The sequence below is a fragment of the Quercus lobata genome, chromosome 2 (genome assembly GCF_001633185.2).
Source record: "Quercus lobata isolate SW786 chromosome 2, ValleyOak3.0 Primary Assembly, whole genome shotgun sequence".
NCBI classification, from domain to species: Eukaryota; Viridiplantae; Streptophyta; class Magnoliopsida; order Fagales; family Fagaceae; genus Quercus; species Quercus lobata.
The window spans coordinates 38,612,723-38,684,811 of NC_044905.1; the positions used below are offsets into that span (position 1 = coordinate 38,612,723).

The following is a 72,089-nucleotide window of genomic DNA, read 5'->3' on the forward strand; positions in this document are numbered from 1 at the left end:
ATTTTTTCAAATGCAATTTTTAATAGACTCTCTATTCTTTTTTTATCCTATTTAAATATTATTCCTTTATTCATTGGCAACAACTAGATTTTTTAAATCTCGCAACAACAACATTTTTCAAAATCTCCAAGGTTCATATTTCCCAACAATTTTTTTAATGGTCGTATTGTTCAAATGGTCATGCATTTTTAGAATAAATTGTAATTTGAAATTTATCAAATTTATGTTAGTATTTGTGCAAGTCCTTTAAAAATTCTATGTAATTTAAAATTTATCAATTTTATGTTAGTCTTGAAATTTATCAAACCCTTCTAATTTGGAATGAATTCATTCATTAAAATTTCCCTAAAAAATCATTAATTGTTGCCTAGTTCTTATATTTTAGATTATTTTTATTATTTTTAACTTATAATTACGCCTTTCTATTTTTTTCTTAAAAAAAAAAAAATTAAAGGATCAAGCCTATCTAATTTTTAAAAACTACAAATTTTCACTATAAAAAAAAAAAAGGAATTAATTCAACCATTTATTATCAACCACACATTTTCATAAGTTGAGCTTTGTCGAATAGTAAAAGTCAAAAGCTCAAGCTTGACTCAAGCTTGAGACAAGCCTAAAATAATTTTAGGGTTTGAGCTTGGCTTGGCTTGATTAATTAGTCAAGTTAAGCATGAACTTAATATCAAGCTCAAACTCGAGCTCAAGTCAAGATTTTCAGCTCGAGATTCTACAAAATTACATTATCAAATGCTTAAATCTCCAAAAATAAAGTAAATTGATTGTGAACCAAAAAAAATTGAACCATCTCTAGTTCGTCTATAGTGCTGTCCAAAACTAGGAAGGTCGTCCAAGTGCGAGAAGGTTGTCCAACATGGAGTCACCTAGACAACCTCCTAACACTTAGAAAATTTTCAAAGTAAATCTATATCCAAAAGCTCATAATTTGGACCACGTTCTACTATTATGAAGTAGGAGCAAAATCCTTATTCATCGCTCTAACTTCCCACTAAGTTCTTAACTTCTGATAGCAGTTGTAGAAGTTAAGTCTGAATTTTCTAACTTCCATCCACATTGAGGAAGTTACTAACAAGTAACCACTCCAAAGCTCACTATAAAAGGACTTAGCCATATCAAATTAAGGTAAGTTCTCACCACTCATAGAGTTGGAATTCCTGAGTTCAAGATAGAAAACTAACTTAAGCATCGAAGGGTTCTTGACTGGTTCAGCCCGGTCATCTTTGATCTTATGCTTCTTTCTTTTTAGGCCTTCTACGCAACCACAAGCCCATTGAAGGCCGAAGAATTCAGCCTACTGATTTTCTGTGCATCATCATAAACAAAAACAAGAAAATAACATACTCGTTTTATTATGCTTCTAGTCCCACCTATCCATTATTCAAATTATAACTTTATAAAATTTTACATTCACGTAAGATTGTGAAGAACTAGAAAAAGTCTTGTTTGTAACTATTGTGAATAGGAAATAACTAACATGTTTCATAACTTTACATTAGATGGTGGATGGGAAAGGACCATATGTGGCTCATTTAATTTTCTTTTTTAAAAATGTAACTAAAGTCTAAAGTGATGCTTGGTCAGTTTAGAGTAGACGTGGCAAAACGGGCAGGTCGGGTCGGGTTCGGGTCGGGTCAATCGGGTTTGCGGGTTAAACGGGTCACGGGTCAAAACGGGTCATTTTTAAAACGGGTCAATCGGGTTGCGGGTCAAACGGGTCGCGGGTTGAGTCGGGTCGTGAGTCGGGTCGAGTTGACCCGTATTTTTCAAACAATTTTTTTTTTGGAAATAGATGCAATCTGTCAATTGTTTATGAGTTCTTTAATTGTGATTAGATTCTCACTAGTGATATTGTTACCAATTACCACTAAACACTTGAATTGATACCCAAATTTGGTGCAACTCCTATTCCAGCTTTCTAGAAACTAATCTTGGTATAATCTTCAATCTATTTAAAGTAGGAAGAGAAAATAAAGGTGGCAAGTAAAAAATAACAAACTATAATGGAGTACATAACATATTAAATAAAAAAGAATAAGTAAATATTTTATAAAAATTACACCTCAATCTAAATCTACTCAACATTGGTAAACGTGGCAAAACGTGCGGGTCGGGTTCGGGTTCGGGTTCGGGTCGGGTTAATCGGGTCGCGGGTCAATCGGGTCACGGGTCAAAACGGGTCACGGGTCAAAACGGGTCATTTTTAAACGGGTCAATCGGGTTACGGGTCAAACGGGTTGCAGGTCAAACGGGTCGGGTCAAAACGGGTCTGACCCGTTTTGCCATGTCTAGTTTAGAGGGAAGGGAAAATTTTAAGGTAATAAGTAGTAGTCTCATATGGGTTATGTCATTATTAAGATATGTGTAGTGAATTTATTTAGCAAACACATATCAAGCCTATAAATGAGTTTATGTTCGTCTTATTTTGTATCAAGCCTTATAGCTCATGAGCTTGTTCATGAACATTTTTTTTTTTTTTTTTTTTGCTTGGGCTTGGCTTGTTTATTAAACAAGTTTAAAACTAAAACTCAAGCTTGGCTTATTTGTAAATAAACAAACATGAACGAGTTTTTTTATCAAAACGAACTTGAGTTAATTATGAATGATTTGGTTCATTTATAGCCCAACATTTTCACTCTTAATTTATTACTCAACCATCTAGCCTTTACCGTTTCATTTACTTTACATTTTATGAGAGAGAGAGAGAGAGAGAGAGAGAGACTACAAGGCTAGTGGAGAGTTCTCTTAGTTGGATCCCTACACAAATATTTAGAGAGTAAAACTACAAAATAATGCTCCAATAGTCTCTCTAAATCGCACAAATGTTTTTTGCTAATGAACAGTCACTCTTTTGCTAATGAATAGTCTATCTAAATCGCACAAATGTTCATTAGCAGAACAATTTATCGCAATAAAAAAAAATTAGCCACAATCCATTAAAATATTCACCTCTCAAAGGCTATAAATCTCAATCGAATTCATTTCTCTTTCTCAAATGTCTCTAAATGGAGACACACAATCAAAACATAAAACACAATTTAGTTCTCATAAAAGTAATCAAATTAGAACAACAAAGTTGAATCATAACAAGTGTGGGGGGATGAACTTGATTTTGGGTTGAGGCCTAAAGGCCCAAGAGATCGTACTTTAAGAGATGGGTCAAGCCCAAAAATGTAGATAGAAGTAAGGACTTTTGAGGAATAAAAGGCAACTCCCCGAAATAGGTCTTGTGGAGATTTGAGTTAGCCACCATTATTGAGGCTCTTATTCGAGGTAATAAGTAGGACTTATCCTACGATGAATACGTAAGGGACCATGAGTAACCAACTCTCTTTTTGGTCTGAGATGCCATCATTGCCAGACTTTCTTCAGGAAACATCCTAAAAGGATAAGGACCACAGAGGTAGTCACCTTCGCATTAATGAGATGTTTTTTACCTAAACTCTTCCACATTAAATGTAGATAGACTAGCTTGAATAGTGTACAAACCCCCAAAAGTCCTATTTTATGATGAAAGGGAGGCAGAACAGAGGGGGGATGTGACAAGAATCCAGAAAATACGGCTGGAAGCAGGCCAGCTGGGGAGATAAGGGAGGGAAATTCTACCTCATAGTTAGTTCTTATAAATTAATTGTGCGAGTCAACTACTTAGCCATTGTAATCTACTACAGTGTTTGTATTGGCTCACCCACAACAAGAAGAAGAAAAAAGACAAAGAATCCGATTTGACCCAAGTTTGGAAATCAAACAATTAAAAATGTTTCACAAATTTATTTTTGCATTGATAAATTTGTGGGTACAATTCTTTGCAATTAAATTCTATTACAACAAAATAATCCTCTGATTCAATCTCCTTGAAAAAGTCTTTGATTCAAATGTTATGCCAATGCAATTTTGATTCGAACACAAATGTCTTCCACCTTTGTTGGAAGATTGATTGAAGATCTTTGTAATAGAATTACAATGAATTTCTGACCATGCACTTATTAGAAATTCTTTGTTCTTTGTATTCTTCGAATGTTCTTTGTGTTCAAAGATTTGTGGTTGAAATTTTTTGGGACTTTAAAGGCTTGAATCCAATGAAATTTTGATGAATTAAAGTTTTTAAAGTTTTTGGAGGCTTTAGAACTTGATCCCAATAGAACTCTAAGAACTGGAAGAATGATTTGGATGAATGTTCTTCATTTTCAAAAATTTGTAGTGGAAGTTCTTTAGTACTTTGGAGGCTTGAATTTGTAGAGGTTTACTAATTTGTAGTTTCTCGGAGTTTCTAAAGGCTTTGAGCTTGATTCCAGTGAATGTTGAGATCTAGGAGGATGATTTGAATCATTTCACTTCGAATGCTCTTTGTATTCGAAAGTGAAAGTTCTTGGAGGTTTTAGAGTTTTATTCTAGGAGAGTTTCAAGGCTTTTGAATGCGTTTTCATAAGACTAAGGAGGACCTTTATTGATAAGAGTCTTAAGAAGGTTTGAAGACACATGATTGGTTCTCATTGATGACACGTGTCGTGATTTAAATGGAAAGACTTTGTCTTTCATAAGATTGAGGAGGACTTCTAGCCAAAGTGTCTTAATTTTAAGATAAATGATATGTCTACAATATTTTCACAACAAATCCTAAGTGGCAGATTATTGCTAGTTGTTATTGTTGGGGTAAAAATCTTAGTGTTAGGTTCAAATTTGAACCAATAACAACTAATCATCTGTGATTTGTTATAAAAATGTTGTGGAAGTAGCATCTTTCTAATTTTAAACAACACATGGCAATTTTTAGTTAGACTACTTATGTCATTTAAAATTAAAATATCAACATGTGTTGATGTGTGATTTATTTTTAGGTTTTCACAATGACTTGATAAATTTCCATTGCTCTCTGATAATAAAAATGAGACCCGCTAAGTCACACAAGCCAACTTGTATAATTGTTGGGAATGAATAAAAGAAGAATAAAAAAATAAAATTAAAAAAATGATAAAAAGTCTGTTAGAAAATGTAATTGAAAAAGTAGATAGACAAAAGAAAAAAATAACTAATGACACTCCAAATAATACCAAAATGTAAAAAGTGTGGTGGAGATGGCCGATTAAAGATCATCAAGTCCAACTAAAGAGAAATCAAAAGAAGTTAGCAATTTTATCCACCACACCAGATCTCTTTTCCACTCGGACCCATAAGTTAAGTTCTCTTCTTTCCCCCAATAATAATATTGTTTGCTTAACAGCCGAACGATGTTTTCTATTTTTGTTTGGTTTTGAGTAATTTTTGTAGGTACTGTCCCATTAGTTTTCAAAAAGGTGCTCTTGGAAGTTGGAATAGAGTTTTGGGTTGGGCTTCAAACGATTTTGGGCCTACCTAAAAACAAAAAAAAGCCTCAAAGATGATAAGTTAGCTGCTTGTCATGTTTTTAACATTTTATTTAGGTTAAAATGTAAAATTAACTCATTAACTTTTTTTAGATTTTATTTCAGTTTTTAACTTTAGTTTTATTCATTTCAATCTTTTAAGTATCAAATTTATTCAATTAAGGTCTTTTCGTTAACTTTTGTTAAGATTTTTAAAAACAAAATGTGAAAAATATTTTTTAATCATTAATTAAATTTTTTTAATTTAAAAAATTTATAAAATTAAAAAATTAATCACAACATTTAATAAAAATTGATGAAAAAACTTAATTCAATAAACTTGAAAGTTAGAAGATTAAAATGACCAAAAACAAAATTAAAGAGACTGAAATGAAATTTAAAGAAAGGGGAGAGTGGAGACTTTTTATTTTATTTTTTTTGACTTTGAAGTTTAAAGTATTGTTAGAGTCAAGAGTTGTAGAGCGAGAGAGTTGGATTGGGAACAGTTCAGTTAGATAAGAAAAGATCAAATCAACTCTTTTTCTCTTTGATTCTCAATGGCATCAACATCGACATCGACATCGACGTCGTGTCCGCTGAACGACGTCGTCGCAGCAAATTCTCCCCCAAACTCCCCAAATTCCTCTTCCTCCACTCGCAAGGTCAGTCACACTCACACTCTGGACCCTTTGCCTGCCTTCAATTCATAACATAATACAGCTACTACTGCTGCTGCTACTACTACTACTACGCTACCTTTCAATAATGTTCAATGACACTTGTGTTCTCTTCATCATCCTATAATTTCGTTACTTTTTCTTGCTTCGGAAACTTTTTAGCATTTTACAACCTACACACCTAGTAAGGTACAGCAGACTCTCACACGTCATTTTTATTAAAATTTTAATTTTGATAAAAAAAAAACCTAGTTCAATCTGGTTTTAAACTCAATTTTGAAGTAGTTTAGGTTTGTTTGCAATTTTGGTTTTAAGGATGTCTAAATAAAAAAATAAATATGGTTGAACAAGTTACAAATTTGTATGAGACTCTATGTATGTATAGTATAATTTTATGTTCAATTAAACGGTTGACTTAAGAAGGACTGTCCGTAGCTTAAGTAAAAGATAGATTTGCATAATGGTACAAAGAGTTGCCCACTTATTTTTTATTTTTGGTTTCAAACTCGTATTTTTTATTTTGGGGTATCTAGAAAAAAGAGAAAACTAATAGGATTGGTAGTGGAGATCAAGATAGAACTTTTACCACATTGAAATCTTACAATATCTAGGAGAAATTTAAATTTCCTAACGATTTGGAAGGTAGAAAACCAAAATTTAACACCTAGTTTCTTTGGTATGGACTATGTACTCTAAATTTTTTATATCAAATCTTGTAACTGTTTTGGGAAGATTTTGTAATATAATATGGTGTATTTGATCTAACAATTTTTAAAAAATTATAATGAAATTAGAAAACTTTAATATGTGTTATAGTGCATTCCATTTTACACTTTAATGATTTATGTTCATTGTATTATTATATGTTAAAATCTTTTAATATTTTAAAAATGGACTCCATAGCTCCACCATGTACATGCAAGTATTTGACTCAATTCAAATAGCGCATGATTTATATAAAACTTAACTTGCATTACTGCAGTTCCAATCTTGACTCACATTCTCGTGTCTAAGAATTTCTAATGGAGCATTTTAGATGGATTGTTTGATTCTAGTATTTCGCTCACTCTTAAGTTTCTACAAGAGACAAAAAGGAACCACACTCCAAGCTTTAGAGTTTCTGTGATGAACAGAGCTGAACTTGTATCCATTTATGCCCTGTGTTAATATATAGTACATGAAACTTTAATGCCTACAGCATTGACTCCTGCATTTTGTCAGGCTTGCTATGCTGTTCTCCAGAGTTGGGTCTCACAGAAGTTTATAACTGGATGGTAATAAGCATAATAATGGATCCATCCAATCTTTCGTGGACCTTTCTGTTTTCTTTTTAAAAATATATGTGTGTGTGTGTGTATATATATATATATATTGTTAATCTTTCTGAACAAACTTTGGTTTTGAATGGTGAACTTGTAGTGTGGTTCTCTTTCCTGTTGCTGTTACATTCTTCATCACATGGTGGTTCATTCAGTTTGTTGATGGTTTCTTCAGTCCAACATATGCCAGGCTTGGCATTGACTTATTTGGTAAGAGTTTATAACCCCAATTCAATATTTTTTTCTTCTGTTTGGGGCTTTGACAGTGAATGCTTATTGTTGTTGAATTGTTGTCTGCTTTTATCTGGACATTTTCTAGAGGAAAATTTTTTTTTGGTGTTGGAGACTGAATTTGTTTATGACACGCATATGATCAGCCCTCAGCATTCCTTTGAATAATAGAAAATGCTGCATTATTTTTTGGAAGTCTCTTACTAGTCAAAGTTGATATCCAATTGTTGACACAAGAGTGTCCAATAAAGAGCCAACAGACCCAACAACCCTTGTTGTCTTACAAGCCTAAATAGAGGAATCTCGGTTTGGACTTGGAGGCCCAAATCTACCCCAATTATCTGTAGCTGGTCCTACTAGTCAAAGCCCATTAAAGGCTGATCCTACAACATTTAATTGATCAATCTTGATGACCCTATTGCGTTTATTTACTCAGTCTTGAAATATGCTGATTGTGGGAAATACCATATCATTTATTTTCATTCTTATTTTATATATATGTTAATGTAATTGGAATGGGAATTAGAGAAAGTGATTATTATTTAGAAATACTTGTGTTATACTCTGTATCTATTTTGTTTTATTACATTGAGTGGTGAGTGTATACAGCCCTATATCCTTTGTGATTTCCTTTGGGTGGTGAAATTTCCGTATCCCATTGGATTTTACATAGGTGGTGAGCTTCTTGTGTGTGGGTTCAATTTCATGTTTTTTTTCCACCCCCTTTTCTAGTATCAATTCTTGTCATGGATAAAAAGGTATATAGAATGATTTAGTGCCCATTTGGGATTTCTATAGAAGTAAATCCTTAGCTGTAGAGTTTTAGTAATAAAGAGCTATAATTGATAGGTTTTTTAGTGTTTGGCAAATTACAATTATTAAGTTATTCACCAGTAGGGAAAAACTCCAAGTGGTTTCTTTTTGGTTGTGGAATTCAAACCTATTTACCTTATTCGATAACAAGAGAGTGAGACTTTACCAATTGAGGTAACTAGAACCTAGTATTTCTTGATTATTCTTAAACAGTAGGCATCAGACTTGCAATATGTTTAATGGTATTTGGCTGTTGTGATAGACTAGTTGATTGATTTATATTGATGGAAAATGTTCAAACCCGTTTGACAATTAACTTCTTCCAGAAAAGAAATATTTCAAAATTACATTGAAATAAATTGAGAAATTCATAAGAAATTGCAAAATATTTTCATATGGGTGAAATTTTTTGAAATATATCTTAAGTTTCTTATGGTTTTAAACAAAAGGTCTTCCTATAATTAATAATATGATCACTTTTATCAAAATAATTCCTACTCTTTATTGTCCTAGTCTATATCTTAAATCCAAGTTTCAATTTTTGTTATATTTTCAGTTCTTCCCCTCAACTCCCTCTGTTTTTTGCCCTTAGATCTGCAGTTATAATCTGAATAATGTTAGTGCCATATTTTACCAAACCAGTTAAATATTTCATTTCAGAGAGTTAGGTTATTGGATATGTTAATGTTTTCAAGTAATTGAATCTGCTATTCTGGCAGGTGGGGTTGTGTATCCGTGGTTTACTCCCCAGGGGTGGGTCCAAAAGGCCCTGCCTCTGTGAGGTTCTGCGTCATAAAAAAAAAAAGGTATTTGACTCTACAATGATGTGGAAGATGTACTCATTGCATTTTTGGGCATATGAAATCATTATTTAAAAGGTTGTACTAAGTGCACAAGGCTACTGTTTTTGTGAGGTCTAGGAGAGGTGGTTGGTAGGCGGCCTTATCCGCAATTATTGGAGAGGCTGATTCCCATACTCAAACCCACCTGCATCCAGAAAAATGTCATCGCCTTATTTTCTCTTCATTGCTTATTGTGTTCTACCAGTCAATAAAATGTGGCACCTTCAATGTCATAGCTAGAACTATGAATACAGGGTGTGTCGTCATTTTTATGAGTTCAAGTGTCAATTTTTTTTCATCTTGGTGGGTTTTATTTCTAGTGCAACAGTATTCTGATAGTGTCTCTTTAGCAGTTTTCTAAGAAATACCTAGAGGTCATCGTAGGTAGTAGTGACAGGTACTTTATTTTGCTCTTGATGAGTCTATGCTGATTTGTAAAAGAAAGTTACTAGTCATTCTGTAACATTATGTTCTCTTCCTCTGCCGGGGAGGTCTTATTTCCACTTGGTACTCTATCAAGCCCTATACCAGGAAAGATTGCTCTGAATCTTATGAACTTGGTGTTGGTTATTTCCTTTCTGCTTCATTATGTGATGTAATACTCTTTGTTTTCATTTAATTGATATTGATTAGCTTGATGCTTAAACAAGTCTAATATCTCACTGTATGGGAATCATCATTGAATACTTCTTGTTCTTGCAGGCCTTGGATTTATTACATCACTAATTTTCGTATTCTTTATTGGTATGTTTGCTTCATCATGGGTGGGTGCCACTGTTTTTTGGATTGGAGAATGGTTTATAAAAAGAATGCCCTTTGTTAAGCACATTTACTCGGCCTCCAAACAGATTAGTACTGCTATTTCTCCAGGTAATACAGTCATTTTTGGTCTAAAGATCCATTATTACCCTGAGTTTAATATCTTGTTGGAATTTAGAATCTATACACAATATATTATTAGGGTAATAACAGCCACAGGTTCAATGACTTACACATCCCAAATTACTATCATGATAGAGATTGTAAACTTTACTTTCTCAAGATTGCACTCAGAATTTAGGTTTTTAGTTATTTTTCAATATTTTGTTATTTTCCCCCAGCCACTTTTTGAACAAGGACTTCCAGCCTAGGGAGTCCCGTAGGGGGAGTAGGGGTGGTGAAGGTTTATTGTGTCTGATCTTACTTTCATGTGTTACTTATGGTCTTAAGGCTTGTCCAAAAATACTAATTCTATGGGCTAAAAAGCCATATATATCGGATATAGATAAGTGTGTATGGGATGAGTGCTCCCACCCCTTCCCCACCCCATCACCCTCCCCCACCAAATATACCAACACCACTGTATACACAACGTTATCCACCACCACCTTCTCACTCTCCACCACATACACTGATAATCTGGAGTTTTAAGGAGTCAAAAGGGATCCACGGTGAACAAGTGGGGTACTTGGGTCCAAGTAAGAAGGTGTTGTTTGTGCATGAGCCCTTTTGAAGACCATCTAAGACTTGGTATTTGATGAAGGGCTTGAATGCACCACTTTTGTAATCACAAATATTCCTTTTGCCATCAATTTCTTCAAAAAGAGCTGCTGCCCAATATTCATCACTTGCATCTGTCTGCAAGATCCGTTTACCTGGTCCTGGAATTTGTAAGGGAGGAAGTTTTTCTGATAACCTTTTCAATTGTTGGACTGCTTCTGTGTCAAACATGTAACAGGGGGAAAATTCTGATTTCTGGGTTGATTTAGTGGGAAGAGGTTGACCTTTTAAAGTCTAGGGAAGGACTTTCTGATAGTATGGGATTAATGGAGGTTTCTGGTTGGACAAAAAGAAAAAGAGAAAAAGCAGTTGCTTCTACAACTCCAATCTATGGAAGGATCACAGAAAGAAGCTACTTAGGCCCTTGGTACCATCAGAATTAGTTCCATTTGATCTCCACCTTTCCACCCCCTTTACCCTTTGGTCCCTCCCACTTTCAACCCTACCCAGCACAACCACCCTTCTTCCCACATCATGCCTTTTTACTACAACCTTCTACTGGCCTAATCATTTTGGTTAGGTTCTCCAACAATCCCATCCTGCTCCAGTTTCAATACTGCTATCCACAGCTCCTTCTCCGCCACTTAGCAAGCTTCCCCCACCCAAAGTTCCACATAATAGGCCTCCCCCACAAAATAACTTGAAACAGCTCTCCTCTCCTCCATCTTTTCAACCCAAGCCTAGCCCCCAATCTAGGGTGATAGAGAGGAATTCAGTCTTCTTTTGTATCGATTCTAAGGTTTTTTCTTTAGTTTTTGTTGGTGGCAGAATAGATTCCTACTCTATTCATGAATGTTGGAGTAAGTATCATGGCTCTATTTGGGCGGGAAGGTTGGGTTTGGATTGGATCATTGCTTGTTTAGCAGAATGACCTCTTTGGAATTTTAGCAAACAACACTTTTACAAAAGAATGCGGGAGAATTCAAAAATCTTGGAGATAACCAACCAATCAAATTTGGGCTCTTTGTTTGTGGAAATCTCTATTTATCACAATGGTGCCTCATAAGGCCCAACCTGAAACCTTTTGTGAGTTTGGGTCCTCGATGAAGCAGCAAACCAATATAGAGGACATGATGTGCCTCTCGCGTGAAGGGTGTGTGGGTTTGATAGCTCGGCCAAGCTGTTGGGAAGTTGGGGAAGGATCAGGCATCGACGACAATGACGCGAGGCTGGAGTTTGTGCTTCTGAGCATCGGCGTTGGTGTGGGTCTTATTTATGAGGCTAATTTTGTTGGTTTAACTGATTTGGGCTTCCACGAAGCAGAGAAGCAGTTAGAAGTGATTCCGAGCCTCAACGTTGGTGTGGGTTTGTCTTCTGAGGCTAATCTGCGTGTCGATGGTGGTTTTGTGGTTGTTCCACCTGTTATGGGTCTTCTGATGTCTTTCTCAGTCTTGGAGTTAGCTGAAATGCTCCGGCGACAACAATCGTTGGGTCTAAATCTCTTCTCTCTTCTATCTGAGTTGGGTTACGACTCAAACGATGCCGTTGCACCTAGGCAGTTTTGGGAAGATCCTTTGTTGATAAAGAAGGGTCAGGGGTAGAGGGGAATGTGTTTCTCATTTGTTGTTTGTAGATGAAACTATTTTGTTTTGTGATGCAGAGGTGGAGCAAGTCCTACATGTTAGATTGCTGCTTCTTTGTTTTCAGGTTGTGACTGGTTTGAAGGTTAACGTAGCTAAAAGTGAGATGGTTCCTATAGGGGAGGTAAATAATGTGCAAGCTTTGGCAGAGATTTTGGGTTGTAGGGTTGGGGCCAATGACGTATCTGGGTATGCCATTGGGGGCGCCCCACAAGTGTCCTATTTGGAACCCTATTTTGGAGAAATTTGAATGGAAGTTGGCAGGGTGGAAGAAGTTGTATTTATCAAAAGGTGGTAGGGTTGACTTTGCTTAAAAGTACGCTATCTAGTCTTCCCACCTATTTTTTATCTTTGTTCACCATTCCTACACATGTGGCAAACAAAATTGAGAAGCTTCAAAGGGACTTCCTGTTGGGTGACTCTAAGATACATTTATTAGGCTGGGATAAGGTGTGTTTGCCTATTGCTAAAGGTGGTTTGGGTATTAGGAAATTGACCACTTTCAATAAAGCCTTACTAGGAAAGTGGCTTTAGCGTTTTGGGATTGAGGAGAATAAGCTTTGAAATTTGGGGAAGAATGGGGGGAGGGAGGACCTCTAAGTTGGGAAGGGGTGTTTATGGGTGTGGTTTGTGGAGAAGTATCTGGATGGGTTGGGAAGTTTTTAACAAAAATGTCCAGTATAAGGTTGGGGTGGGGGATAGGGTGAAATTTTGGACAGATAGATGGTGCAGAGATCTTTCTCTCCATTTGGCTTTCCCAGCCTTGTACAATTTTGCTGCAAACAGAGAGGCATTTGTAGAATCATCTCTGATTTGTCAAGGAGTAGGGGATAGGAGAACTTGGGATGTTTGTTTCATTCGAGGTCCTAATGATTGGGAGGCAGATGTGGTGGATGATTTCTTTCGTTTCTTGGCTTCCAATTTACCTTTCGTGACTAATGGTGATCGTTTGAAATGGAGGTTGACAAAAAACGGGGCTTTTACTAGCCGCTCTTTTTACCATAAGCTACATGGCTCTTCTTCAATTTCTTTGTTTGGACAACTGCGTGGGATAGGATCCTCACGGGAGATATCTTGAGACTTAGGGGTTTTGATTTCGTTGACTGTAGCATTATGTGTCGTTGTTGTGGTGAGACAGTGGATCATTTGTTGTTACATTGTGGGAAGGCTTAGCGGCTGTAGTGTTTTGTTTTTAGGATTTTTGGGATCTCATGGGTTCCCTCATGTATGGTGAGAGATTTTCTATTTAGTTGGTGGAATTGGTTGGGGAAGCATTCATCTTACATTTGGAATCTAGTTCCGCTGTGTTTGATGTGGTGTATTTGGAGGGAATGCAATCGGCGGACGTTTGAGGATTTGGATAGATCTGAGGGCCAATTGCTTGCTCTCTTTTCTGGTTCCCTTTTTGATTGGGCTAGGGCTTGGGGACTCACATCTAGTGACTCTATTCCTTTACTCCTTAGCTCTCATTTTCTTTGTATTTATTGACTTTTTTGTCTTTGTTTTTTCTTCTTTTTTGTAATTTTGTTCTGCTGGTGCTATTTTGCATCTAGTAGTTTTTTTAATATACTTTTTCTTACCTATCAAAAAAAAATAAAATAAATAAAGGGTCAGGAAACTTGCTCTTTGGCTGTTGAACCTTTGGCTTTGTGGTATCCTAATGGAGGTTCAGATTTTGGTACTGAGGTGAGTGTTATTGATGGGTTTTCTTCAGAGGATGATTTAGAGCCTTCGGAATGGGTGAGAACAATGATCAAAGGTTTGGTTCATATGTGGGGTTTCCTATTGCTTGCTGTGAGAGTCGGTACATTGCTTTCTTCCAAAAACTTGAGAGGGTTTGGGAAAAACAAGTTGCCGCTGTCAGCACCCAGGTAGGTAATTCAAATAAAAAAGGGATGCGGGAATTGAGAAATTTGGTTTTCACTATTGATTACGATGGACATTCTGTTTGGAATACCAGAGGTAGTGTGAAATCCTCTGGGTAGCTGTTTGTTCATAATTATGAAACTTTTGTCATGGAATGTGAGGGGTTTGAGTAACCCTTATAAGAGGGATGTTGTGAGGAATTTAATTAAGTAGTGGAAATGTGATGTTTGTCTTCAAGAAACCAAACTAGACAATACTAGTTCTACCATTGTCAAAAGTCTATGGGGCAGCCCTTATATCGACGAGATAGTTTTGGATGCCATTCACACAGTTGGGGGGATACTGTTAATGTGGGACAAAGGGTTTTTGAGAAAGTTGAATGTGTGGTTGGTAGTTCTTCGGTTTCTATTTTGTCAAAGGGTGTGGTAGATGGCTTTGAATGGGCCTGTTCATGGGTGTATGGACTGAATGATGATAGCCTTAGGGATCTGATGTGGGCGGAGATGTGGGCAGAGTTTGATAGTGAAAGCTCAATTAGTGTAGAAACACTAATGCTTGTTTAGACCCTTAATTTTAAATTATAGTTTAATTACTTTTACTCTAACTTAACTAAGTGCAGAATAAGAGTAAAAGATGCGCAATAAACCGGAACACTACTCTAATGCAAAAGCAAGTACAATAAGTGATAAATGTAAAGTTTAAAGAGTAGGGAAGAGAGATGCAAACACAAGATAACACTGAGATGTTTTATTGAAGAGGAAACCAAGTTCTCGACGAAAAACCTCTTTGCGGCCCTCCAAGCCAAAATCGATCCACTAGTGAATAAGTTGGAGTACAGGAATATCAAAAAGACCCTCCAAGCCTAATGTACTTGAGCCCTCCAAGTTCTAGCTACTAACGGACTTCTCGAAGTTTTGTCTCACTAGTTATCCGGATCCCGCAATTCTGCCCGATTGTATCCGCCACTCAATGGCTTCTTCCAATGTTTTCCATAAGCACCAAAACTTCTCTTAACACTCAGAATGGGTGATGTAAGTGTTTGAGCTAAGAACCTCTCAAGGATGTACAGATGGAGAGGTAAGAGTAAATGGAAACTCTAGAGAAATAATGTAGAGGATTGTGGATAAACAATCTCTAACTCTCAAGTGTTTGGCTAGGGTTTTCTTTTGCAAAAGTTTCTTCTCAATACTCCTTGTTTTTCTTACATTTTGTGGATAATGAGGGTTTATATAGTGTTAGTAAAGATATGAGAAAAGGCACACTCAAAAGTAATCAGGCAAAGAGTTTTGCAGGTCACTTGCAACTTGGCCTAAGTCGCGAATGATTTGTGAAATCCAGCTTATCAAAGACTCTTCAAATTCCAGCATGTGCTTCTCACGTGACCTGTTTCGCGGGTCAGCTTGTCAAATTTGATTGTAATTCTGTTCACCAAACTTTCACACACAACTCTTACATTAAATCACACAAAAATACAGGGAAATGATTGAACGGAATTACAATCAAATTTGACATGAAATTAAAGCTAATATAAAATATAATTGTAAATCACAACTTTACATATAGTATGAGATCACAGTGGACTTTGGCTTGGTGTTTGTTTGGTGACTTTAATATTATCAGGTATTTGATAGAGAGACTTGGGTGTACTTCGTTTAGCCCAGCCATGTTTAAATTTTTGGATTTTATTGAGAAGCATCTTATGGTGGATTTACCTTTGGTGGTAGGTGAGAATACTTGATTTCGTGATTTTGACAACCCTTCCATGTCCAGAATTGATGGAGTGTTGGTGTCAGTGGGCTGGGAGAAGCATTTCTTAGATTTGACCTAAAGATACTCCCCTTGGGTGGCATTAGACCATTGCCCTCTTCTTTTGGAAGCGATGGAGAAAAGTTCCTTTAAATTTGAAAATGTGGCTAAAAGTGGAGGGTTTTGTGGAGATGATTCGTCTTTGGTGGAATAGTTATCACTTTATGGGGCCCCCTAGTTATGTCTTAGCTTGTAAGTTGAAGGCTTTGAAAAGGGATTTGAAATATTGGAACAAGCATGTTTTTGGGGATGTGTCTTTTAGGATAAAAATGCATGTTGATTGAGCTTTTAGATCTTGATGTGGAAGAAGGGATGCAGCTTTTGAGCCAAGAGGACAGAGATAGAAGGGTTGTGGTTAAATCTGATATTGATTTTTTGGCTTCATCTAAGGCTCTGTTCATTAAAGAAGGGGATAATAATACTCGGTTTTTCCATAGACTTGCTAATTCTCATAGATGAACTAATCATATTAGGGGTGTGGAGGTAGAGGGCACTTATGAGGATGATGAAGATATCCCTGATTAGGTGATTTTTATAAGAAGTTGTATTAGGGGCCGGAATCTTGGAGGCGTACTATTGATGGCTTAGATTTTGCTAGTTTAGATGAGACAAAGACTCTTTTCTTTTTTTGGAGGAGGAGATTCTTGAGTCTCTTAAGGAGGCTGAAGGTGACAAGGCCCCTAATCCTTGTGGGTTTACTATGGCATTTTCCAAAATTGTTGGAGTGTGCTGGAAGGGGACGTCATGGATTTTTTTTATAATTTTTCGGATTTCCATAGTCAGCGTGTTTTTGAAAAATCTCTTAATGTCACTTTTCTAAGTTTGATTCCCAAGAAGACTAATGCTATCAATATTAAAGACTTATGCCCTATTACTCTTGTGGGTAGTCTATATAAACTTTTGTCTAAGTTGTTGACACAGACTTCGAAGTGTTCTAGATAAACTCATTTTTGATTCTTAGAATTCTTTTGTTGGAGGAAGATAGATTCTTGATTCAGTTTTGATTGCAAATGAATGCTTAGATAGCAGATTGAAGAGTAGTGTTCCCAGTGTGATTGTTAAGTTGGATATTGAGAAGGCTTATGATCATGTGAACTGAAATGCCTTATTTTATCCTTATGGAGAGTATGGGTTTTGGGGCAAAGTGGGGAGATGGATGAAAGCATGTTTTGCTACAGTTCGGTTTTCTATTCTTGTTAATGGTTGCCTTGCTGGCTTTTTTGGTAGTTCTCGTGGTCTCTATCAAGGGGATCCCTAGTCTCCACTCTTATTCCTTTTGGTTATGGAGGTGCTGAGTAGGTTGTTGAAGAGAACGGAAGAGGTTGGTTTTCTTCGTGGTTTTCAAGTGGGAAGAGTGCAAGGGGGTATAAATATTTCTCACCTTCTTTTTACTGATGACATTATCTTAATTTGTGATGCTTCTAGGGAACAACTTTTATACATACAATGGTATTGTTTTTCTTTGAAGCTATTACGGGCTTGAAAGTCAAGGTTGGGAAGGGTGAGATTGTTCCAATAGGTGAGGTAAAGAATCTGAATGCTTTGGCTCGTGTTTTATGTTGTAAGTTGGATAGCTTGCCTATGATTTACTTGGGTTTGCCTCTTGGGGCTCATTATAAGGATTCATTGATTTGGAATCCTATTATAGAAAAGATGGAGGTGAGATTGACTGGTTGGAAATGTCTTTATTTGTCAAAGGGTGGTAGACTCACTCTTTTTAAAAGTACTTTATAGCCTTCCTACCTATTTTCTATCTTTGTTCACTATCCCTCAAGCTGTGGGGGTTAGACTAGGAAGGATTCAAAGGAATTTTTTTGGGGGGCTTTTGAGTTTTTTAAATATCCTTTAGTGGCTTGGGAAGACGTTTGTTAGCTAGTGGAGGTAGGTTGGTTGGGGATCCAGTGGATTGGGTTGTTTAACCAAGGTTTACTTGGAAAGTGGTTGTGGCGCTTTGGGAAGGAAAGTAGCCGTTTATGGCATCAAGTTATAGCAATGAAATACGAAGTGGCTAGAGGAGGTTGGTGTACTAGAGGTGTAAGAGGATCTTATGGGCGTGGGATGTGGAAGGGTATTAGCACAGTTGCAGAGAGGTTTTTTGGACAGATAGTGTATGTTGTAGGGGAGGGCCACTGTATTCGTTTTTGGCATGACCCATGGAGTGGACATATACCTTTAAAGAATCTTTTTCCAGATCAGTATGCTTGTTCTCGGTCCAAAGAAGCTTGGATTTCTGACTTAATTGTTTCTACATCCGAAGGAGGAGAGAGGAGTTGGAATCTACAATTCCAAAGAGCTCCTTATGATTGGGAGTTGGAGGCTATTGGTTCTCTTTTTGAGCTTCTTTACTCCTGTATGCCGAGAGGTGTGGGGGAGGATAAGCTATCTTGGAAGTTGACTCCGAATGGTGTGTTTGATGTGCGCTCCTTTTATAATTTGCTGTTTGGTGATTTAACTGTTGTTTTTCCTTGGAAGAGCATTCGGTATGTAAAGGTGCCGCAAAGGGTGTCATTCTTTTTATGGACAGCAGCCAAGGATGGGATACTTATTATTGATAATCTTGTTAAGAGAGGTCAATCCCTTGTTAATTGGTGTTGCATGTGTTAGTGTGATGGGGAATCTATTGACCATCTCTTACTTCACTGTAAGTTGGCTTATGCTCTATGGTGTGAAGTTTTTCATGTGTTTGGAGTCCATTGGGTAATGCCAAAGACGGTTATATCTCTTCTTTTTGCTTGGGAGAATTGGTTTGGGAAGCATCAGTCAACTATCTAGAATATGATACCAGGTTGTCTACTGTGGTTAGTTTGGCAAGAATGAAATAACTGAATCTTTGAAGATAATGAGCAATCTTTAGATCGGTTAAAACATCTTCTTTTTGGTACATTATTTCAGTGGGCTCGTATTTGGGGTCTTACACAACGTATTTCAATTCCTGCTTTCTACAATTTGTTAGCTGTTAGCTCTAGCTCTTGAGCTTTATGTATCTTCTTTATGTCCAGAGCGTTCATCATCATGAACACGATGTTCAATTTTTCAATAAAAGTTTTATTACCTATAAAAAAAAGTGTTTAGATGCATCTTTAGGTAGATTCTAAGCTTTTTCTAATAAGCATGGTCATTGATTAATTTTGTGGTTAAACAAAAGATACTTATGCCATAAAATTGTGATGCTAATGGTTCCCATTGATGACAAAATTAGTAGAAGTTTGACTAGAACTATTGCCAATTGCTTCTCTTTTTTGCTGAATTATTAGTTTATTACCAATGGTCTTCTAAGCAAGTGGCATCTCCTTCCCCTTAAATGTGAGGTCAAAATTTTAATCCTGTTTATACAATTTTCAGAATTATATTTATTTGGAGAGAGCATGAATGAAGTGTTGTTACTAAAGCCAATAGAAAAATAATGTTGACCAAGATCATCAGCTGTTGCTGGCAGGCAATGAGGAATCGCCAATGGTCTTTGAGTTATCTTTAGTATCTTTTGTAGATTGCTTCACCTAAATAGTTCTATAGGCTTTCAACTTTGGCTGATTTTTGCACCAGGAGTCTTGGGTGTTTGTTTTTCCAGAAGATAGGGAAGGAGTCTTACATTTCACATAAAATATTTCAGTTGGGTTTTATGTATAAGTCAGTTTTGTAAGTTCTCAAAAGTTGATATACATAGTGGGCTTGACAAATGATTTTAATTTATTAGTTATATTGGACTTTGTTATGCTATGATCCAGTTTGTTATCTTTGTACATACATTGCATGTTGAATCATGCTTTCATGAGTGAATTTCTCTTAATTATCACTGTGGTGCATCAGCTGGTTCGACTAGTATCCATTACATGGAATTGATTCAGTGCATATTTATAATATAGTATGCTGATAGAGTAAAAAATGATTGTCCTTTTACAGATCAAAATACCACAGCTTTTAAAGAGGTTGCAATCATCCGTCATCCTCGTGTTGGTGAATATGCAATTGGTTTTATCACATCCTCTGTAGTCCTTCAGGTAGATATATCACGTCCAATCTATAGAAGCTGTGTAATGTGTTTTCTAGATAGTTTTTCAGAAGTTTTTACGAGAGCCACCTTGTTATGATATATATATATATATACGTTAGTCTGTTTTGATCTATGTTGAGATTTCCATCTTCTGATTCACAGGTTGCTTTTCCTTGTTCCCATATAACATATAAGAAAGAAACCTGTAAGGGTCCAACTTCCAAGTACTACTTGCTTCAGGACATGGTTTCAGTTGCAGTTGGACATGGAGCTAGTGATCTATTGCCTGATTTCCTTTCAATAATAAATTGATGGCTACTTTGTAAAAGTAGAAACATACCATCTTTTAAGGGGAGGAAAAGATGGATCCTTGCACAAATACTTCACTTTTTTTGGCCCCACTTATGCTTACCAAAGATGTACTCAGACATTTCATTTCCATCAAAGATGTTTTCTATCCTTCCACGCCACCTCTTAATTTCAACCCACAATCACTACCCCCAAACCTTCAAAAGCTTGCATAACCAATGTCCTGCCAATAACCCAACATCTTCAACCGCCCCAAATCAGTCATCATCCACTGCCAATTGGACCACAAGTCCATGGCTTCCCTACAACTTAAACCAATCTATAGCACCACCACAGCAATGGCACATGCATAACCAACCAGATTTTGTCAAAACATTAGGCCCTCACCCACCCCGACCAACTTCACCTAACTTGAATTTTGTGCATCCTGGCTACAGTAACCAGTTCCCACTTCCACATCTTCCCCCTTCCAACTCAAATCCACCACCAAAACAACAAAGTCCATCACCAATGAAAAATCTTCGAGACATGCATTAGGTTGGATGGACATTGTTGAGAATAGACTTGAAAATTCTCGAACTTTGTTTGTTGGTGGTAGAGCAAATTCATATAGTATTTGATAGAAATATGGCAATAGGATTGTTGGATCTTTTGAATTGGATTGGAGGATCTAAGGTGGATGGTGGACAAAGCAGATGAAACAATCCAATTTATTTTGCTTTTTGGGCATGGGGTTATACACTTGATACAATGCAAGAATGCTAGAATAAGATGGGGGATTTCTTGGTTTGCTAGAATTCCACAATGGCCTTGGAAAGGAGTGGTGTGTATTCCTGAAGGAATGAAGTTTAGGGGGTTGGTTGGAATCTTTGTCTTCTATCTGAACCCAATTTTTCCAGGCAAGTGGGGGGCATTTTGAGAATAATACGGGGGAGAGGATTTCTAATCAAGGATGTAAGAACTTTGAACTGGGGTGATGGAGGTGATAAGAAATTTAAGACAAGAGAGGCTTGAGAACAAGCTAAAGGGGAGGCAGCTGAAGCAGCAGAGGAGGCTGTCCTGCATTTTATTGTAGAATTGAAACCACTCTAATTTACTATATAAGCTCAGCGAAAAGAATGTTTTTTGATATGCCTAGGACATGGATTCTTTGTGAATCAACAGAGCATTCTTGGCTCAGCATTTTGGGACATAGGGCTATGGCGCTACTACAGTGCTTCCCCAACTTGAAGCGCCTCAGTATGAAAATCTAGCGTTGCTAATGCATGGTCACCAAAGAAGCCCTAAGAAGCATCAAACATTTCCAATGAGACCCATCATGTAATTCTTAGATGGCAAGCACTAGTTCTCTCTAGAAAAATTTGAGATTCTGTACGTGTCTCAGTGAGTGCTTTCTAAGAAGGGCTTGGCTTGGATTTTTCTCCCAATCCCAATATGGAAAAGGAGAATTTTCTGCAACAATTGCAATTGAAGAAGGCAGTGAATACTTATTCAATGAGGGAAACTTATAGGAGACCACATCAATAAAAGTATCCCAAAACTACTCTAAAACATTGTGAATCATGGTAGAAGGTGGAGGTAAAATGGAGGTGTTCTATTATTCTGGGGTGACTTTAATAAAAAGGCTGATGTCCAATGGGTGATTAAAGTTGAGTCCAATCCAAGGATCCCCCTAACATACATTTGGAAAGAGGCTCATCTTCGAATACCCAACCCAACCCAATGGCCAACTCAGAAGAGGAGGCATAGGATGAGGAGATATGGGTTGGTAAGGGCCAAGCCCAAATGGAGAGTATGGCATTACCCCTTAGTCTTAATAAGGCGAGACCACTGTGGTGAGAAATTACAGGCCACAATGAGGTTACCACATGACTGTCTGAAGTCAAGGATTGATTCATTGGTCTCAATAGCCGACTTGTAACTATATTTTTTTACTCCACTGGCATAGAATTGGCCAATTGAGGATGGGAAGTAATGATAGAATTCAAAATGGGGTCACAACATGCTGCCTGTCTACCAAAGCTAGAGTAAATGGAGAGTTGTCGGGAGGCAGTATTTTCTTACTGGATTTTGTCAAGCAACTGCGTATTCCATTTTTTGGTATGGATTGGTGTAAAATTGGGGATGTGTGGGGATTGGACTACATAGAATGTTAGAATTGCTCATAGGTGTGGTTTGTGGAAAGAGTATAAGAGTAGGTGGGATAGATTTGCATGTTATATTATTTGTGTGGCTGAGGATGGAACTAAGGTTAGATTCTGGCATTATATTTGATGTGGTGATATTCCACTGAAAGAGTTGTATCCAAATCTGTGCTCACTTGTGGTTGATAAAGATGTATTGGTTTATTCTTTGTAACGATTGGTTGGAGGGACTCCATCATGGAATATCAAATGTGTTTGTGGCTTTAATGATTTGGAATTAGAGTCAATTGATTTCTTTTTGAAAGATCACAGGGTTGAGTATGGGAATCAGCCTTTTCCTAAAAACAAAAGGGATGGGGGTAAGGTTGTCTATCAATCACGTCTTCAAACCCCATAAAAGTGGGAGTTTTGTGCATTGAGTATGACTTTTATTCCACTATTCCTGCGGGTTCCCAAGATCAATTGAAGTGAAGACCGAAAGGTAATGGTAAGATTGGTGTAAAGTCCTATTATGAGGCTCTAAGTAGTTCCAATGATGCAAGATTTCCATGGAACAGTATTTTAGTGCACTAAGGTACCAAAGAGAGTTGCTTAGTTCATTTGGATAACAGTCGTAGGGAAGATTTTGACAGTGAAGAATCTAGTTCAGACAGGTATCACTTTTGTAAATCAGTATTGCAGATGCAGATAATTTTGTGAAACAGTGGACCATTTGCTAAGTCATAGTTCAATTGGTAGTGAATTTTGGGCTTACATTTTTGTTATATTCAGGTTGCAATGGATGATGTCTAAACTTACAAGTAAATTTAAACTCCTAAGAAATATACCATTAAAAAGTTGTCTCCTGTTTGAAATTTTCATGCATGCTTAACAGTTTTGGAGAATTTGCCATGTCTGGATGGTCCTCATTGTGGAAACAATGAATGAGTTGATAATTAGTATCATTGGCCATAGTAAAGTTGTGCTAGTACTACTATTCAAACCTAGCCTGTTAATTAGGATGGCAAAGTATTGTAGCCAGGCTTTATCAGAGAAAATGGTGTTATATTGCCATAGTATTTTATTATTTATCTACTTTTTTGCATTCAATGGTCAAAATTCTGGATATAAAACTTTTGAGTATTTAGAGATGCCTTTGTTATTCCCAATTCTATTGGATCTGATCTTTGATTGTTGGTTCCAGAGAGATGAAGGAGATGTGGAGTTATGCAGTGTCTATGTCCCAACAAATCATCTATATATTGGTGATGTTTTTCTGGTCAATTCTGAAGAGATCATACGGCCAAATTTATCTATTCGAGAATGCATAGGTATGATTTCTCTTTTCTGCACATCAACCATGGATTCTGATTATGTATTCATGTTCATAGTGGTGTGTCCCTGTATACTATAAATTTTGCAACATGAAGGATAGCTTTCTTTCTTATTGGACATGAGAAAATGTGACAAATTGATGCCATCAGGATGGTCTTTTGTAAGTCATTATGCATTATGGAAAATTATGCTTGTAACATCTTGGCTGGAATGTTGAATGCTGAGGAGTTGCAAAATTAAAATCGAGAAATATTTTGGATTTCAGGGATAAAAATTAGCAAAAATTCAGGGGAAAAAAATTATGGACTAGCACTCAAGTGATATTTTAAGGATTCAAGGAAATCATTTATGAAGATATGAATTAGCTGTCATATATTTTATTCTAATTTTGATTTGGGGAAGAAGTAGGGACAAATAAATAGGTCATAGAATCATTATGCAATACTGGTCCTACTTAAATGGGGACTTGGGAGGGGTGTCTCGGATACTGTCCTACCCTTTAAACATTTTTCCAAGAAGTGGTCGCTCTTAAGACTAAAACCCCTTGAACTTGCACTTGTAAGCCTGAGATCTTTACCATTGCCCCAGACAATGGCCCCTAGCAACTAACAAAGTAACCACTTGATATTAAAAATGGCATTTATTAATGAATGTCTGAAATACTGAAAATATTTCACACTGATCCCTGTACTTGTGGGATATGATGCATTTTTTCATGCCTAAATGCATTTTTGCATAGGTCTATTATTTCAGTTGTCACTTGTGGCAAATGGTTTTCATTGTTAATATTTCATGATTTTACTGCTTCATTGGTTTCTTTTTCCCCCGAAATGCAGAGATCATAATTTCAGTCGGTATGACAATGCCACGGGTGATTTCTCCTACAGTAGGGATTGCTCCTCTAAGTGATGATGTGCATCTGGACACAATAATATGAAGGCATTAAGAACAGGTGATTCTGAAATTGCCTCATCTGTTGTTGGGTTTGGAGGACGATGTTGTTGATGAAGTCCTTGGTTTGTCTGTTTCTTACATTAAAATATTCTCCTTGGTAATATGATTGTTAATATGGGTGTTTGTTCCAGGATTTCATGATGAGGGACTACTTGCTTATAGAAAATACTTTAACAGAATACACCCCTCGGAAAGGCAACATCATGTTTGGTCTCCTTTCCATGTTTGGTCATGGATTCATGGGATAGGGTCATCGGCTACTATGTGGTATTTTTGGTCTTGGCCTCCTCCTATATGTCGCACAATGTTGTATTTTTACCATTTGCTTCTGTAAAAGAAACGCGCAGGTATTATATAAACTAGTAGCTAATCTACAAAAGTTTTTCTTAAAGTTAATACACATATACACATTATAGATAAAACAATTTCTCTACACAAGCTTTCTTAAGAACTCAAAGGTAAGGCAGAAAAAATATTCATCCCTGAACAACATTTTCCTTACAAAATTTTGTGCTATCATCAAAGTATAAGTATAATAGAAATTGATTATTATTCCCCAAATTTTTTTTTTTTTAAATCCGAACTTTCTCACCCAATATCTAAAAAACATATTATATATCTTCAAATTTATAAATCAAAGAAAAGAAAATGAAACAAACACTTTTAGGACCCAAAACCCAACAAAAACACGATTCAAAACCAAAAAGGGAAAAAAATAAATCACATCAAAATCGAAACTCTCTCTCTCTCTCTCTAATGTCCAAAATGGGAAAAAAAAATGTATCTCAAAAATTTTTAACTAGCCAAAATCAAAATGAAATTGAAGTCATGAGACAGAATTTATAATCAATCATTCAAATAGTTGGTAGACACGTCACACATCACATACATATTCGAGTGTGTTATCATATAAACCAAATTCTCACTTCCAAAACAACTAAATAGTAGCCCAAACTTTATATATATATATATATATATATGAAGTGTGAAATCAGTGAGTTGTATACTTCAGACTTTGTGTATAATTTGAAGGCCTGAAAGAGAAAGAACACACTATCAGAGTTCACCAGTGTGGTGCCACTGCCAATTAAGGGCCCTTGAATGAGAAGTCAGAATTTCCTTCAAGATACCCATAAACTCTTAAAGTTTAAGAGTTAGTAAATGTTTCTTGTATCTTTGATTTGGTGAAGTTTGACCTTTATATATATATATATATATATATATGATGAAGTATGAAATTAGTGAGCTGTATACTTCAAACTTTGTGTATAATTTGAAGGCTTGAAAGAGAAAGAACACACTATCAGAGTGCATCGGTGTGATGTCGGTCAAGGGCCCTCTGATAGGAAGTCAGAATTTCCTTCAAGCTATCCATAAACTCTCAAAGTTTAAGAGTTAGTAAATGTTTCTTGTAGCTTTGATTTGGTGAAGTTTGACCTTTATATAAAGGGTCTCGAGTGGGTCTCCTGTTCGATGTCACTTCTTTTATGGGAGATGTGTGGACTTAGTAGAGTGACTGAGAGCGAATTTTGGGAGTGAGTGGGAGCGAATTATGGGGAATTCATTTCCACGTTCCGAATTAGTGGATTTGTGTGATAAATCCCAAAACTTGCAGATGTAGTTAAAAATTACTAAGTGCTGAACATTATATAATGTGGACGATCCTTTAGACAAGATTCCACCTTCTTCTTTTGATGAATCTTCTTGGATGATGGTTTATTTTTGTTCCTCATCAATATATATATATATATATATAGAGAGAGAGAGAGAGAGAGAGAGAGAGAGATCAGCTTATTTGTTGTAGTAAAGACATGGAATGAATGGGAGAGCTGTAGCACTAAAGTGAAGAATTATGGGGAATAAGAAGAGTTAAGAAAGGGATAATTAGGAGGGTTAGAAAAATGGTGAGAGAAGAAAAGCCAAGAAGCCAAAATTAATGACTAATAAATCTCTATTATTATATATTTTAAAGATATTGTAACTATTTTATTATCAAACAAACAAAAAAATTTGCTAAGAGTGTTGTAATTCAATTAATTGGCACTTCGTAGTGTTTCTAATAAAGACATCTAGGTTTCAAATCTCCTCACTTCAGCTTTTCACATTTAATGTATACTTATCAAAGAATTATTATTTATTTATATTTAATATAAAAAAAGAAAAGAAATTTTGTTAGGAAAAATGAGTGATGTAGCTGATGATGTGGCGCAATAGGACTTTTGCAACATTAAATACAGTGCTTTTGTTATTGTATATAGTATAGATAAACTTGGGTAGGGTTTTACATCTAATGTAACTTTAAGTAATATTACATCACTCAATATTTTCTTTTATTGAATGCAAATTTTGACAAATCTATTGTTCGATTTTTTTTTTTTTTTTTTTTTCATTATACTCTCAATTCTTTCAAAATTTCAAGATGATTAGAATCAATAAGTATCTCATCTCTAAAATGCTTGAATTTCAGTATTTTTGTATTTCAAAATTGTGAATAAAATATCAGTTTATAAATTGAATAGTAAAATTGTTAAGAACATAAAAAAATGTAATTTGATCATAATCCAATAAACTTTTGTGTATGAAGAGAGAGAAACAATTAAAAATAATCAAGAAAATATTGATATTTTAATGAAAGGGTATAAAATAGAGAATCAAATGTGGGTGTTTTGAAAAATAGTTAGCTAAAATAGAAAAAGTAAGTTTTTTATTATAAAATTGACAATAATTTTTGCATAAGTTGATATGAATGCTCATACCCTTATACTATGCATGCATGCTCACACGCATGAGTGAGTGGATTAGCAAGTGAAAATTTGTATGTACACGTCTACAAGTTGGGATGACTACAAAATTGTAAGGGCTAGTTTAGAGCATTCACATTTGATATGCCAAAAAAAAAAAAAAAACCACCGCCACTGCCATCGTATTTTAGATCACTAAAAGTCACTTTATTTATTTCACATAACCAGTTTTATAATACACCATATATCTCATTCTTTATTTTACAATTCATCCCATTAAAATAATCTATTTTTTACCCACGCTATCACCAACAACAAAACTGAACCCAAAAAATCACTCCTCATGGCCAAATTCCCTACTGCCAAATCATTTTTTACCCACGCTATCACCAAAACCCAAAACCAAACCCACCCTTGACCCAACAACAAACCACATAGATGACTACCAATGTCAACAACCATCAACACCACCACCAACAACTCACCCTAGCCATGACAACCATCACAACAACCCAAATCTTAGAGGTTGGGCTAAAAATAACAAGGAAGGGGAGGGAGGAGGAAGAGTGTGAGACGGGAACGATGACAACGTGATCCGTTGGGAACAATTAGACGACTATTGTAGTGATTCGAGAACGACAAGGCAATGAGAGAGAGAGAGAGAGAGAGAAAGAGAGGTCTAATTGGTGGATAGTGTGAATAAAAATAGAATAAATGATATACATGTTATAGTCATCATCTATATTTAGATGATACTGTAGCAATATGTAAAAAATTCAACAATGATACATAACTAGATGTGGGTGTGTTTTTGGTATATTTTTCGACTGTATCATCTAAAAATGCAGTTTGCATCACCGAATGCGAATGTTCTTTATGATTTTGGTTTTTACTTTTTAGTCTATGGCAATTGGGGTTTTTACTTCTTAGTTTACGGGGTTAGTAGTTATAGGATTCGTAAAGAGTTATTCTAGGACCACAACATTTACCACGCCATATTCCTCAATTATCTTATATGGTAAACTGTAACTAATTACCTGTCACTTTTATATGGATCCATCATTTTTTCTCTACCACTCACAATTTTCCACATCAGAATTGTAGCAAAGTTGTGGCTCAAAAAGTTGTCCTAGATTTTCTCATTTGTAAATCACAAATACGCATAACCAAGAGCACATGCCCTAAGATAAATGGCCTCCTAGAGTATAAGCATAAGAAGCTGATCAACTGTGATATTTGCATTTACACGTCATAAGATAAATGACCTCCTAGAGCATAAGCATAACAATTTGATCGACTGTGACCTCAGCGTTTTGGGGTTATTGTCATGCTATTGTTGCTCGAGCTGTTGCAACACGGTGACGTGATTGGACCATTCTAAACTAAATGTGGTATAGGTTCCCATCTTGTAGGATGTCTGCACAGAAGCCAACTACAAGATGTTACGCAAATTGGGGAATAAACCCTCTAGATTTGAAGAAAGGGGTGAAATTCACCTTAACTCATCCAAGACTGTGGTATGGGATCTTAGTCTAAGAGCATTTAGGATGCTATTATAGTTAATACCTAAGTAAGAAAGCCACACGAGTCGCCTCTTCTAATCATTTATTTTCTCTACCAACAAAAAATAAAAGTAGAAAAGAGTGAATGTACTAGTACACAAGCTAGCTTTTAGTCCCTAATTTATGGTCGGTCTTTCTTTTTTACGAACGATTTGCAGTTAATGCCATAAAAATTGCACGGTCAATTTTGGCAGTCCCTATTTAATGGGACATATATTTGATTTGCAAAGAATTATACATACTGTTTCTTTTCTTTTTCTTTTCTTTTTCTTTTTGAGAGACTAAATACACCCGATAGCCTTTGCAAAAAAAAAAAAAAAAAACACCCGATAGCAAGGTTAACGGATTCTAGAATTACTAATTTACTACACTTCGTGAAGGGGTGTCAAATCATATATACACTTAATGCTATTTTAGAAGCTATTTACGCTGATTGGATTTAAAGTTGGTGGAGTAGCCTTTCCCATAGCGAATTTTTGACCTGTTTGGATGTTTAAAAAAGAAGGGAGAGTAGAGTAGAGGGAAGGAGAGTAATTTAATTACCTTGTTTGGAAGTTTTTTAAGGAAGGAGGGGGAGGGATTTGGAGGGGTTTCAACTTCTTCTAACCCCTCATTTTTAATTCCCCCAAATTGGAGAGATTTGAAGGGAGAGTAGAATAGATAAATTATTGACCAAATGAATTTCCTAATTTATCCTTTTTAAGTTAACAAAATTACAAACTGATTATATAAATAATCTTTGTTTGGTTCCTGAGAAAATTTAACACTCTGTTATCTAACGAACTTTGTTACACTGTTACACTCTAACCCCCAAAATAATCTTTGTTTGTTAGGTTTATTAAAAGCACCGATTATGGAGGCAGAAAGTATTGTTAAGTAAGATTTGTTCTAGCTAGAACACAAAATCAGTGCGCTAGTTATCAATCTACGGCATGATTAGAATCAGGTATCATAAATCAAATTCAATATATATATATATATATATTTGAAACCAAAATAAGCAAAAAGAGATGATAAGTGTTAAAGAACATAAATTCATTAGTACTGCTGCTTGATAGGCAGAATATTTGATTGGCGTTTTTAAGTTGAAGAGACTTTGTATTCCTAGTCCAAGTGCAATTCGTATTACTATTATTCAAAGGAAAGCCACCGCCTGTTCTAACTTCTAAGTGCATTAGGAGTCTAAATAAATAGCTTGTAAAAGCCAAATATTTATGTGGGTGCATTAGGCTCCACCAAAATCTCTGACCTCCAATGGCTAACTAGTATACAGTAGTTGAGGAACTCTGTTACACTCTATTTCCCGTATATAAGAACAGAGCAGCTGTATTTTCCGTTTGGGAGAAGGTGAAAATCAATTTCTTCACTACTTCTTGGGCTACACTGGTAGAGCTAGTCTCAACAAGAAAAAAACCATAATATTGGTCAAGAAATTATTTTATAATAGTTAATAGTAGTTTTATACCGATGGAATGAGAATGTTGATTAAATAATTATTTAATCTAACAAATTAATTATAGACCAATGTTGAAGTTTATTTTCAAATATGGGTAGATTTGTCTATTTGAATCATTTTCTCTTCTCTCCCTCCTAATTTTTAAAACATCCAAACAAGAAGAAGGACTAATTACTCCCTTCCTCCTTACTAATTTTAAAAACATCCAAACAAGGTGGAGGATAACTATTCTACTCTACTCTCCTCCCCACTACTCTCCTCCCTCTATAAACTTCCAAACAAGCCATTGTGTGGCTGTTACCACAATGTCGAAGGTTCAACAAACCCTTCCTATAGCGAATTTTGTGTACAACTTTATACCCTTTTATGCTATGGCCCTCCAAATGGACTGAAAAATAACTGCAACTACGTCTATAGTTATAAGAGTTTTAGGTACCTAAAAGAGCTATTTAAAAAATAAATAAAAGGAAGCAGTACTGCAGCCCATCATAAAAATACAACGAGCACATCTCCCACTCCTAGCCAAATCCTCTTCAGAGAGAATATATTCATCAAAATGTATAGACATTTTTCTTTTTCTTTTTTTCTTTGTAGGCTTGTGAATAAAGGGTATATACAATTGAATTAGAATAATGAATGATCACTCATTCCTCACATTCACGTCTCTGATATTAAGTCATATTTTCTCATATTAAAATAAATAAATAAAAGTTGGCATTTGGTTTGGCTTTCTTTCTTTTTATTTTCTTCCATTTATCCCCAAGTTATATTGTAAAATAAGTTAGCGCCTCCGAGGAGCTGAGGGTGGCAGTTTCTCAGGACCACAAGGAAGTTTCTGCCCTGTCTCTCGTTCAATTCTGCTCTTCAGCTCTCTCAGTATTCGAATTTTTCCCAGCTTCTCAGGTGACAACTTGTCCCAGTAAATTCCTGTAGTCAACAAAAGTGAAGTCTATGTAATACTATCTTCAATCATAAAAGGCACTAAGGCAGGTTGCCCCATCACAAGTTGACTTCACATCATGGGTTACAATAAACAATGAAATGAATCACAGAGTTTCACCAACCTTGAGGCTTTGAAATACACGTGTTGGTATAAATGACCTGGGTGGGAGTGCATATGATGTCTACTGGCACATCATGGATTAACAGTTTCTCAACTGGAATATCATCTACCAATTGACAATCGTGCACTGCATCAGATGTTCACATATTACTTCAGAGGCAAACAGACAAAGGAAATTATCAGCAGAGCACAACATTTGAAACTTAGAATAGGTAAGTTTCTAAAACCTCTAAAAGTATTAACATTACGGATAGAATAGGGCAGAAATACCCTATTGAATGTAAAGAAAAGGATAGAGAAAAATGTAGGATCCTCTCCATTTGTGATGGATCCATTGTGTTCCTCTCTAGGCCTAAAATTAAAAAATAATTATAACGGAGTGTTAAATAGGGCAGAAGGAATGAAATTGCATTTCCTATAAAAGAGGCACATGTATAGACATGCCACCATACCTTTATGATGAAATTTTCCTAGGTCATTGATAATTAATTGATACTCTTAGAGGTAAACAGTGAGCATGTAGAAGGCACAATGCCATATTATTAGAAAGTTGAGCTCAACAACATTCTGAAATGAAGAGGTTCAAGTTCAAAATGCAAATCTTGAGTTTCCCCTAGCTCACTAAACGGAATAAGCGCACACACATGGGAGTCAATTTTCTATCTCCCTAAAGGAAAAAGATAATAGGTAGGAGCAAAGAAACCACAGTTACCAGATGTGACAACTGGTGTTGAGTCATCAATGGCTCCCATGTAGCGCAGCATCCCATATTCAAGTTCTGCAAATCCCTACACAAATTATGTAATGCAACTATATTTTCAGTGAGCAAAGTCAAACTTGGAATCAAAACTTCTTTAAGTTACATAAATGACTCAGCACCACTTCAGATGTTAATAAAACTTAACCCTATTCAAAGTATATTAGCTCACTCATATAGTGAAACTATGATAAAACTATATTAGCTCAAAAGGAAGAGGCATTCACCAAACATGCAGGAATCATTTCTCCATTGAAAATAAATGCCGGAAAGTTTTCACAAATCATGACTGAGCTATATAAAAGAAAAATGATTAAGGGTCAGCAAGTAAATGTGATCTTTAGCATTAGACATAGTCTGGTAAAGGTAATCTAAATCATGAGACAATGAGAAAAATAGTACTTAATGAAGCAAGCCCATAGCCAAGAACATTTTTGTATTAACAACCAACAAAGGAGCACAGGGATGTCAAACTCTGTGGCCTTGGAACTTCCATGCCAACCAAACAACTGGTATGCATGATTTGCAGCATTAAGATTCTAGAATCTTGTTTTAATCTTACATTTTTAACCCTTTCTAAAAGTAAAAGAGCCAAATTGTAAAGCAACAAGTAGTTTTTTATTACCTCACCCTTGCCAAGTCGAGCACCTGTCTTTGGGTCAACAGCAACTGAGCCAATAACAATTAGATCCACCTTTATCTTTTCATCTAGTCCAATAGACCGGCCATACTTGGCAACCCCAACAGAGGTGCAAGCCTCATAGATGACACTAGGAGTTAACATATGGGATTCAAGAACAGAGAAAAACCCAGTCCTTAATCGGGGCTGAGGAGTTAACAACTTCTTTCCACCTGCACACGATACAAGGTCGTAAAGATAAATAAGATTTTATGTGAAAAAGTTTACGTTGTTACTGGTATTAAATGTAATATAAAGGGTTAACCTCATGTGAAGAACAGTATGTCAATTCAAAGAAATGCAAGTTCAATTATTAGTAAAACCAGTCCTTTTATTTTGGATGAATTAGTATTTCATTCAAGAAAAAATAGAATACTTTACACTAGCAGAAACATCTGAAGACTACCCAAAAAAATTAAAAAAACAAAAAACTGCTTCTTTTATAAAAAGATGGGTAAAATGCCTAGACACCTCCTGAACTTTGGGAGTATTGCACTTACACCTGTGAACTTTTATTTTAGCCAATTTGGAAACTTTAGCACGGTTAAAAATAGAGCCCCTAACTTTTATTTTAGCCAATTTAGTACATAAACTTTGATACTGTAACAACAAGACCCATAAACATTTATGTTGCAGTACGACCCCTTCATTTTCATTCTTTTTTAATGATTTGGTGCAAAAAGAGGTTAAATTAGCCACACACACACACACACAAAAAAAAATTGTTACTGGTACAATATGAATGTTTTTATACCAAATTGGTGAAAGAAAAAAATTAAGGGGGCCTATTTGCTGCAGGATCAAAGTTTATGTACTAAATTGGCTAAAATAAAAGTTCAGGAGGTGCAAGTGCAACTACCCCAAAGTTCAGGGGGTGTCAGGGCATTTTCCCCCCAAAAAGACAGAAGAACTTGACACTTACATCAAACAACCTATTCTAAATAATATTCTTAATCCTTTTACAGGTCATAAGCCTGCATCTCAGTGATCTCACATTATTGAAGTACCCCTTCCTCCAATTTGAATCTGCCATTATAGATCCTAGCATTTCTATCATGCCATATATGGTTGATAGTTGCAGCCCAAGGTAGCTTTAGAACCAAAGATTTCAATCCTTAACTTCTAAGACGGGAAATTGCCCAATTTACCTAGCATTCCAATCATGAATTGATCATCTATTCAAACATTTGTTGAAAACAGCATTGTACAATCTTCTAGTGAACACACATTCAAAATAATGATCACATATCTCTCCATTCTACTTCTAAAGAAAAAACACGCATGTCTCCATTGTAAGCTCAATTTGCAAGTCTATCTCTAATTGTCAAGCCATTTCTAATGGGAAACCAACAAATGAAAGCATGTTTAGGCACAGCTTTAGAAAACCATAAAAGCTTCCCAAACCTGAGTGCATGTATAGTTTCATGATTTTGAAGGAAGCTAGAGATATAGTCAGCTTGATGCGACTAAACTTACAAACAGCTGACTTTGAATCAAAACAAATTTTTTTTTTAGATCCTGCTGCATTCCAAGTCCAAATTCTGTCGCACAAAACACTTGAATGTTTTGCAGCCTAATTTTATTTTCATCATTTAAAAAAAAACCTTTTGGCCAAACTTTGGAATTAATGGTGGTCCTTTTAGTTTAGAATACTAGTTAGTTATCATTCCATATGAATATAGTGTCTTCTTCTCACCCCATATGATGCTTCACATAAAAGTTGTAGCAAGTTGTCCCAGGCTGAGAATTATTTCTCTAACTCCATAAGCACCCGAAACAAATCTTAAAAAAAAAAAAAAACTTCTTTTTCTGAACAAATACAATTTAAACCTAGCTACCAAAATCAAGCCAGCCTAATAAGGCAAAAAAAAAAAAAAAAAAATCTTCAAAATATATATGTCAAGATTGCAGTAACAAAGGACCCCACCCCCAACAAAAACATATATAAGATAGATAAAAACAAACAAAAAAGAAAAAGAAAAAGAAACCAAGCAACTGTAACTAACCAGAAAGTGTGAGAAATCTAACTTGTTTCTGAGGCGAATCCGGGTTAACCTTTACACAGTTGGCAACCCCAAACTCCTTCAACTTACTTAACTGCACTAACCCAACCAACCGTATCATCAATATATAATAAATAAATAAATAAATAAATAAAAAGAATAGACATTATTTATTTATTAGGAAAAAAAAATTAAACATTTTTAGCAGCAGTTGAAGCAGCGACGAAATTGGGAATCCGGTGGTGAACAGGTCTGGGATTCTGAGCAATATTGAGGGCTTCCATCGTATCCCAAATTCTCTTTCGGATTACCCATTTCCAAGCTTTCGGGTCACCACCATTACTACTAGACTGAGCCATCATCGTTTCACGATCCTTGGCGTCAAGGCTGAGTCTCTCGGCCTCGAAAGCCGCTTCGTCGAACGCCACGTTCTCACTCTGACTCTGATTCTGACAATGAATTCTTTTATAGGAAAGGCTGGGCCTTGCTCTTGGCAGCGTAAACGTTGGAGTTGATAATCGGAACAGACTTGAATCCATTTTCTAATTTGGAGCAGTGGCATTAGCATTAGCATACATGCAATACCACCACATCTTCGACTTTATTTTCTCAAACCCACTGCTCCGTGTGAGTAGGAATGGTAACGGGTCGGGTTCGGGTCGGGTTTTTTCATACCGGACTTGATCCGTGGGTCAAGATCCACGGCCCGAACTCGGTCCGTTTATAAAACGGATTTTTTTTTTTTTTTTTTTTTTTTTTTTTTTTTTTCTGGGACTCGGATCCGGCCCCACAGGCCCCGTCCCTCATGACCAGTCCAACCCAAAATCAAAAACAAAATTTTTTTTTTTTTGAGAGAAAATCAGAAACAAAAATTTTGATTTATGATTTTTCAGCCCAAAATCACAAACACAAACACAATCACAAACATAAACACAAAAATCACAAACACAGACTTCAGATCTACGATTTTCCCTTTCAAAATCACAAACCAAACACAAATTTCAGATCTATGATTTTCATTTTTCCCTTTCAGAAATCATAAACACAAACAAAAACACAAACTCACATGATTGAGGCGAACTGAACCCAGAAAAAAAAAAGAAAAAAAAGAAAAAGAAAAAAAATGGAGAATGAGGTGGAGTGAGGCCGTGTCATGCTTGTGGCCAAAGGCGAGGAAGATGAAAGGGGTAAAGGATTGCGTCGTCTGTGCGACAGTGTGAGATCGGCGACGGCGAGGACGAAACGGAGTTGAGAGAGTAGAGAGCCTGTGCGGCGGCGACGTGGGTAAAGCCTGTGCGATGGCGACGTGAGGAAGATGAGAGGGGCAGAGGACTCAGTCTGCTTGTGGTCGTGGATGTTGTGGGCTTGTGGCCGTGTGTCGGTGTGTGTGAGAGAGCTGAGAGATGAAGAGGGAAAGGCGGAGGTGTGACTGTGTGAGTTGAAAGTCTGAAATGAGGAGAGGAGTAGAAAAGTTTAGGGTTTTTGACTATATATATGTGAGGGTAATTTAGTAATTATATATATATATATATAACCGAGTCTTATTCGGGTCGGGTTTCAGATTTTTTTATAAAACCCGGACCCGCTTCGGGTTTTTTTTAAAAAACCCATACCCGACCCCATTCTTTATCGGGTTGGGCCGGGCCAGGTATCCGCGGGTCGGATCTAAATTGCCCTCCCTACGTGTGAGTGGCTAACGATTAATTTTTGATGGTTGGACCTGAACGACCTAATATAATAACCATTGTTTTAAAAATCGGTCCGGTTAAAGAACCGAAGAAAGGGGTGGTTTTTAGTTTTGTGGTCCGATCGATGTCCAACAGGTGTGATGTCATAAATATTTAATTAATAATATCAAAATTATAAAAATATATAATAAGTTTATGACTAATAATATATAATACATTTTTTATAAAAAAAAAAATTAAGTGAGTTTTCACCTTTTATATTAAATAAAAATATAACTAAACATATTAACGTTATAATATCATCCTTAAAACAAATAAAAATAACTAGTGGCATAGACGACCATCACTAAAAAAAAAAAATTGTACTCAATTTTAAAAGCTTGTATAGAAGTCTTTATTTTCTTTTATGACATAGATTGTAATTGTTGATTATAAAAATAAAAATAAAAAACAAAAAAAGAGTAGTTGTTGATCTCATAAATTATATTTTAAAATTATTAATATAAGAAAATAGTCATTGGTTTTTTATGAAATCATTTGAAAGAAAAGTGTAGTAAATTTTAAGTTATTTCATTTGATTAACAAAAATAATCCTCCTAAAAAAGAAAAGCAAACAAACATTAAAAAAAAAAATCATGCTTGTGACTTACTTGTGTAGTTGTGCTATTTCACCAAACGTGCAAAAGGACTAAAACTATCCACCACACAAACTAATATCATTTCCTTAAATAATAAAAAATAAAACAAAAGGTAAAAATAAATAAAAAGAGTCCACAACCCTAATGCCCCATATAAATACTAAGTGCAGCCCAACTGCCCACTTACTCTCAGATCACATCTAAATTTCTCTTCCTCTCATAGTTTGTAAATCTAATAAATTTCTCAGATTTCATAGCTGCCCACTTGCTCTCTCATTGATTTAAACTTCTAGATTTCAAATCTCTCTCTCTCTCTCTCTCTCTCTCTCTCTCTCTCTCTCTCTCTCTCTCTCAACAGTGACGACACTGGCACTGTGGCACACTATGAAATCTATGGTGTGCCTCAAAAAGGGAGTCGGAAGTTCAAAACTATGATAAAAATTTGCAAGTCAAAATTTGTAGATTTGCTGTGAGTGTTTCGACTAAATGTTCTTTTTCTTTCTATTTATAATTATTTCAAGAGATTAAAAAAAAAAAACTAAAATCAAAAGTGCCTCTGATTGCTTTAACAACTGTGACTTTGGGATCATTTTGGCATTTTAACAGAACTGTTCAAAAATCGTTTGAGCCTTTTTGGTTTTCATGGTTAATCGGCCACTTTCCTGTTAATTCCGGTTTTTTATGATTTTTCGGTTTTCAATCATAACCGAACCAAATTAGTGTCTGGTTCTCGGTTAAACCAGTTTAACTGGCCGATCCGATTTTTAAAACCATGATAATAACCAGCCTCATCACAAGGCTTTCGCGCATGCGATGAGGCTTTTTTTTATAGATTCGGTGTCATAATTTTTCATTCATCTCAATTTGAGACATTTCTCTTTTCTATCCAATTAATCCACACACATAGTGATTTTTATTTTGGACATAAAAAATACATTCATTAAAATGAAAATAAATGGAGTACATTAAAAATCATATATTTTTTTTAATAATTCAAAAATAAAGAAGAAGAGATTTGAAAAATAAAAACAAAAACCAAAAAAATAAAATGTGAGATTAGAATTTAGAAGAAAGGAAACCAAAAAAAAAAAAAAAGAGAAAAAAGAAGAAGAGAGAAACGTTTAAGTCTTGATAAAAGGGAAAAAAAATTAGAAGAAAAAAAAAGTGAAAACATTAGGCTTAGTGGTCCTATTTTATAGCAAAAAAAAAAAAAAACCTGTGTCTTTATTTTTTGAGAAATGATATGTCTACAATATTTTCACAACATTTTTACAACAAACCTTAGGTGGTAGATTGTTATTGGTTGTTATTGTTGGGGCAAAAAAGTAATCTTAGTATTAGGCTTAAATTTGAACCAATAACAATTAACCACCTATAATTTGTTATGAAAATATTGTGAACGTAGCACCTCTTTTTTTTGTTATGTAATTTTTATTTTGAAAATCTAATTTATAAGTGGATAAAGCAATTTGAAAATCAATAGGAGAGTGACCCTATTTTTTAGGCAATGTTTTAGTGGGAGTTAGAATTGTATTTTTACTAGATTGTCCTTTAGTTTTTGTCTACTGGATTGTTCTTTAATTTTATCTCTATTTAAATATAAGGGTGTAAGGGTATTTTTGAATAAAAAAAATGAGGATCCCAAAGAGGGGAAGCCCCCTTAATAGTAGTATAGATATATTTGTTTCTATTTCTATTTTTTTTTTTTAATGGGATTGTTTCTATTTTAATTTGAAATTTGCTTATTTTCTCGATATTATATTCGTATAATGTAAAACAAAAAAAACAAAAAATTAAAAGTTGACTTATTTTCAAAAAATATCTATTAACCGTTGTTCTTAAAGTCTAGAGGAGTGGAAAAGTGGAATGATAGAAAAAATTTAATTTTCTTTCATATGTATTCGATTGGGATGATGGAAAAATAGATAAATGGAAAACTTATTTGTTTGGTTGAAAAGAAAAATGAAAAAATAGAAAAGATAGATTGTATAAATTTACTCTTATGCCCTTATTTGATTTTTTTTTTTTTTTTTTTTTTTTTTTTTTTTTTTTTTTTTAAGTAGGGAAAAATCACTTTCCCCCTTTTTGTTTGGGTTAGTTCACAATTCCCTCATTTATCTTTGAAACCAACTAATTTCCCCCTCTATGTTTGGTAAATAAGAAAATACTCCTAATTTGTTACTTTATCAATTAAATCTAACAAAATTTTTGGAAGAAATTATTAGTTGAACACCATAAGGAAGAGAAAAAGTTGAAGATTGCACTGTTGTTTTTTTAAATTGCATTTATAATCATTATAATTTCATTAGATTTAACTGAAAAAGTAACGAATTGGAGGTGTAGGAATGAAGGGCCCAAATATAATTATTGGGCCATAGGCCACGCCAGAGGACGTCAGATAACCCGAGGACATACTAGCACAAGTGAAGGCAGACAAATATTGGGTCGAGGAAGAGATTAGGTCATGATGAGCAGGGGACATTATCCGAGGAACATTACCTCCTCGACCAACAGGGTGGAGGCAGGGAGGCCGACCACCTATCAAGTATTGGGCAGCAAACAATCATGCTCGTAGGATAAACATCAGAGAAGGATGAGACAAAAGAAAGTTAGGAAATATTTGAAAAGAAAGCTGCTACCACCATATTGAATGTTCTGCATCTAACCCCCTGACTGCATTAATGTGGAAGTGATACCTGAACAGTAACTTTCAACCTTACAGCTACCCCTAAAGACTTCAGGAAGGTGCTGATGGGATAAGTATAAAAAAGATTAGCAATCTAACCTACACGTGGAGGGCTGAGATGAAAGAAAGGGAGGGAATATAAAAGAAAGGAACCCCATTACAGATAGGGGATTAGAAAAACTAGAGAGAAATCACTATATGCCCAAGAACTGTAATTTTTGTACAAGTTTCAGAGAAATATATAAGAACAGACCTTCCTCGGACTTAACCAAGGAGAACTTTTCTTGTTCAAAACTGTTTGTTTTATTTTTCCCAGTAATAACTAACCTACAGTGATCATTATTAACCTAACTCATTGAAAGTTCAATTTCAAGCCCACACTCTCTAACAAATTCATTGTTTTGGGCTCTTTGAGCCATTAACCATCCATTTGGGCTTTGGGAGCTAAACGTGTCCTTAGAATTAGCGTCGTCTGTGGGAAATTGAACATTCTTGAGCTTGTTCAAATATAGTAGGTTTAGAGCCAAACCGTGAAGAATCTGTGGGATCCCAAGGCAAGATCAATTCCTTAATCTTAAACGAAGGAGAGATCGTGAAGTTAGTGTACACACCACTCATACAAGTAGGAGTCATTCTAGAAGTGGGAGTCATGTATCCCATGGAGAAAACACCAGGAACATGCAACTAGAGATAGATCATTTACGGAGGAAGTTACGCTGTAAGAAAAGGGGAGGGACTCCCTCAAGTTCAGAGTCTCACTCTAATGATGATGATGATAGTTACAGGTCCAGATCAAGAACTCCTCCCAGTGAGTCTTTCTCTTGTGATAAGGATTGCCATTATAGGCGGAAGAGCAGAAGCCCGTCTCGCAGGGGCTTGGGGAATGATGCTATTAGTAGGGCCTTGCGCCAAATTTCCAAATCATCGTTCACACGGAGGATTGAAGGGGGAAAACTTCCCCGGCAGTTTACTTAGCCAGCATTTACCATGTATAATGGTAGGACAGATCCAGTGGAGCATGTTAGCCATTTTAATCAAAGAATGATTGTTCACTCGAAGAATGAGGCCTTACTGTGTAAGGTATTCCCATCTAGCTTAGGGCCGGTGGCGATGAGATGGTTTGATGGACTAAAGGAAGGATCAATTAGCTCATTTCAAGAACTTACCAAGGCATTTAGGGCCTGATTTGTTACTTGTAGTAGGGTTCCTCGTCCTTTAGATTTCATGCTGTCTATGGCCATGCGAGAAGGAGAGACCCTGAAGACGTATTCAGATAGATGCTAGGAGATGTTTAATGATATAGATGGAAATTTTGATGATGTAGCAATAAGGACGTTTAAGGTCAGCCTACCTGCTAAGCACGATTTAAGGAAATCTTTGATAAGGATGCCTGCTCGAAGTGTACATCAACTTATGGATAGAATTGATGAGTATAAACAGGTTGAGGAAGATCAGCAACAAGGAAAGGGGAAGGCAAAGGTAAAGGTAATTCCCCAAGACTGAAGAGAATTTAGGTTAGAGAGGTATAATAATAATCGGCCCAGAAGAGATTTTGCTAGACATACTGGGTCTGCTACTACCTAGGTAGTCAACACTATGTTCAGGGAGCCTGTGCACTAGATCTTGAAGAAGATAAAGAATGAACCATACTTTAAGTGGCCAAACAAGATGGGAAGAGACCCCATGAAGCGTAATCAAAGTCTTCATTGCCAGTATCATCGAGATCGAAGGCACACTACAGAAGAGTGTAGGACTTTATGTGATCACCTAGAACAGTTGGTCAAAATTGGGAAGCTGAGGCAATTCCTATACCAGCCCACTGGGTAGGGGATCCCGGTAGGGTCGACACATCAAAGGGATGCTTCCTCGAGACCACCCTTGGGGATGATCAGTGTTATTCTTGCTGCCCCAGGTCAGACTGGCTCTTATCCATCAAGGGTTATGTCCATAACAAGGCCACATGCTGAGGATTTGATCCCTGATTCTAAGAGGGGGAGAGTGAAAGTCCGACCTGCTCTAAGCTTCTCTGATGAAAATAAAGTGGGAACTTTTCAGCCACATGATGATGCCTTAGTGGTTACCCTCTGAATAGGGGGATATGATATGAAGAGAGTTTTAGTAAATCAAGGCAGCAGTGTAGAGATCATGTACGATGACCTATACAAGGGGTTCAAGCTGAAACCCGAGGACTTGGCCAGCTATGATTCCCCTTTGGTGGGGTTTGATGGGAAGAAAATTATCCTAAGGGCCATATCAAAGTACCAGTTCAGGTAGGGTTAGAGGTCGTGGAAGTGAATTTTATTATGGTAGACGCATATTCCCCCTACACTACTATTATGGCGAGACATTGGCCTCATGCCATGGGGGCTGTCTCTTCCACTTTGCACTCGAAAGTGAAGTACCCTTCAAGGGACTAGGTTGAGGAGTTGATTGGAAGTTATTCCATGGCCAGACAGTGTTTACTGGCTGCAATTAGACATCATTCTGAGGGTGAATCCTCGGCTCTTACAGAAAGGGATTCATAGCAACCAAAGAAAGCAGTCACATCCTCAGATACTATGGCAGAGGGGGCAAAGTGTGAAGAGTTAGAAAAAATCATCATTAATAATGACGATGAGTAGTATTTCCAAGTGGGAGTTCAATTGCCTCATCGGGAGAAGGAAGAACTAATTTATTTCCTTAGGAAGAACATTGATGTGTTTGCATGGAGTGCTTATGAAGCTCCTAGAATGGACCTGAATTTCAACTATCATTATTTGAATGTTAATCCATCTGTCACCCCTAAGAAACAACCACCTTGGCGCTCTTTTAAAGAACATTCTGATGCTATTAAAGAAGAGGTGGTGAAGCTTAAGCATGTAGAGGCAATAAAAGAAGTGTTTTACCTAGAGTGGTTGGTTAACACGGTGGTGGTAAAGAAAAAGAACAAAAAATGGCGAGTGTGTGTGGATTTCACAGATCTGAATAAAGCTTGCCCCAAAGATCCCTTCCCGATACCTCGGATAGACCAGTTGGTGGATGCAACGGTTGGTCATCCTTGTATGAGCTTTTTGGATGCCTTTCAAAGGTACCATCAGATACCATTAGCTCTGGCCGACCAAGAGAAGACTAATTTTGTAACACCTACTAGGAACTACCATTATAAAATGATGCCATTTGGGTTGAAGAATGTTGGATCAACTTATCAGAGGATGATGACTAGAATGTTTGAACTCCAGCTTGGCAAGAATATTGAAGTCTACATAGATGACATGGTGGTGAAAAGTAAGACAGATTCTGAGCATGTGAATGACCTTGGAAGTATTTTTGAGGTGTTGAGAGAGCACAAGTTATGCCTTAATGCTTCTAAGTGTTACTTTGGCGTCAGTTCAGGCAAATTTCTGGGTTACATGGTCAACCATCAAGGAATTGAAGTCAACCCTTGATCAAATTAAGGCAATCTGTAATTTACAACCTCCTTGAAATCCCAAAGAAGTCCAAAAGTTGACAAGAATGACTGCAGCCTTGAACCGATTTATTTCTCGATTCACAGACAGATGTAGGCCTTTCTTCCAACTATTGCACAAATGGAATGGGTTTGAGTGGATTGAAGAATGTGCCTTAACTTTTCAACAATTGAAGGATTACCTTTCTTGGCCACCCATTATGTCCAGACTCGAGGAGGAGGAGGTTCTTTTTGACTATATTGTTATGGCTCCCTATGTAGTAAGTCTGGTATTGGTAAGGGTAGAGAATGGAGTACAACGGCCAGTCTATTATGTGAGCAAGTCACTACATGAAGTAGAAGTTCGTTATTTACCCTTAGAGAAAGCTATTTTGGCTGTGGTGCATGCTACATGAAAACTACCCCATTATTTTCAAGCTCATACAATTGTGGTTTTAAGCGAACTTCCTCTGCAGTCGTTGCTCCGAAAGGCTGATTATACAGGGAGAATTGCCAAATGGGAGACGATTTTGGGGGCATTTGACATTAAGTGTATGCCAAGGACCTCCATTAAAGGGTAAGTTCTTGCAAATTTAGTGGCAAAATTTACAAGTTTCCAATAGAGACAGAGGACGAGGAGCAAAACTCAAGGGGAAAACAAGTTAAGGCAATTTCTCTACCAGGACCTTCATCTTGGAAGTTGTACGTTTATGGTACAACTAATCAAAGAGGATCTGGGGTGGGATTGGTTGTGGTATCCCCAGACAAGATCATTATTGGGAAATCTTTAAGGTTAGGTTTCTCAGCCATAAACAACAAAGCCAAGTATGAGGCTTTGATAGTAGGGATTGTCCTGGTTCAAAAGATGGGAGGAAAGGTAGTGGAAGTGTTCTTGGACTCAAGGTTTGTTGGAGGCTAAGTCAAGGGACAGTTGGAAGTTAGAGATTTGAGAATGCAAGGGTATTTGAATCAAGCTTGGCGTTTGCAATCAAGTTTTGAGTTTTTCACCATACAACAAATCCCGAGAAGCAGAAATACACATGCTGATTTCCTAGCAACTTTGGCAACCTCTTCTGGACAAGACTTACCTCGAGTTATACTTGTTGATGATTTGCATAAGCCCATCAAGGAGAAGAAGGAGAGGGTCCAAGTTCACCAGATCATGGTCAGACCTAGTTGGATGGATTCTATGGTCCTGTTTCTCAAAGAAGGTGCCTGATGAGAAAGGAGAGACAGATAAAGTACGGAAGGAAAGCTCCTCGTTTCTAGTTGTCCAAGGAGTAAAAGTTGTACAAACGTTCATTCTCTGGACCATACTTGCTCTGTGTCCATCTTGAGACAATGGAGCCCCTTTTGGAAGAGTTGCATGAGGGAATCTATGGAAGTCATATAGGGGGCAAGTCGCTATCCCATAGAGCCCTTACTCAGGGGTATTAGTGACCAAGTTTGTAGAAAGAAGTAAAAGAATATGCAAAAAAGTGTGATCAGTGCTAGAGATTTGCTCCAAACATTCATCAGCCAGGGGGTGTCCTCAATCCTCTGTCTAGTCCATAGCCATTCACTCAATGAGGTTTGGACATTGTAGGACCATTTCCTAAGGCTACAGGAAACTGAAGATGGCTTCTGGTTGGCACTAATTACTTCACAAAGTGGGTAGAAGCTGAGCTACTGTCCAATATTAGGGACCTAGATGCAAAAAAGTTTGTGTGGAAAAACATTGTCACTCAGTTTGGGATTCCTCACACCCTCATCTCGGATAATAGGCTCCAATTTGAAAGTAAAGCTTTCAAGAGATACTGCTGTGAATTGGGCATTGGAAATAGATATTCAACTCCAGCTTATCCACAAGGAAATGGGCAGGCTGAGGCAGTCAACAAAGTTATAGTGAATGGACTTAAGAAGAGATTGGATGAGGCAAAGGGTACATGGGTGGAAGAGCTAGCACATGTTCTCTAAACGTATCGGACTACTCCTCATTGGTCAACTGGAGAAACACATTTTTCAATGACTTATGGGTCTGAGGCTGTGATCCCTCTAGAGACTGAATTTCTGACACTGAGGACGAGCTTATTCACCCCAGACAACAATGATAGGCTATTGGAGAAAAGCCTAGATTTGGTTGATAAACAAAGAGAAGCTGTCATGGTTCAACTGGCATATTATCAATAGAAGCTTAAGCAAGGGTATGATACAGGCGTGAGGGCAAGGCTATTAGCACTAGGTGATTTGGTATTGAGAAAGGTTGTGGGTACTGCAAAGAACTCATAATGGGAAAGCTGGGGCCCAATTGGGAGGGGCCATACCGCATCACCTTGATGACTGCTATAGGTACTTACTTTTTAGAAGATTTAGATGAAAATGTTATACCACGCCATTGGAATATAAATAATCTACGAAGGTATTACTATTAATGAAAGGCAATCCCACCATCTTTTATTTTACTATTATATGTTGTGCATCTTATCCATTTAAGTATTAAATAGAACCTTAGTCATGCCTGGTTTCTCGGACCACATACCTTGGGTAAATTAACACTTTCAGTTATTTATCTAAATGTTAAACAAAACCTTGGTCATGCTTGGTTCCTCAAACCACATACCTTGGATAAATTAACATTGCCTATTTATCTAAGTGTTAAACAGAACTTTGGTTATGCCTGGTTCCTTGGACCGCATACCTTGGGTAAATCAACATTGCTTATTTATTTAAATGTCAAACAAAATCTTGGTCATGCCTGGTTCCTCGGACCACATACCTTAGGTAAATGAACGTTGCTTATTTATCTAAATGCCAAAAAGAACCTTGGTCATGCCTGGTTCCTCAAACAGAACCTTGGTCATGCCCTAGTTCCTCGGACCACATATCTTGGGTAAATTAACATTGCTTATTTATCTAAGTGTCAAACAAAACCTTGGTCATGCCTGGTTCCTCGAACCACATACCTTGGGTAAATTAACATTGCCTATTTATCAAAGTGTCAAATGGAAACTTGGTTATGTCCGGTTCTTTGAACCACATACCTTGGGTAGATTAACATTGCTAATTTATCTAAGTGTCAAATAGAACCTTGGTCATGCCTAGTTCCTCAGACCACATACCTTGGGTAAATTAAAATTGCTTATTTATCTAAATGTTAAACAGAACCTTGGTCATGTCTGATTCTTTGGACCACATACTTAGGTAAATTAATATTGCCTATTTATCTAAGTGTTAAACAGAACCTTGGTCATGTCTAGTTCCTCGAACCACATACCTTGGGTAAATTAACATTTCCTATTCTTCTAAGTGTTAAACAAAACCTTGATTATGTCTGGGCTCCTCAGACCTCATGCCTTGGGTAAATTAACACCCCCTACTACTTGAAGTATTAATTGCAGCCTGGATGCGTTAGTCTCCTCAGGCTACATGCCTTGGACAAATTAACATTCCATATTTATTTGAAGTTATGGATGGAGTCTTGAATTGCACCTAACCTTTTAAGCGAAGTATGTCAGGTACACAAATTGGGTTTCTAAGTTAAATTGCAGATTATCAATTATTAAGTGTTTGGAAGTTAATTTATTAAGTTTCCAATTGCATGAGATTTGATAGTTAGATTACAAATTGTATGAACACTTGTCAAGGTTGGAGACAATGCTATGTCTTAATTAGAAAAGATTGTAGATTGAGTTTACATCAATGAAATTATAAGCAATAATGAGATAACCTTTCACTCAATATAAACACGCTGAAGATATAAAGAAACTTGATACTATTCATTAAGTATAGCCTTGGAAAGGCAAAAGAAGTACATGTAAAAATAATAATAATAATAATGGATAAAAAAGAAAATACATGTAACAGGAACATTTAAAAAAAAGGGGGAAACAACAAAATATAACTAGAGTCCTATTTGGTCTTGGAAGGAGAAGGATTGGCCTTTGCTGCTGTCTTGGCAAGCACCTCGGGCACTGTTACTTGAGTTGTACCCTTGCCCTTAGGGTCCTCCTTGGAAACGAAGGGGAGGGTGACCAGTACCAGTTCTTGGCCTTGGGAGGCTCCCTTCTCCTTGGAGGAATTTTTAGGCGCAGGTGGAAGCTTGGCGGGCTCAGGGGTTGTCTCCTTTGCTGGCTCCTTCTCTTTCTCCACAACACTAGCTTGATCAACCTCTTTGGGAGGGATGGTTGAAAGTGGAAGAGCACTGGCAGAAGCAACCAGGCTGGGCTCTAGAGCTTTGGGAATAACCTCAGCTTGGGAGCTCGAAGGACCTACTACTTGGAGGGTTGGAGAATAGAAGGCATTTTCTGCCCTTCTTAGTGTGGAAGAAGCACCCACCTCATCTTGGTTTAGGACTTCATTCCACACTTGGAGGCAGTAGCTTCTACAAACCCCAGTGACCTGGGCCTTAAGGTTCTCCTCGGTCTCTACCACCCCGACCTCGTATCCTTCCTTCTTAGCCTTAGCTACAGACTCCTTTGCCTTCCAGCTTTTTCTTCAGAGCCCCTATCTGCTCTTTAGCCAAAGTAAGCTAGTCTTTAGTTTGGTGCAATTGTTGGCGTTGGCTCTTGCTTTGCCTCTTAGCCCCCTCCAGAGCTGCCTTGGCACTCTTCTTGTCTCTGTTTGCCTCGATCAGCTTGGTGTTAAGGTCCTTGATTTTCTGCTTGGCCAATGTAAACACCTCGGCGGCAGCTATACAAACCGACCGGTAGATCTTCAGATTTGTGATACAAAACAAATCTTGATGCTCTAATAATCATAATGGTATGTCATGGGTTTTGATCGGATCGCTTGATCAAAAGTTATCATACAAAAAATTTTCAATGATCATGGCTCACCTACACGATGAGCCCGATCACGTCCTATTTTAAACACTTAATTTTAATTGGTTCTCACAAGAATTTATTTAAAATTAATTAAGTGTGATTTTTGATTGGATTTCATTTTATTTCATTATTTGTTAAGAAATAATAAAAAATGTTTTCCTGGAATCTTATCTGATCTTTTGAAAAAAAAATATATTTGGAGATAGAAAAAGATATAATCCATGCAAAAATTAAAAAAAAAAAAAAAACAGAAAAATGCTCAAAAAACGTCATTATCTTCAGCAGCCACTTGAATCGCATTTTTGGCCTGGAAAAAGTTGAAATTTGGCTTTCTCTATTTCAAGAAAAGTTGTAGAGTTCCTTTCATAAAATGCCAATCCCGAATCAATTGGAATTTTGAGCAGAAAGTTATGGCCAAAATACAAAACAGGTGCAGAAGATAACACAAATTCAGCATCATCTTCAATTTTCTTTCAAAATTTCAAATGAGGATCAACATCAAATCTGTTCAGGCTTATCTAACAGGCTTATCCTTTCCCTTAGCTTCAAAAGAAATTTTTTTGAAAAATAAATTGGATAGAGAAACAGATACATCCTGTGAAAATTTTAAAAAATGCTCAAAAAACGTTACTATTTTCAGTAGCAATTTGAAACGCATTTTTGACCTGGAAAACGTTGAAATTTGGTTTTCTCTATTTCTGAAAAAGTTGTATATAATTTAATTTCCTTTCAAAAAAACCAATCTTGAATCAATTGAAATTTCGAGCAGAAAGTTAGAGCCAAAATACGAAGCAGGTGCAGCATCATCTTCAACTTCCTTTCAAAATTCAAATGGGGATCAAGACCAAATCCATTCCAGCTTATTTAAACAGGTTATCTCCTCCCTTAGCTTCAGAAGAAAGCTATAACTTAGCTTTAAAGCTAAGCCATCCCTTCCCCTATAAATAGACAAGACCTCTTCCATTTTCTGGACCCTGAATTCCCTCTGGAGAGCTAGTGAGAAAGCAGAAAGGAAAAACTGCTGTACAACCATTTTTCTTACTTTGGTTGTAGTTTAGTACTTCCTTGCTTTCTCCCTAGCCCTCTAAGTGATCACTTCCCCCTTTTAATTTATGCTCTATGCTGGTAAGTAGTTAATTATGTTCTTAACTTTCTAAACATGCTTTAATAAATGCTTAACAAGTTGTTATTTGTTTCTTTCATGATATGCTTGGATGAACATGCCTCTATGTCTCATTGATATTCCTTTTACATGCTTAGATGAACACTTCTAGGCTAAAGCACAACTTTCCCTTAAATTCTTAGATGAACATGTCTAGGTAGTTGTTTTACTTTTTTTTTAAATGTTTGAATGAACATGTCTAAGTATTCTGACTTTCTCTAGATGAACATGTCTAAGGGATTTTTCCTTTATTTTTTGCTTGGATGATCAAATATGCTTAAATGTTTTATTTTATTTTATTTTATTTTGTTCTCTCTGCAATTATGTTGATGACAAATAACATGACAACTTTGTTTTTTCTTCACATACTTAGATGAACATGTCTAGGCTAGGAATTCTTTGTTTACATTGATTTCTTGGATGAACATGCCATTACCTTCATGCTTTCTTTACATTAAAATTGTTATCTAACAAATTTCACTTTTTGTTTCTCTTTATGTCAAATTCCCCTAACACATATTTGTTTACAATTCCTGCAAATTAACATGTTTATATGACATATTGTTTGTATTTGTTTGACATGACATGATATTGGCCACCTTAACCTAGGAGACCGGTTTTACCGGGCAAGATGGGTGCTTAATCCCTTCCCATCTCGTAAATTAGCCTCCAAACCAAGATCAAGGGTTCTAGACTATGCTCTTGTATATGCAGTTTTATATTTTTTAGAATGTAACTAGGAAATAAAGCAATGTAATTTACTTTTCTTAGATTGTATCTAGGGCAAAAAAGAATTGTAAATTTTTGTTACAAAATTGATGTAAATTGTCGTATACATTAATACAATAGAAGTATTTTTTATATTGAAGGTTTTCTTATTTTTCAGTTTAAATTAAATAATTGGCAACTCCATGTAAAACCCTCGATCTAGGGGGGAGTAAATTTTACAGTGAATTCGACATTTTAAGCATCACGATTCCACCTATTCACGGGGGTTAGGCCCAATTTAAGAAAAATTGGCGGGCCGGATCGCAGTCGCTCACAGTGGCGACTCCACTAGGGATGTTGAAGGCTAGACTCTAGTTTAGGTTATGGTGGCCGACCATGTCATTTGTTTGTTTATTGCTTTTAATAATATGTCATATTTGCTTGCCATAGCATCATCTGCATGATTGGAATTGTGATATGAATTGTGTATGTTGCCTGGAAACCACGGTAATTGTAGCCATGGATCACAGTCCTCTTGGATTTGTGTACCCACTGGTGAACCTACCACCCCTTCGTCTAAGACTCGCTTGATCTTTCTTGCGTTTCGTAAAGGACAAACTCTACCATTTGGACTAATGCAGCGTTCATACGTCACAAGTTGGGAGGTACAACGTCCTAACTTTTGGGGAACCTATTAGCCTACCTTTTACCATCATGTAAGAAGCTATAGAACTAATCTTTAGGTCAATCCCATAAAATACATTGCTTCCCATAAATGTATTTGGCCATTGTTTGATCCATGATGTACCTTAGTCCAATGCTTAGGCCCATCATAATTGTTTAAGATTTCTTTAAAAAAAAAAAAAAAAATTCTAACTTATGCAATTTGGTTGAGACCAAAGAATCTCAATCAGGGTTCAAGCCCACCAAGTTCAAAGCATAACTAAAAGCTCAAGATCATCAAGATTAAAGCCACCAATCTTAAAGTGCAAGGCCCAAGTAAACATCAAAACCAAGGCCTCCAATTAAGAAATGGCCAACAACTAAGAAGATCGACACATGAATGATCATAGGGAAAAACCGCCTTTCACCACTCAAGATTTACTCAACACTTTGGTAGCAAGTCAAGCCTAACTCCAAAAGGACATCCAAGCATTGATCCAACAGATGGGGAACAAGAACTCTCATGAATCCTCTAGGGCCAAAATGATAATGGACCCAGAAATTCTAAAGAAAGCCATGGCTTGGTGTTGACTGAAAATAAGAAGAAGATGGTTGAACAAATGGACCAAATGGAAAAGCTCCTAATGAGATCTAGAAGGGTTGAAGAAGCTGTGGATCTACATTCACTTTCGCTTTTTCCTCAAGCAAAGGCCCCACCAAAGTTTAAGATGCCAACATTGGACAAGTTTGATGGCACGAGCTACCCTAAAGCCCATCTGAAAATGTACATAAGAGCATTGCAACCCTTGGGAGCTGATGAAGAGTTACTAGCCCAAATGTTTCAAAATACACTCATCGGAGCTGCCCTACGTTAGTTCCTAAATTTGGATGATTCTCGAACTCAGACTTGGGGAGATATGTGCTATGAATTTTACAAGCAATACAAGTACAATACTGAGGTGGACATCACTCGGCGAGACCTTGAGACAACCAAGCAAGATTCCGGTGAATCTTTTCATGTATTCATCACAAGGTGGAGGACAAAAGCAGCCCAGATGACCATTAGGCCCAATGAGGAAGAACAATTGAACATGATTGTGAAGAATCTCCTCCCGACCTACAACAAGTATCTATTTGCTTGATACTTTCCCAACTTCAAGACCCTAACTTCTACTGGAACCTAAATTGAAGATGCCATCAATAACGGTGGGATTATCCAAGATCTCATGGACCAAGAAATCATTGCTGCACCAGTATCTACCCATCAATCCAACTCTACTTCATGAGTTGCCAAGCCATAATGGGTTTTTCAAGAACTTTTTTTATTACAAACTTTGTCTGTTCCTTACTTGTTTCCATTTTTCTCTTATCTTAATTTCATTTCTTGTTTGATGCATTTTGTTATTCATGCTTTGTTTGATACAAAAATAAAAATAAAAAATAAAAAATTTAAAAACTCAAAAAATTAAAAAAAATTAAAAATTAAAGAAAACTTTGGACTAGGAGCATTGGGATCTTTAGTGACATTTCCGACTCCCTTCAAAGCCCAATTGAAAATGGTTTCCTTGAGGCCTACAATTTCTGTCAAAATGGACTTGTTCATGATAATCCTTCAAAAATTACAAAAATGCTTTTATTCATAAACAAAAAATAAAATCGAGGAAAACATTCAACTAAAAAATATATATATATATATATATATATATTCCAACCAGGGACATTGGGCCCTTTAGTGAATTTTCAAAAATCATGTAAGGCTTAACCTGCTCATCAAAGCCTAGTCCGCTTAGAAAGAGTGTGAGAGGTCAAAATTTTCAAATGTTATTTTCCCCAAGTACAACATGAGAATTCCTTTGGCAAAGCTTTTGCAAATCATAATGCTTAATGGGCCAACCAATCAATGTGCACCAAGAGAGAATTAATTTCATCTGATTCATGTAAGGATCTTTGCTGAATCACTTAGAACATAAGAAAAGAAGGTCCTAAAAGGCAATCAAAGAAAATTCGGTTATTAGAAAATCTCAACAAAAAGAGATTCCACCAATTAGAAATTCTCAAACAATGTACACTCAATCCAAATCTTAGAACATTTTTTGTGTCACAATATTGGAGCATTCATAATTTTTATTCCAAGAGGAAGTTACTAAAAGAGTTCGAGTTACTGTGCCTATAAACAAGCCTTACTAGGTGATGGAGATCAAGGCACCGCTTCGAAGGATCTCGTTCAAGTACCAATTGGGCCGGTTATAAGAGCACGAGCAAAGAAGTTCAAGGATGTACTCAACGGACTCATCCAAGAGTTATGGGCTCAAGCAAACTCGTGGAGGCCCATTGAGCATGATCCACGTGGGCAACAAAAAATCGTCACCTTGATTCAAGTTCTAGAAGGATCCGGTCAAGGCTAAGAATTGGCATGAAATATTTTGGGTCTATGTAAAAAACGTTATTCTAGGTTTAGGTGATTTATTTCCTTATTTTTAGGTGCATTTAATGCTTTTTAGGTCAAACTTTATTCCTAATATGGTTAGGTATCAATTAGGAGTTATTTTAGAATATATTTTCTTGTCTGTCAAGTTTTAAGGAGCCCTTAAATAGTCATCTAAGTCTGTAAACGTTTTTCAGATATTATTGATAAAACTTGTGAGGTTTATTCTCTTTGGTTCTTTGAAGAACTACTCGAACTTATCGGGAATTCCCGTGGCGTTCATCTCGACTTATCAAATGGAGTTTCCACCACCGTTTGTGGCGTCTTCCTTATACCGAGATTCTTGTTTGTCATAAACAACGGGTCGAGGTCTCCCATTTGAATTTGTCCATAGAACAATCTTGGGTTCCCTTTCATTGTTGGGTCTCGTTATTCTTGACGGAGTTCACATCATTTGGTATCAGAGCAAAGTTTCTAGTTCAGGTTTGCCTATCCTTTAACATATTTATCTCTTCTTAGTCGAATTTCCTTTACCCTATCTGTTCAATCTTTGTTTATCTTGTTGATGTCTAAACTATTGGTCTGGTCTCACATCTCTTAGTTATTTCAAAATCTTATTTCATTATTCTCAAAGGCTAGTTGCTGATCAAAAAAAAAAAAAAAAAAAAAAAAAATTCACTATTCTGTGCTTCCAAAATTCCAAAACTGCCATATTCCTACTAATTCTAATCTGAAAATTTCCATATTCCTTACGTTCAAATTTGAGATTCCTTGATTAGTTCTTGGTGAATTGTTGCTGGAAATTTTGAGTTGTTTGTTTAGTTTCAAAAGAACTGAAAGAAAATTATCGAGTGGAAAAAGGCAAGAGTGGTGAGAACATCAGAGGGTAAAAGTCATATTATTTTGAGTGAAACACGAGTGGAGAGTGATCCACATTCTTGAGTGTAAACACGTAAGGGAGTGATTTGTGAGGTTCCTTTTTTTTTTTTTTTTTTTTTTTTTTTCTTCTAACCTTTGTTTTGCAGCAATCATGTCTCACGATAGTGGTAAGAGCATTGTCGAAGATGATACAAAATTGGCTGATCCGAAAGCGTTTTTAGAGGCCATGATGAGTGAGATGAGGCGTGTGATGAAGATGGAGATGACGCAGGTTCACGAACGGATAGATCAAATGGAGAATAGACGTGAGGAGCAACCACAAAATGGTCGTAATTTGCGTAGAAGGGAAAGAGTTCCACCGAAGGAGGAGGATGAAGAGCGTTATGGGTCTGGTTTTGATGAAGAAGAAGATCGGGATTCCATTGTTAGCAATAGGAGACTTGGAGGAAGATTTAGAGAAGTTAGGAATCGCAAAGATAACAACTTGGGTGGTATTAAGATGAAGATTCCGTCCTTTCAAGGTAGGTCTGATCCTGAGGCATATCTTAAGTGGGAGAAGAAGATGGAGTTCGTGTTTGATTACCACAATTACTCCAAGACAAAGAAGGTAAAATTAACCGTGATTGAATTTTTTGAATATGCTATTACTTGGTGGGATCAGCTTGTGATAAACAGGAGGCGGAATAGAGAACACCCAATAGACACATGGGAGGAGATGAAAGTAGTGATGAGAAAGCGATTCGTTCCAAGTTACTACTACCGAGAGTTGTACAAAAAGCTACAAGGTCTTAGACAAGGGAGTCGAAGCATAGAGGACTACTATAAGGAGATGGAGATTGCTATGATCCGTGCTAATGTAGAGGAGGATCGGGAGGCTACAATGGCTAGATTTTTGCTTGGCTTAAACCGGGAGATCCATGATAAGGTAGAGAGGCAGCATTATGTGGAATTGGAAGATATGGTGCATATGGATATCAAAGTGGAACAACAACTCAAGAGAGGGAATGGGACACGTGCAAGCCATAACTCTAGTTCTACCTCTTGGAAATCGAGTCATGCTAAGCCGTTGGACAAGTCACAAACGCCAAAACTTGAGCCCAAGTCCACGACCACTAGCCACGTTCCTCAAGGTAAAACCGAAGCCTCTACCTCTAGGAATCGTGATATTAAATGTTTTAGATGTCAAGGCAGGGGCCACATAGCAAATCAATGTCCAAACAAGCAAGTCATGGTGTTGCAAGTCAATGGTGAAATTGTGACCGATGATGAAGATTCCGACACCGACAACATGCCGCCATTAGAGGATGTTTCTGAGGAGGAGTATTTAGCCCCTGGCGCATTGACATTGGTGGCGAGGAGAGCATTGAGCTTGCAAGTAAAAGGAGTTGATGAAATACAGTGGGAGAACATCTTTCACACTAGGTGCTACGTTAAAGACAAGTATGTAGTGTGATTATTGATGGTGGTAGTTGTACTAATGTTGCAAGCGCAATTATGGTGGAGAAATTGGGATTGGCCATGGTAAAGCACCCTAGACCGTACAAGTTGCAATGGCTAAATGATAGTGGTGAGATCAGGGTGAACAAGCAAGTGTTAGTTGCATTTCGAATCGGTAAATACGAAGATGAAGTGTTATGTGATGTAGTACCGATGCAAGCGAGACACTTATTGCTAGGGCGTCCATGGCAATTCGATAGGCAAGTGAAGCATGATGGCTTTACGAACAAGTACTCTTTTGTACTTAATCAACGATCAATCACTCTTGTACCATTGACACCGCAGCAAGTATACGAGGATCAAGTAAGATTATAAAAGGAGAGTGATCAAAAGAAAGAGAGTGAGCAAAAGAAAAAGAGTGAAAATCAGAAAGAGGCCAAGAAAAATGAGGAAGAAAAAGAAAATCAAAGTTCGGCCCTTGAAAGAAAATCAGAGAGAAAACAAAAGAATTTCTATGCAAAAGTGAGTGAGATCAAGCGAGCAATGTTTTCAAATAAGCCGATGATTGTACTTTTGTACAAAGAGGCACTTTTAAACACTAACGAACTTGACCTTGCTTTGGCTAGTTCTATTGTTTCTCTTTTGCAGGAGTACGAGGATGTCTTCCCCGAGGAAACACCACATGGGTTACCTCCAAACCGAGGGATTGAACATCAAATTGATTTTGTTCCTGGTGCAACCATTCCAAACCGACCAGCTTATAGGAGCAATCTCGAGGAGACAAAGGAACTTCAATGGCAGGTAAGTGAATTATTGGAGAAAGGGCACGTGAGGGAGAGCATGAGACCATGTGCAGTTCCGGTCTTACTTGTACCTAAGAAGGATGGGACGTGGAGAATGTACATTGATTGCCGAGCCATCAACAACATAACGGTAAAGTATCGTCATCATATCCCACGCTTAGATGATATGTTAGATGAGCTGCATAGTTCTTGCATATTTTCTAATATTGATTTAAAAAGTGGTTATCATCAAATTAGGATAAAAGAAGGAGATGAATGGAAAACCGCCTTTAAAACAAAATATGGTTTGTATGAATGGTTAGTTATGCCTTTTGGTTTGACTAATGCTCCGAGCACCTTTATGAGACTTATGAACCATGTTTTACGTGCATTTATAGGTAGATTTGTTGTTGTCTATTTTGATAATATACTCATTTATAGCAAAAACATAGACGATCATGTAGTACATTTGAAATCCGTTTTAGATGTGTTAAGGAAAGAAAGGTTGTTTGCTAATTTAAAGAAGTGCACTTTTTTCACCGATAAGCTTGTATTTTTGGGATTTGTTGTTAGTGCACAAGGTATACAGGTTGATGAAGAGAAGGTACGTGCAATCCAAGATTGGCCGAGTCCCACAAGTGTAGGTAATGTTCGTAGTTTTCATGGACTTGCTAGTTTCTACCGACGGTTCGTAAAGGACTTCAGTAGCTTAGCCGCACCGCTTACCGAAGTGATCAAGAAGAACGTTGGATTTCGGTGGGGAGAAGAATAAGAGAAGGCATTTCAATTAATCAAAGAGAAGCTGACTAACGCACCTTTGTTGTCTTTGCCCAACTTTTCTAAAACGTTTGAAATTGAATGTGATGCTTCAGGTATTGGTATAGGAGCCGTTCTTATGCAAGAAGGACGGCCAATTGCTTACTTCAACGAGAAACTTAGCGGGGCAGCCTTAAACTACCCAACTTATGACAAGGAGTTGTATGCATTGGTTTGGGCTTTAGAGACGTGGCAACACTACCTATGGCCTAAGGAATTCGTGATTCACACCGATCATGAGTCCTTGAAACACTTGAAGGGCCAACACAAGCTAAACAAAAGGCATGCGCGATGGGTGGAGTTCATAGAGACGTTTCCATACGTCATTTGATACAAGTAAGGTAAGGAGAATGTAGTCGCCGATGCACTTTCTCGCAGGTATGCCTTACTCTCCACACTTGATGCAAAATTGGTTGGTTTTGAACACATTAAAGAATTATATGTTGAAGACCACGAATTTTGTGAGGAATATCGAGCTTGTGAGAAAATCGCCTCTGGTAAGTTCTTTAAGCTTGATGGATTCCTATTTCGAGAAAATAAGCTATGCGTGCCTAATTGTTCTATAAGAGAGTTATTAGTGCAGGAATCACATGGTGGGGGATTAATGGGACATTTTGGAGTTGCAAAGACTTTAGCTATTTTGCAGGAACACTTCTATTGGCCTCACATGAAACAAGATATCGAACGGATTTGTGGTAGATATGTCACATGTAGGCAAGCTAAATCCAAAGTGCAACCCAACGGTTTGTATACTCTTTTACCAATTCCTAGTGAGCCTTGGATTGATATTTCAATGGATTTTGTGTTAGGATTGCCTAGGACTAAACGTGGAAGAGATTCAATTTTTGTGGTCGTGGATAGATTTTCTAAAATGGCACATTCTATTCCATGTCACAAAACGGATAACGCTTCACATGTTGCTGATTTGTTCTTTAGAGAGATTGTGAGATTACATGGCATGCTTAGGACAATTGTTTCGGATAGAGATGCTAAGTTCTTGAGCTATTTTTGGAAGACTTTGTGGTGTAAGCTAGGTACTAAACTATTGTTTTCCACTACTTGTCATCCACAAACTGATAGTCAAACTGAAATAGTAAATAGGACTTTGTCTACTCTATTGAGGGCAATCATTAGAAAGAACATCAAAACATGGGAAGAATGTTTACCACATGTTGAGTTTGCATATAATAAAGCTGTTCATTCTGCTACCAAATTTTCGCCATTTGAAATTGTGTATGTGTTTAATCCTTTAACTCCATTGGATTTATCTCCTTTACCTTTGACGGAGCACGTTAATTTAGATGGCAAAAAGAAAGCTGACTTTGTGAAGCAGATTCATGAGAAAGCAAGACTCAACATTGAGTGAAGAATGGAGCAATATGCCACACAAGCCAACAAGGGACGTCGCAAACTGGTTTTTGAACCCGGCAACGCTTATAAGCTAGATTTACCTGGTAAGTACGATGTAAGTGCCACTTTTAATGTTACTGATTTGAGTCCTTTTGATGTAGGTGATGATTTGAGGGCAAATCCTTTCAAGAGGAGGGGAATGATGGAGATCAAGGCACCGCTTCGAAGAATCTCGTTCAAGTACCAATTGGGCCGGTTATAAGAGCACGAGCAAAGAAGTTCAAGGATGTACTCAACGGACTCATCCAAGAGTTATGGGCTCAAGCAAACTCGTGGAGGCCCATTGAGCATGATCCACGTGGGCAACAAAAAATTGTCACCTTGATTCAAGTTCTAGAAGGATCCGGTCAAGGCTAAGAATTGGCATGAAATATTTTGGGTCTATGTCAAAAACGTTATTCTAGGTTTAGGTGATTTATTTCCTTTTTTTTAGGTGCATTTAATGCTTTTTAAGTCAAACTTTATTCCTAATATGGTTAGGTATCAATTAGGAGTTATTTTAGAATATATTTTCTTGTCTGTCAAGTTTTAAGGAGCCCTTAAATAGTCATTTAAGTCTATAAACGTTTTTCAGATATTATTGATAAAACTTGTGAGGTTTATTCTCTTTGGTTCTTTGAAGAACTACTCGAACTTGTTGGGAATTCCCGTGGCGTTCATCTCGACTTATCAAACGGAGTTTCCACCACCGTTTGTGGCGTCTTCCTTATATCGAGGTTCTTGTTTGTCATAAACAACGGGTCAAGGTCTCCCATTTTAATCTGTCCATAAAACGATCTTGGGTTCCCTTTCATTGTTGGGTCTCGTTATTCTTGACGGGGTTCACATCACTAGGGATAGGAGGCCATCTTTGATTTAGCCACATTATTCCTTGACACCCATTACAAATATTATCCATTGCTTGCCAAATTGAGCTATTAAACAATTAGCCTTTTTTTTCATGAACCCATAACAACCTAAACCTAGCGTGGGAAAATTCAAGTGTACATACTCAAATTTTATGCTATGGAGGACAATCTCATAGCTTCAATGAAGACATCAAGGAAAGCAGAGTCCATCAAGATTAGAAGAAACAATGGAGATCACATTTGAGAATGCAAATGATAATATTCCATCAAGGTGAGAAGACAAGAGTTCATCATACTGAAAGCTAAGAGATTCCATCATATGGAAAGAGATGAGAGCTCATCAAGTCAAAAAGCAAGAAGCAACAACAAGAAAATCCCACTAGATTGAAAACCTGAAAGGACAGTCTAGGAAAAAATTAGGGATACAAAAAAAAAAAAGATAGATTGAAAACCCGAAAGGGCGGTCTATGCAAAAGGAGAGATAAAAAATTTAAGTGTGAGAGAGTCTTCTAGGTTGAAAACCCGAAAGGGCAGCCTAGGCAAAAGTTAAGACAAAAAAAAAAAAAAAAAAAAATTGAACTACGGATGACCTGATCCTTCTTTTAAAAGAGGTACGTAGGCAACTTTTTCAAGCACGGTCAAATCAAAAAATTCATTCATTCATTTGCTATCAAAGAAAGACGAATAAAAAAAAGAACAAAAGAAGTCCAATTGGTCGAAAATCGAAGCGGTGGCCTAGTCACAAGAAGAGAAAAAGAAAAGGCGACCTTGTCATAGGTTTCAAAAAAAGAGAAAAATGAAGAACAAAGAAGGTCGAAAACCGAAAAGGTGGCCTAGTCACAAGTTCTAAAAGAAGATGAAAGATTTGTTAAGATGAAAGTCTAGAGGTTTGAAAAACGAGCAAGAAAGAACATTCATACAATAGATCAATGAAGAGAAAGTCAAAAGAATTCAATCACTACAAAGACCTCAACATAAATTCGAATCAAAGAAGAAAATTTGAATGCTCAAAAAGAGTTGCCTAAGAAGAATACAAGGCAAACAAGAATGATATAACTTCAATACAAATGATCCATAATGTCCAGTGAGCAGATGACAAGAATGATGAGAATTTCAGCACAATGTCAAGAAAGGGAGAAACAACAAAATCCCTCTAATGCCTAACTTTTGAGTATTACACACTTGAGGGGAATATCTACAGGGGATTTTGAGCCTTTTTATATCATTTCTTTCATAACCTGAACCTAGCCTACATTACAACCCATGCATAAAGACCTCCTTGAAGTTCTGCTAATCATAGGCACATCCTTAACTCTGGCAATATTTTCTCTTGGATTAAAAAGGAAAAATGCTTGAGGTTATCAAGCCACTGGCAAGTAATCTCCATGACACAGTTTCTTAAATTTTCAAATGACTTGAAAGAATTCTCTAATTGAAGGCACTCCCTTTTGTTTGTTTCCAACAAATGTGACTCCTAAATTTGGGGCACTCCTCTTTGTTTCTATCCCACGAAGAAAAAAAAAAAAAAAAAGTGTCTCCTGAACTTGAAGCACTCTCAAAAAAAAAAAAAATACATGACTCTCAAACATCTCTACATTTTATTTCATTGATTGTCTTTGAAGACCTAATCCAACAAATTCATTGTTTCAAGCCCACTCTCTACAAATTCATTGTTTTGGGCTCTTTGGCCCCTTGACCATCCATTTGGGTTTTAGGAGCTAAACGTGTCCTTATTGGAGGTATTTGCTTATTTTCCAAACATAGAGGGGGAAATTGGTTGGTTTCAAAAATAATGGGGGTAATTAGGAACTACCCCAAACATAGAGGGAGGAAAATGTTTTCCCTAAAAAAAATAACAAATTATATTTTTATTGAAAATCTAAGTATGAATGTGCACTTCATTAAATAAAAAGAAAAAAAAGTACAAATATCCAAAACAAATGAGAAAAAAATGATAGGCCAAAAACGAATTGACCCCTTGTGATAAATTAACCAATTAATTTAGCCAAGTGAATTAATTAAGTTAATTAACATGCAAACACGTGGTAGCACAAACAAATCACCAATAAACTAAGTATGCAGCGGAAAATAAATTTGACAAGCAATTTGTTTACGAATGAGAAAAACCTACACCACAAAAACCCTACCGGGTGATTTTCAGGTCACCACTCCTGAAATTCCACTATTATCACAACAAGCGGTTACAAGTAAAGAAATCCCAATACCTTATACCAACTTACAGTTGAACCCTTACCTCAATACCCAATTGGACTTATTCTGTAGTGACAATTTCTCCTTTCAATGCACAGCTCCCAAGTATGTGACTAACCAATTGCGCAGATCCCAGTACGCGACTTCAATCACCAACTAGAGAAGGTTGTTGGTTGCAAAGTTTTTCAGTTCATCCTAACGATGAAGATCAAGAAAATGCTTGGTTACAAAACCCTACGATGCACAAATATAGCAACTTCTTCATAAGAATGATGAACTAGGGCAAAACTGTGTCTCTGGTCACAATTTGCTTGAACAAACTTTACTCAACACTTGTGCAACTTGTGAACCCTTTGACGACCCTTAAAATAATCCTTTTATATGTCTAGGGTTGTGAGAAAAGAAAGCCCAAACACATAATCACGGATTAGAGTCAAAACAGAACTAGAATTCTGTTTTTCATAAATCTCGACAGATACCCTATCAGTCGAGCTGCTGTCGAGCCACGAGGCTGAACAGTTCTACAGGTCTTGATAGATAGCTAGCTGTCGAGCTTTAATAAACAACACTTCTTCAACTTAAATCTTGGACAGACTTGCATAACTTTAACACTTGATCTTGAAACACAGTTTCTTGAAGTATTAAACACATCTTAGATCTACCCAAATACAAGTAAAGTGCGTTTTGTCAAAGGATTAGCCAATTACATAAAATAGTGACATATGTTCCTAACAAGTGAATCACATATATCCTAACAAAAAAAAAAGGATGAAAAACAAAAACCAAGACAAATGAGGAGAGAAAAAATTGGATGACACCGAAAAAATAGAGAAAAAAAGAGAAGAAAAAGAAAAAAGAAATGTTTGGTGGGGAGAGAGGAAAAAAAAAAGGACAAGCAAATGGAGAATGTTGTGCACACTGCACAACCTAAGGATATTTTGGTCTCTCTCAAGTGCGCTTTATTTTCTCTCTAGTTTTCTCTCCAAATTAAGGAGATGGTGTTCTAGTGGGCTTGGAAAGAAAACAATTCAGCCCCACCATATTTTCTTCTCAAACCAAACACAAATTTCTCATTTTCTTTCCACTTTTCTCTCTTCTTTTTTTCCGTCCTCCCTAAAATCTACTTAACCAAATGGACCCTGAGAGCATTTGTTAATATATCATTTTAGGAAAGTTTTGATAGGAAATATAAAAAAGCTATAAAAAAAAAAATCAATTATTTTTTTTCTTTTCTCATAAAACGTAACCAATGCCTTTAGAGAATTTGTTAATTTTTCCAATAAAAAAAAAACTAAAAGTTAGATTATTTAATAGAGCTCAAATTTGATAAGTATGGAGTGTAAAACTCATGTTTCATACCATCCAATAAGAGATTGTTACATCAAACCTTTTACTGAAAACTCAATACAATCTACAACACCTAATAACACTACATAAACATTTTACTTAAAACTTAAAATATGATATTTATTGAGATTTTATCCTGTGTGATAAGATATATTTATGTTTTAGTAATATGAAGATGTAACATGCCCTTATTGGAGACCATAAACCAAATGGTTTACATAAAGTCCTTATAGAATTTAATCTATATTTAAAATACACTTGAGACAAAAAGTAGCGTAGAATCTGCAAACAACACATAAATTAAGCAAAAATCTAACTTCTAATCATTCCCCAAACATACACTTCATTTTCATCTAGTTTCTTAGTTATTACTCTCTCTTTTTCCCAATCAAACTTAACTAATTATCCAAAGACCTTTATAGTTCAGTGATATTTTCTGTTATCCTTTATTATTTATATGGGAGGATGAAACTAGGGCCCATTGGCCCCCCGAGAGGGGGGTGGGGATTCACCTAGAAGCCGAATCGAGAAGGGTCATCAACAACTAGAAAGAAACATTGACCAAGGATGGAAGAATCCTCAGCAGGACCCTTAAATGTTGAATGACCCCCTTGATCGAGATCAGTAGAGGAGTCTACTACAAAACACACTACCTGATAGCCCATTTTGGGAGAGATGCATCTCTTCTATTATAAAAACCCTTAAAAGGAGAAGGAAGAAAAAAAGGTAAAAACTAAAAACAATTGAGGAGAAAGAGAACTCAAAGGTGTTAATGGGAGAAATGAGATTGGGATAGCAAGTAATATTAAAAATAGTAGTTGATCTATCTTTGTCATTGATAAGGAATATTTTCACCAGTTAGAAAATTTTTTCTAACACCCTAGAGTCTTTGATTACCAAAAGTATCATGAGCTTACCAAAAGAATCTTCGGTCACCAAAAGTATCATCGGTCACAAGGGGTCGTTAGGTACCCTCCCTGACACTACGCTACATGCTTTGCCCAGATGTTCAGCATGTATCAATTGGTCGTCATGTACCAAGAAGTCGCCAGGGACCCAACGGTCGTCAGGTACCTTCCCTAACACCACGCAGCACGCTTTGCCTTGACGGTCATCACATATCATTGGGTCATCAGGTACCCAACGGTTGTCAGGTACCTTCCCTGACACTGTGCGACATGTTCTGCCCTGACGGTCATCACGTATTAATGGGTCATCAAGTACCAAGGAGTTGTCAGGTACCCAACGGTTGTTAGGTACCTTCCCTAACACCGTGTGGCACACTCCACCCTAACGGTTGTCACGTATCATCAAGTCGTCAGGTACCTTCCCTGACACTGTGTGACATGTTCTGCCCTAACGATTGTCATGTATCAATGGCTCATCATGTACCAAGGGGTCATCAGGTACCCAACGATCGTAAGGTACCCCCCTGACACTGCGCGACACGCTCCGCCCTGACAGTCGTCATATATCAATTGGTCCTCATGTATCAAGGGGTCATCAAGTACCCGACGGTCGTCAGGTACCTTTCCTAACACCGTGTAATACGTTTCGCCCTAACGGTCATCACGTACCAATGGGTCGTCATATACCAAGGGGTTGTCAAGTACCTAACGGTTGTCAGGTACCCTTCCTGACACTGCGCGACACGCTTCGCCCTAACGGTCGTCACGTATCAATTGGTCGTCATGTACCAAGGGGTCGTTAGGTACCTTCCTTGACACTGCATGGCACGTTCCACCTTGACGGTCATCACATATCAGTGGGTCATCAAGTACCAATGGGTCGTCAGGTACCCAACAGTCATTAGGTACCTTCCCTAACACCGTGCAGCACGCTCCGCCCTAACGGTCGTCATGTATCATTGGGTCGTCAAGTACCCAACGGTCGTCAGGTACCTTCCCTAACACCGCACGACACGTTCTGCCCTGACAGTCATCACATATCAATAGGTCATTATGTACCAAGGGGTTGTCAGGTACCCAACGGTCTTTAGGTACCTTCCCTGACACCGCATGACACGTTCCGCCCTCACGGTCGTCATGTATCAATGGGTCGTCAGGTACCAAAGGGTCGTTAGGTACCCAACGGTCATCAGGTACCTTCCCTAACACCGCGTGGCATGCTCCGCCCTGGCGGTCGTCACGTATCAATGGGTCATCAAGTACCAAGGGATCGTCAGGGACCCAGCAATCGTCAGGTACCTTAACACCGCTCAACATGCTCCGCCTTAACGGTTGATAGGGATAAATCCCATAGCAGACATATCCAATTTGCTAAGCTAATAATAAAGTGACAGTGACACCTAGAGACGGTCCGGATAGCCTGATAGTCAAAGACCTGGTAGACGAAGTCTCATCTTGAACGAAAAGTTGAGAGACGGACAGACCCTTTAAAGTGGACGGACCCTTTAATGGGGATGAACTCTTTAAGGTGGACGGACCCGACGGAGACAAGTGGCAAAGCCACGTGGCACCCACGTGACCTAAGTAGTCTCCAAGGAACCTAATATGGGAATGCCTTGCATTCTGCGTTCCACCGTAATTTGAGGGATCCTACAAGGAAAGAATCCCACAATATATGGACGCTAGAAAAGATCTTCTCCATAAGGAAATACCTTCTCCATCAAGAAACTGAGGTTAGCTCTACGCTACTATGAAAACCTCAAAGCCCTCACAAATCAAGGTACGTGAATTCTCTCTAGCTCTTGCACTATTAAGTTCTTGGCGATTCTTCCATCACTGACTTAACCTTCAAAGGGTCTTTGGCTAGTACCCCACTGATGCCATTTGATTAGTTCTTCTCTTTTGTTCTTTAGGTGCACCCATTGGCACATGTGTGGACGATCAACTCACTGGCGATTTTTGTGCATCATCAGTCATAGTTAGGACAATTTTTGGAGTTCTTTATTGTGGATTTTCCCCAAAAAATTAAATAAATTTTACTGTTGAGTTCCTCTCAATTTCACCCACTACAATTTCTTTTCTTTTTTTAATTAAAAATAAATTAAAAAACAAATACATTCAAAAAAATTTATTAATATAATTAGCATTTGAAAGGGGCCAATTTTTTTATCATTTTAATCCACAATCAATATTGCATGGTAAACTTTTTGTTAGAAAATATCAACTCCTTTTATCTACAAACATTAGCTCACCTATAACAAATATTATTTTAGAAAAACTTAAAAATGACACATGGGGCAAAATTAAATAACAAGTGGAATTCAATTTGAAATCTAATTAGATTTTTTCTCAACTTTGGCTTTAATTATATACTAGTGTGTAGCCCCTTGCATATGCATGGGTACAATTAAAAAAAAAATCACCATTATACAATTCAAATTATACATAATATTAGTTTACACTTTTTTTAAACCATACATTTCTAAATATGTAATGGTTTCTCATCCATTGGTTCATGCCTTATAAGGCATGAAGAGGAAAGAGATCTTTCCAATGTGGGACAAGGGAATTCAAGCCAAAGGCAAGGTTAGGCAATCAAGCCAAAAATACCAAAGCCAAAGGCAAGAATTCTTAAGCACCTACATATATATATATATATATATATATATATAATTTAGAATTTAATTAGTTTTATACTCTTAGGTTTTTGCACCCAATAATTCACTTGCCACAAAATTAAAAAAAAAAGGACACATGGCGGAAACTTAGACTCTAATTAGAATCCAATTTAGAATCTAATTGAATTTGGACTCTTTGATTTTTATACTCAATAATTCACTTGGTATAAAATTAAAAATTAAATGGGATATGTGGCGCAAAATTGAGAATCCAATTAAAATCTAATTAGATTTTCTCTTTGGCTATTAATACATATAGTTTCAAAAGTCTAATTGGCCCGAAAAAACACAAAATGAAATGACACATTTTCGCAATAAACTTTTACCTATGTGTAATATGTCTCCTCCCCATGTTGGAAAACATTATACATCTCACACAAAAAGAAGGTAGTGGAATAAAACAAGATTTACTTCATATTTTACATAAAAACAAGTTACGGCCTGAATTAGAAAATTTGCCTCAAGAAAGCGCATACCTTGTTGCTTTTAAACTTTAAAAACCAAATATATATGTACTAAGAACTTGAATTTTTGCCCTAATTTACTAAACTTATCAAGACCAAAAAGAAAACTAAAACCTAACTTCAATGGATCTTGAGCACTAACATTTTAATAACTAGCTCAAAGTTACTATTAATTATATTTTATTCAATTATTATTATTATTATTATTATTATTATTATTATTAAATAAATAAATAAAATTGCACTATAAGACTTATCAAGACCAAAAGGAAAAATAAAACAATGGGGGAACAAACATAACCACCCCGTGGATCCCAAGCTGAAGAAATAATGCCACAAAGACATTTCCAAAATAAGAAGTGGGCCTAAGTCTCAACACCAAAAGCCTAAGCCCATGGAATAATAGGGTGACCCAGATAGGCCACCAAGGTAACCCGAGGAACACCCAATTAAGGTCGTTACCAACAGAGTGCCGAGGACACGATCTCGACCCTTTTCTAGAGAAATAGAAAGAGGACGACACAGAGCCCAAAGTAATAGTCACCTCCGCATTAATTAGGTGTTCCTACTTAACGTCAACCGCATTAAATGATGAATGACTAGTTTGAACAGTAGACACCCCAAAAGTCTCTCTTCATAATCAAAAGATGGCAGGTTAAGTATCTGATGGGATAACCATCTTTTGTCATCTAGCCAGAAAATGCATAGCTAGAAAGGAGGAAGGAATGAGAGATAAAAGGAGGAGTCAGTCCACAAAGGAGGGGATCAAGAAAAAGTTGAGGAGAGAGAGAGATTCCTTAATTAAATTCACTTTGTTCATCCATCTTTGTCATTCAATTACTTGTCCAATCTTTCCATTGTGGATTTTTCATCCATTCTTTAGAAATTAGCTGTGTTGATCAAGAATTTTTTATTTATTCATAAAGTATATGTCTTTGACCCCATAAAAACCTAACTTCAATGGATCTTGAGCCCTAGTAATTTCATAACTAGCTCAAAGTTACTTTTAATTATATTATATTATATTTTATATATATATATATATATATATAATTGCACTATAAAATTTATTTGATTACACTAGATGTCCCCTGATATTTTATTTAACTTAACTACTACATAAAGAACTTTTGTAACTCTGGGACTTGCTTGCAATCAAACCACTCAGAAATATCACTGGACCTTCTAGAAAGGGAGCTAGCTCCAGTGAAAATTTGCTATAGAAAAATATTACTAACAGGGGAGATAACAGGGGTCCTAATCTAGGGAATCCTTCCTCAACTCAAGCTAATCCAAACCCTAACCTCGTTAGAGACCTTCACCCTAGGGATAATCACGAAGCAAACTCAACTGTAACTACTAGAGCATGCCATTACTCTAGCACGGAACCATAAATTACAAGTAGGACCTCAGGTAGGTGGGATGGAACTGGATGTCATCCAGGAGGACTTTTGCTCAGGCATGTGAGTCCTTCTCTCCCTCTCTATCCCCAAAAATGAATATACTTATTTGGAATTGCAAAGGGACTATGAAGCCTTCATTTTGTAGTACCATTCGTGACTTAACCAATTTCCACTCTCCAGGCATTGTGGTGATAACTGAAACTCGCATAGGCGGCTCTAGAGCTGGTGAAATCATCCGCTTTCTACCCTTTGATGGCATTCATACAACTGACCCTATTGGCTACACGAGAGGAATTTGGCTTATCTGGCAAAAGAAGATGGTTGACATGGATGTCCTCACTACCACAAAAAAGGAAATTCAGGTTAAGGTAATTAACACTCCAACTTCTTGGCTACTATCATCTATTTACGGTAGTCCTAGGTTTGAGGAACGACAAGTTCTTTGGGACAATCTTTGTTATGTTTTTGTCCTCCATAATCTCCCCTGGGCTATTGTTGGGGATTTTAATGATGTGCTCAATGGATTAGAAAAGCTGGGTGGTAATCCGATTAATTTGCATCGTACTATGGCCTATAGAAACTGCAAGAATTTCTACAATATGATTGATCTTGGATTCTTTGAGCCCATCTTCACTTGGACTAACCGTAGGGAGATCACTGCCTTAATCCAACAAAGAATTGATAGGTGTTGGGCTAACCCCTCTTGGAATTTAGCCTTTTCTAAGGCTAATGTTACTCACCTGCCAAGAATAAGTTCAGACCACTGCTCTATTTTTCTTATGTCTAGCAGATAATCTCCAAAGTAAGCTGGAAAGGCCTTTTCATTTTGAGAAAATATGGATTGGCCACCCAGGGTTCCAGAAAGTAGTTGATAATGCTTGGAATCTGTCCTTAAGCCTCCAGTTAGCCATCTCTTCCTTTAAATCCCTTGCTACCTCCTAGAACAAGGAAGTTTTTGGAAACATTTTTGCCCAAAAAAGAAAGCTTCTTACCAGAATTGGAAGCCTTCAAAAGGCCTTGGCTTCTCGCCTTTTTGTATTTCTTATTTCTCTAAAGCAAGAGCTCTCTCTTGAGTATGTTGCTATCCTTAACCAGGAAAAGGAATTTTAGGCTCTTAAATCTAGGGTAGACTGGTAGATTTTTGGTGATAGAAAGACAGCCTTCTTCCACGTTAAAACCATCACTAAAAGGAAGCATAATAATATTAGGTGGATCAAGAACAACATAGGTGATTGGGTGGATTTGAAGGACCAAGTGATGGATATAATTCTGAAGGGCTTCATAGATCTCTATCAGTCACAGTATCTTACCTCCATCTCCCCTTTGGATTTTGAGGTTGACTGGGCTATCTCCCTCTCTGATGATGACTCCAGGAAACTTTCTTGCAACTTCACCAATCAGGAAATTCGCAGAACCATATTTTCCTTAAAGCCCTTCAAGGCCCCGAGCATGGATGGTCTTCATGCTAGCTTTTTTCATCATTTCTGGCACACGATGGGTCCATCTATTATTAAAGAGATCCAGTCCATCTTCTCCTCCAAAAAGGCCCCATCATACCTCAATCAAACTTTGGTGGTCCTTATCCATAGAGAAGATGGCCCTAAAACCCTTGGTCACTTTAGGTCGATTAGTTTATGCTCCACTGTCTACAAAACTGTCTCTAAGATAATTGTAAATAGAATCAGACCCCATATTCACCACCTTGTTGTTAGGATATGTGCCCTTTAAATCCTATTGTACGATGCTATGTATGACATAATGTTGTGATTAATAAAGTTGTTTTATTATTGTCAAAAATAATTATAACATGAATATTTGGACATTATCATATAGTCCATGAAATGCATAGTATGTGATTTATGTGATTTAATCACAGAAGATATAGGTCACAAGTTCTTTGTAAACTCAGAATTTTAGTTTGTAGTCAGTGATGAAATTGGGCATTTCATCTACAAAGACTATAACATATTAACTAAGATGATTTTTCTTGATCATAGAAGTAGAGACTTTTAATTGATATATTTTAAGTGTTAAGATATATTGAACTGGACCGCTGTGAGATTTATTATTCTACTAACAACTGTCAAATGAATAATAAATCTCACGACTTCTATTTACATCAACTCTTAATCCTGAGAGAATAATGAACCTGATCATGAAGTGTAAGTTGCTTTAATATATCAAGAATGAGTTCTAAAGTCACAATCAAAATCTCAGTATGTTGGGCAGCCACATTTATCATTGAAAGAACATATATTCTCAAGATGAAATTCATAATCTCTTAACGGAGATATAAAATATTCCCTTGAGATATGCTTAATGGGTTTGGTTATTCAGAGTGTTAGGCCTAACCACTTTACGAAGGAGTTACTAAAGTATATATTTATGAAATTGGATTTCATAAATATATGATGAATAACTTAAAGGATTAAACCGGGTACTCAAGGATTAAGATGTAGTAATCTTCAAAGTGACAGTCAATATACATGACTTTGTATTACTACGAATATTTTAATGAAGGGGTTGTATGTATAATAAAGTCTTGGGATATAATTTATTAATAAGGCCTAGAGTGCAATTATATTTATCTACAGTATTAAATATAATTAATGGTAATTTTGGGCTTGTCAAGTGTTGACAGAATAGCCCCAAAATCCATTAGAGCTAGTGTCTTATTTGTTCTCTTTTAGTCCCACTCCAAGCCACATACTAAAGCCCAATTGGAATGGCTCAAAATTCTAGCCTAATTAGATAATCAGTTATAAGGAGAGAAACATACAAAATTTTTTAAAAGAATGAAATTTGGAGTACACAAATAACAAAAAAACCCTAGTCTACCCCATGTACTCGAGCCCTCCAAGCTCCTGCTATCAACTAACTTCGCGAAGCCTTATCTTCTCTAGCTCTCCAAATCACGCAATACGCCCAATTGCATCCGCCAAGCCTCACCAGCTTCTTTTGGCAAATTCCCAAAACTTTCCAAGCTCCAAAACACTCTCTACACTCTGAAAAAGTGCGGGTTGTGTTTGGGTACAAATCTCCTATCAAGGTATGACAATGGGAGAGTGAAGGAGAAGAGGCTAGAATGATTTCTCACTAAGGATGAGTAGCTCTCTCTCTAAAAAATGGATGTGTGTTGTAGAAAACTTATCTAGGGTTTTTCTCTCTCAATGGCCTCCTTTACATTTGTGGGTAATGAGGGTATATATAGTATGGGTGAAGGGTAAGAAAGTCACTCTTAAAAATCCTCCAGGCAGAATGTTTCTTGATTACCTCGCGGGAAGGGCTTACCCGCAAGACACTCACGAAACTGACAGTTTGGCACGACTCTTCAACTTTCAGTCATATGCTTCTCATGTGGCTACTTCGCGGGTTAGCTTCTCGCGAAATCCACTTGATCTTCAATTAAGCTTGAGTCTTCACCAACTTAATACTAAACCCAATACAATAAAATCCCACAAACATTCAAGGAAACAAATTTATGTAATTACAAAATTTTTTGTCATTGAATAAGCCAACATAAAACATAGTTGTAAATCACGACTTTACAGTGTTTATGTGAGTGGAAGCCACTCTCTTATTCTCCCTTGAACACATACATATAAACTGATTGAGAGACCACAGTTCTTGGGCACAAGTGGAATTAGAGTGAAGATTAAGAGTATTTCCAAGTACTTCTAATCTTTGGTTTTGAATTTCACTACACC

The 72,089-nt window shown here is 36.7% G+C and overlaps 3 protein-coding genes and 1 pseudogene across 5 annotated transcripts; 3 read left to right on the top strand and 1 right to left on the bottom strand.

Annotated features, from left to right (window-relative positions):
* Positions 1–5,785: 5,785 nt before the first annotated feature.
* On the top strand, positions 5,786–25,256 carry LOC115975533 (protein LIKE COV 2-like). Of its 3 annotated transcripts, XM_031096338.1 has the most exons (8): positions 5,790–6,019; positions 7,256–7,308; positions 7,454–7,563; positions 9,942–10,109; positions 19,931–20,028; positions 23,658–23,784; positions 24,625–24,740; positions 24,874–25,253. In XM_031096338.1, the coding sequence occupies exons 1-7, from the start codon at positions 5,915–5,917 to the stop codon at positions 24,723–24,725; spliced, it is 762 nt and encodes a 253-aa protein (XP_030952198.1). In that variant the 5' UTR covers positions 5,790–5,914; the 3' UTR covers positions 24,726–24,740; positions 24,874–25,253. The 3 variants fall into 3 exon arrangements, with proteins under 3 accessions (XP_030952199.1, XP_030952201.1, XP_030952198.1); XM_031096341.1 differs by lacking the exon at positions 9,942–10,109 and having other exon boundaries at positions 5,788–6,019; positions 24,874–25,256; XM_031096339.1 differs by lacking the exons at positions 23,658–23,784; positions 24,625–24,740; positions 24,874–25,253 and adding an exon at positions 20,184–20,855 and having other exon boundaries at positions 5,786–6,019.
* Positions 25,257–31,099: 5,843 nt separating this feature from the next.
* On the bottom strand, positions 31,100–35,636 carry LOC115975534 (5-formyltetrahydrofolate cyclo-ligase-like protein COG0212). The gene is made up of 6 exons (XM_031096342.1): positions 35,201–35,636; positions 35,007–35,097; positions 32,947–33,173; positions 32,277–32,352; positions 31,566–31,691; positions 31,100–31,428 (listed from the first exon to the last, which is right to left on the bottom strand). Exons 1-6 carry the CDS (start codon positions 35,540–35,542, stop codon positions 31,283–31,285), a joined length of 1,008 nt encoding a protein of 335 aa, XP_030952202.1. The 5' UTR covers positions 35,543–35,636; the 3' UTR covers positions 31,100–31,282.
* An 18,593-nt stretch (positions 35,637–54,229) lies between these two features.
* On the top strand, positions 54,230–58,521 carry LOC115964187 (annotated as a pseudogene).
* A 9,953-nt stretch (positions 58,522–68,474) lies between these two features.
* On the top strand, positions 68,475–69,176 carry LOC115964196. The gene has a single exon (XM_031083556.1). It carries the CDS (start codon positions 68,475–68,477, stop codon positions 69,174–69,176), a length of 702 nt encoding a protein of 233 aa, XP_030939416.1.
* The last annotated feature ends 2,913 nt before the right edge of the window (positions 69,177–72,089 follow it).

What these genes read in the sequence shown, in the direction of transcription:
- LOC115975533 (XM_031096338.1), top strand. Translation starts at nt 5,915, where the DNA reads ATGGCATCAACATCGACATCGACATCGACGTCGTGTCCGCTGAACGAC. An exon ending in CAGAAGTTTATAACTGGATG is followed by an intron (nt 7,309 to 7,453) that starts GTAATAAGCATA and finishes GTGAACTTGTAG; the next exon opens with TGTGGTTCTCTTTCCTGTTG. An exon ending in ATCTATTCGAGAATGCATAG is followed by an intron (nt 23,785 to 24,624) that starts GTATGATTTCTC and finishes CCCGAAATGCAG; the next exon opens with AGATCATAATTTCAGTCGGT.
- LOC115975534 (XM_031096342.1), bottom strand. Translation starts at nt 35,542, where the DNA reads ATGGATTCAAGTCTGTTCCGATTATCAACTCCAACGTTTACGCTGCCA. An exon ending in CTTCAACTGCTGCTAAAAAT is followed by an intron (nt 35,098 to 35,200) that starts GTTTAATTTTTT and finishes GGGTTAGTGCAG; the next exon opens with TTAAGTAAGTTGAAGGAGTT. An exon ending in CTCGACTTGGCAAGGGTGAG is followed by an intron (nt 32,353 to 32,946) that starts GTAATAAAAAAC and finishes TAATTTGTGTAG; the next exon opens with GGATTTGCAGAACTTGAATA.
- LOC115964196 (XM_031083556.1), top strand. Translation starts at nt 68,475, where the DNA reads ATGAATATACTTATTTGGAATTGCAAAGGGACTATGAAGCCTTCATTT.